This window comes from Vipera ursinii, assembly GCF_947247035.1.
Source record: "Vipera ursinii genome assembly, chromosome: 10".
NCBI lineage: Eukaryota > Metazoa > Chordata > Lepidosauria > Squamata > Viperidae > Vipera > Vipera ursinii.
Window position 1 is genome coordinate 19746258 of NC_139520.1, and position 72089 is coordinate 19818346.

Consider the following 72089-nt stretch of genomic DNA (forward strand, 5'->3'; position numbering starts at 1 on the left):
TAGCACACAGGCTGCTTACAATATGCTCGGCTTGGGCCTGGCTTTGGAGATCATGGATGGCGATACCTTGGTAAGAAAACACCTGCTAGAAACTAAGAAAGCTGAGTCAGTATTTCCTCCATCCACTACGCCAAGACTCCATTGTCTGATTCCATTTGGCCTTTAAGAATGGGGAATAAACGAATGAATGGGTAAAGTGGTGGGACTTTCAGAAAAGTGCTGAGGAAGACAAGAGGCACCAATAAAGGAGAAAAATTGTAGCTCAGGGCCGAAATGAGGAGTTCCTGGTACTCACTGAGCTTGGTGTTCTCTTGCGTTTCATGACCCAACTAGGGAACATCGTCAGTGCTAGAAGGGAGTGGGGTTTGCAGAGAAGAAGGAGGACTCTGAGGTCCTTGGTGCTCTCTGAGTTCAGTTGTTTTCTTGCAGACATCTCATTACCCAAACTAGGTAACCCCATCAGTGCTAGTAAGGAGTACGGTTTGCTGTCGGTTTATATTCTGGTGCCTTGCCCTTTCAATATTGGTGGGGCTGGTCTTAGAAATTCTGTGGTAGGGCTGTTGGATTTTGGCACTTGATTGGGGGCATCCTTTACTTGATTGTGCACTGAATAACAAACAGACCAACAATCAAGTCAACAATACCCCAATCAAGAAACTGCCACCCTCCTTATTAGCCCTGATGATGTTACCTAGTTTGGGTAATGACACAACTGCAAGAAAACAAGCAAGCTCAGAGAGCACCAAGTGTACCTTGAAGACAAGACGGTGCGAGGAAACTTCAAATAATCTCATTTTGATCTCGTTTGGTATAAGATGGGGCAAGGGGAAACTCTAACAGGTTTCAAAACTCTTATTATCCCACCGTTCTAAGATGGCGGCGCCTGGAATGGCTGCGGCCGCATTGGCTCTTGAAAGCGAATAGTTTTGGGAGGGATAGTAAGGGCTATAGGCCACATGATCAGGAAGATTTTAACGTGTTTGAGCAACATGGTGGAACTAAGGTAACATACGACATACGACCGACAATCTTTGCTGGCCTGGCGAGTTTCTAGTGGTTTTGGAACTGTTGGTGAGACCGTTAAAAGTCGTTGGCGCTGTTTGAATTTGTTCTGCCAGCAGCAAGATCTGACTGCTGGCCCAGTGATGGATTCTACTGCAAATCAGGGCTGTTTCCAGAGGAGGCAGAGGCAGAGAGGACCTGGAGCTTATGGAGCGAAGGAACTGGATGAGGCTGTCGGCAGGCCCAGAGGAAGAGACAGAGGCTTTTGGAGGAGTTGGTGGTGGCGGGAGCAGCGTGCTCCAGGGGCGAAAAGAAGCAAGGCCTCTTTAAGGAAAGGGTGGAAGAGTCAGGATCAGAAAAAGGAAAGAAGGCGAGGTTGTCAGAATACAAGCGAATTTGAGGGCTAATCCACACGGAGCCCCATTTCCATCTGTCCTGTTTGCTATCGTTCACTCCCTAGAGACTAAAATGGACAATGTGAAATTTGAGCGGGCCCCGAACAAGGAGTATATATCGGAGGTGGTGACCCTTTGAGAGCTGTATGCAATGAAATTTCATTTTGATGTATGCCGATTGGTGTACATTCAAAGTGACAATAAAGTTATCATCATCATTATACCACAATAAAGAATTTCCTTGGAATCCCTGCTGGGCCTGTTTCTTAACTTGGCCCAGCTTCAAAAGGTTGACAGCAACAGATGCTGGAATCCTTCCAATGTCCATCTGGAATCTAACTTGTTCTCCTACCCTTAGGAGTGTTGCTTTGCACAACGTTTTAATGAGATTAAAGAAGAACACAACACATTTCCTTCTGAGCACTTAGACTTATGTTAGCACTTCACGGTGCTTTACAGCCCTCTGTAAGCATTTTACAGAGTCAGCACATCACACACACACACCCCGACAATCTGGGTCCTCATTTTACCAACCTCGGAAGGATGGAAGGCTGAGTCAGCCTTGAGCCGGCGAAGACTTGAACGGCTGAACTGCTGGCAGCTGGTAGCCAGCAGAAGTAGCCTGCAATGCTGCATTAGCTGCTCTCCACAATCTTCCCAGTAACATCTCTATGGAGGTTCTCAGTCATCCAGGTCAAGGTTGTGCCAAAGGTGCTTTTTTTCAGGAGGCAACTGGACTTTCTTGTGTTTCTTAGACGTTTCGCTTCTCATCCAAGAAGCTTCTTCAGCTCTGACTGGATGGTGGGGAGTGGAAGGACCCAGGTAAACCTCCAAATGGTTTCCACGACTCTTCAAAGGAATGCAAATGACCATCTGTCTGCAAGCAATATAAATCCTTTCACTCCCCGCCATCTAGTCAGAGCTGAAAAAGCTTCTTGGATGAGAAGCGAAACGTCTTCAAGAAGAAACACAAGAAAGGCTAGTTGCCTTCTGGAAAAAGTACCTTTGGGGCTTCCCAGGAACATCTACGAGGGAGGAAAGGAAAGCTTTGTCATTCATTTGTTCATCAAGCAGGGCAAGACATGGCTGGGGGCTCCCCAAAACACTTTTTCCCCCCAGCCACATTTTTTACACCCTGAGCCATCATCTCTGCCTGCCCAGAACTGCAGAGAAGTAGGGCTGGAAGCAATGTGCTCTATGCCGGATTTATGAATAAACACTTGCATTGTTTGACTTGCAAAATGGATGTGGTCCCAAACAAGCTGAACAGGAATCCCATGTCCTGCAATTCAAGAATTTCACTTGCCAGTAATCGCAGCCAAGAATGTATTGTCCAAATCTAGGACTATTCGGTTCTTAGAATAGTCATCAACCGCAAGAAGAAATGAACGTTCTCTGAATCCAAAAATACTTGAAGCTGCTTTCTTCCTGCCTTGATGTGCCAGTAGGGGAAACTGACATGTCTAAACTAAAGACTCAAAAACGGTTGCAGGAACTGGGTATGTCTAGTCTAGAGAAACGAAGGACCAAGGGTGACATGATAGTAGTCTTCCAGTATTTGAGGGGCTGCCAGAAAGAAGAGAACACTATGAAGTGCTATATAACTCTAAGTGCTATTGCTATTGCTATCCTCTTTCAGAGCTAAAGGAGACATGGTACAATCATACATTCCTTCTTAGTGCAACACACACTAACAATTGTATACTTAATCATATAAACATCCAAATCAGTTTCTCACTTTACAACCATCTGTAACCACTCTTTCGGGTTTAATACATATCCCACCAAGGGCGGTGAGGTTCACCAAAGGATCCCCAATAGAGATTTTGCTAATTGCCGAGAACAAACATTAGCCTCAAGATTTGCATTTAACTTCAATAGTACTGCCATTCCAGCCACAAAACCATTTTTTGGCAGAAAATTTGTAACACCGTGTGCCAAACGTTGGGTAAGCCAAAACATTGGTGGATTCCTGCAGCCTTCAAGGCTACCTGTAGAGTTAAGTTTGTGAAATAAATACAAAATAGAAACCAATTGGCAAAATATTAGATGCTAAAGTTCATCCAAATCAATTGAAAGGGCATTCAGTCTGATAGAACAACTTGATTTAATTTTCTGATTTGATCTGAAAACAACAACAATAATTCAGTTTGGAGATGACTCAAATTATCTTCTACTCACATATATGAACTGGCCTGCTGGATAGACTTAACAATGAAATTATTGCTTTTTAATCTGGTGGCCTTGAAATATGTAGAAGTCTTACCAACATGACCAAGACGTTAATGCTCAAATACGGGCAAGTGATTAAAGAATAGAGAACAAAGAAGAGGAAGTTGAAAGAAATAAGGGATTAAAATTAATGTAGGGAGGGAGCTAAAGGAAGAAAGTATCTTTGGATAGGTCCAGTACTAATGTCTTACCCCAATTTGACATGCACTAAATGTTTTAATACAAATGAAATGCTCATGATATTCTTTCTGCTTTTTCTTTTGATCCAGCCCTAATTTACAGCACGTACGCACACAAACACAAATGTCACAGTTCCTAAATCTAATGAAACACTAAGATGTACTGTGAAATTTCTGAACAAAGGACTGTCTCCTCCTAATTGCCTGGATTGTTGAAACAAGTAGTGCTTGTTCATGATGAAGACAATAAAATATGGCGTTAATGGCCACCCATGAAAAATAGCAAGTGATTACTCTTTAACTCAGTGTGTGAACCAAAGTAAAAGTTCAACCAGGTTGCAATTTATTAAAATTGCATCAGAGTATGTTTTGTTTCAACACATTTAATTGCCTGTTTGAAGCCCCATTCACTGGTTCTTCTCACTACTTGTTCTCCTATGGAGCACAATGGTACGTGGTTACTCAACTGCTTTCAAACTCATTGAATTTGGCACTCAATGCATTTTGATGTGAAAATTTTGTCCCAGTACTCAATGCACAAGCTAGAATTTGTTGGTGTCGGCTTCCTTGTGGCTAACTATATTATTCTTATGGGAAAAATTTGTTTGGTACTTCTTGTTTTTGGTACGTATTACACCTCCTGGAACCAATTAAGGATGAGTACCAAGGTACCACAGTGTTGCAAAAAGTATGGCACTATAGTGGCTGAGGAATTCTGGGAGCTGAAGTCCACAAGTTTTAAAGGTTGCAAGATTGAAAACTTCTGATATAGAGATTATTGAAAATCCAGATTATTATTTTTCAAAATGGCCTCATTATTAAGATGAAGAGGGCAGGCTATTTGGAACAGATTGGTCTTAACTGCAGAGATGACAATTTATTGTGGACACTGTGTGTCTTACAATTTTCTCCGTATTGGTTTCATAGTTTTTTAATATGGTCAGATGATTAATCAACACATTTCTTTTGTTGATGTTGGTAGTGGAGCTACCTGCGAAATTGCCTCATTTGGGATCCAGCTTCATTGGTTTTTTAAAGAGTTATAACCTGAGGTTAAGAACAGATAGATTCTCCTGAAATCAACTGAGGGAAGTTTGTTACAATTTTGTAGAGGATGTCTATCTCTGTCTGTCTGTGTAAATAAAAAAATATAAGAGTAAGATTGTTCTGAGACCCTTGCGAAGAGACTGCTCTTTTGTATTATTTTAGGGGGAAAGTTATGCAGTTGATTTCATACATGGCAAGTCTGTTTGCCAAGCTTTCTCCATTGTTCCTCTTGCATGAAAACACTATTTTTAATCATCTGAAAGAAGGATGAACACACCTTATTTATTTTTAATCCCTTGGCATGATGGCTATGTGAACTGGCATTCTTCCCAAAGCAAATGAAGCAACCACTCCTGATTTCAGTGATACCAATCATAATACACACCTTTTTTTAAAAAAAATTCTTTATGGATCTTAAGTAATTACATGAAAAAAAAGTTCCATCAAGCAATCACCAAAAAATAATTGCCGCTTGCCACTACTCCATAGAAATAAAATGTTGATTTATGACGACTTAAATATGTTGTCTAGTGTTGTAAGGAACACCTATATTAGAAGACCTGACCTTTATGGGTGAGTAAAAAGGAGGGATGCAGTGGCTCAGTGGGTTAGGACGCTGAGCTTGTCGATGAGAAGGTCGGCAGTTTGACGGGTCGAATCCCGAGTGCCGCGTAGCAGAGTGAGCGCCTGTTACTCGTCCCAGCTTCTGCCAACCTAGCAGCTCGAAAGCACGTAAAAAATGCAAGTAGAAAAATAGGGACCACTACAGTGGGAAGGTAACAGTGTTCCGTGCGCCTTTGGCATCTAGTCATGCCGGTCACATGACCACGGAGACGTCCTCGGACAAGCACCGGCTCTTTGGCTTTGAAATGCAGATGAGCACCGGCCCCTAGAGTCGGAAACAACTAGCACGCATGTGCGGGGGAACCTTTACCTTTACCTTTATAAAAGAAGGAACTATACTATAACATTTAAAAACTGGAACAGAGTTTCATATGATAGCTCAGAAATGTTTAAAATGCAAAGTTCATGGCATTTTGAAATTTCATGATTAAGAAAGTCAACAGGTCGTAAAATGAAAATTTGCATCAGACAAGCTAAAGAATGAGTAACTATTAAATAACAGAATAACAGAGGTGGAAGAGATCTCAGAGGTCTTCTAGTCCAACTCCCTGCTCAGGTAGGAACTCCTATACCATTTCAGACAAATGGTGGCCCAATCTCTTCTTAAAAACCTCCAATGTTGGAGCACCCACAATAGTTATTCTTCTGATTAATTGTTCTCACAGCCGGGAAATTTCTCTTTAGTTCCAGGCTGCTTCTCTCCTTGATCAGTTTCCATCCATTGCTCCTTGTCCTGCCTTCAGGTGCTTTGGAGAATAGGTTGACTCCCTCTTCTTTGTGGCAGCCCCTGAGATATTTAAACACTGCTATCATGTCACCCCGGTCCTTCTTTTCATTAAACTAGACATACCGACTTCCTACTTCCATTCTTCATATGTTTTAACCTCCAACCCACCCCCCAACCATCTTTGTTGCTCTTCTCTGCATTCTTTCCAGAGACTCAACATGATGACCAAAACTGGAGGCCAGTATTCCAGGTGTGGTCTTACTAAGGCTTTGCACTAAGGCTCTTCATGCTAAACAACTTCTCTGTTCATAATCTGGAAGATCCTTGATTAAATTCATGGTACTAATTAGTCAATCTGAATTCCCCTCTTTGGAAAGCCACACCCACAACATCTACCACTCTTAAAATTCCCTGATTTTTTGGAAAACCCACTTTGTGTTCAAACAGCCGGCAGGAGAAAAGGACCAATTCAGGTGCAGGTGTCCTCAAAGATTAAGGTTTGTTGAATTCAGTTTTCTAAATCTCTGCTTTCTCTTCCTTTAAGATCTAACTTAACAAAGTCAGGATTTGGTTTCCTTTGGGGGAAAAAAACCAAGATTGTTTAAATCTGCGTTCAATTCCCATTTTAAGAAGTAATTTATTGTCTCTCCTCAATTATTGCATCTCTATGCACAAAAATAAAAGAACAAAGAGAACCCCCCCTGAAAAACTTTAATATTCACATATGCTATCCACATGTGTGTATGCAACAGGTGAATATCTATATCGATCTATACGCATTTTTAAAACAAACATTTAAGTCAGTTTACTTAACAGTTTGCGGAAAAGGAAATTAAGCTTAATTTAGCAGGTGAAATTTCTACGGACTCTTCTGGTCAAGATTACCTGCCGTAAAAATGCTGGTTTAGGCAGAGAAAGGGAAGTAAAGGAGAATATCTGTGGTTCAGGGTTGAAATGAGGGATCCTTGGTTGTTTTCTTTCAGATGTTTCATGACCCAAACAAGGTAACATCATCAGTGCTCCCAGCACTGTTGATTTTACCTAGTTTGGTCATGAAACGTCTGCAGGAAAACAACCAAACTCAGAGAGTACCAAGGACCCCTCAAAGCGAGGTACGTGTTTCGGTCAATTTCCAAGCCATTGGTGTATTATTCAAGAGAAGACAAGACCAGAGCACAATTAATATGTGAAATCCTTTCTCAGCAAGGAGAGCGACAACGGTGCAGGATCACTTGATGTGAATTAATGTGCCGTTTTGAGCACTGCTGCATCCATCTGTTGAATCGTTTCGCCCGGCTTGCACCGATGGTTTCAGCTGAGCGTCAGACTGCAGGATGTGCGTGCTTATCAGAAGATTAATGGAGAGTGCCATAAAATGGGACCGCGGCCGCATTGGATCAGCCTTATTACCCAAGGTTAACAGGATTGCAATTTTTCAGGTCAGACAAACAGGAAGAGTCGGACTAAATGCAATTTGATTGGCTCTGAATTAAGCCAGTGCTCTGAGCAGGCACTTTGAATGGTTAAAAAGAATTGCATGGTTTGATGGCGATCAGCTTCTCCACCAGTTCGGAGAAGATTGGACATTTCTGCGTTTGATACTTTTTCATCCATTGGTTTGCGAATCGGAATGGAATTCTTATTTAAACCATCGTTTCCTATACCCAGATCAACTGGGTTTTTTGTCTTTTTTTTACCCAAATCAGAGGGACAGTTCACAGAAGAACTAGATTCACAGGATTGCTACCAGATTAAACTTTGAACAGTAAGGGAAGAGTTCACACCCACAGACGGATTCAAATCTGCTGGGTGAATCTGAGGATCAATATGTTGTGTGAGTCAAACCTACAGAGAACAAACTGGGTCTGAATTTCTAAAGATCCAAGCTGAACTGCATCATTATGGTTAATCCCAGGTCTCCTGACAGCCCATTTATTTCTAGAACCTACAAAAAAAATTGGGGCTGGTTCCGACTTACCTATATGCAGATGGAGTGGCTCTCAATTTATCCATCTTTCTTAATTGTTGTAACAATGCAGAACTGAAGCAAAAGGAATGGGATTGAATGAAAGAAAAAAGAAAACAGGGTTTTCTGCCCCTCCCAGTAATATTCATGCATCCGGACTTGTTTTAGGCAAGAGGCACAATTCGTGAAGTAATCCAGAGAAAAAGGGGGCTCAACTTCCCCGAAGTGACGAGCTGTCTTAATCCTGAAGGTTATTATGGTGGTCAAAATGGCTGATGAGGTAAATAATTCCCCAAATCTTCAAATAAACCTCAGAAAGGGAGTAACAAAAGAAGAAGGCACAGCTGGGTGTTCAGAGAGTGGAAGCTATTATTTGCAAAAAAAGGATTGCTGGATTTGATATTATTTTGTATTCACTGGAGGCCTGATGAAGTGATAAGGAACTTTGGTCCCTGTTTAAACATTAAGAAGGTAAGTCAACAGAGTGATCGTCATTCCAACTCAGCAATATCAGATTGAAACAATACCCTTTGTTCAAGGACAGCCACTTTGACATCAGCAACGAAATGTCCCAGGGATATGCTAAGAAAGCATGCATTATAAAGTATGCATCGAGTTTGGAGTTTTCTATAAATGTACATAAGTATAAAAGAGCAGATGTCTACTTCCTTCTCAGCTGACCTTGATACAGATAGCTTTTGATTGAGAAAATATCTGCCCAGTGGACTCCATCCAGCCCACCAGGCCATTCATTCCAGCAAATTTGGCCCAGTTTCTTGTTTGGCCATAACTCCTTGCTTTGTTTTCTTTCCATCATCATCTTAACAAAATAACAGAATAACAAAAAAACAGAGTTGGAAGAGACTTTGGTGGTCTTCCAATCCAACCCCCTGCTCAAACAGGAGACCCTATACCAGGGATGTCAAACTCAATTTCATTGAGGGCCGCATCAGCATTGCGGTTGCCCTCAGGAGGCCGGGTGGGTATGGCCAGGGTGGGCGTGGCCTACTGGGTGGGCGTGTCTAGTGTGCGTACAGCCTACTGGGTGGGCGTGGCCAGCTCTACACATCAAGGGTGCCTATGGGAGCCTGGGCAGGAGTGGGACAGATCTGAGGGTCTCTGGCAGGAGGAGGGTCTCTGGGCCAGGGCCAAGGCAGTGGGGGCCGTTCCCTCCCTGTTTCCAGGATGGCTTCGCGGGCCACATGAAACCACTTCGCGTGCCGGATCCGGCCCCCGGGCCTTGTGTTTGACATGTCTGCCCTATACTGAGCCTTGGTGGCGCAGTGGGCTAATGCCTCCTTAAGTAACACCAGCTGCCTGCAATTAGTGCAGGTTCGCATCCCACCAGGCTCAAGGTTGACTCAGCCTTCCATCCTTCTGAGGTAGGTGAAATGAGGACCCAGATTGTTGGGGGCAATAAGCTGACTTTGTAATAATGCCGCTTGGGGGGGGGGCGAAAGCCCTAATAAGCAGGCATATACATAGAATGAAGGCTATTGCTAAGCACATTGGTTTGTGCTTAAATTGTAAGCCGCCCTGAGTCTTCGGAGAAGGGCGGGATATAAATGGGATTAAAATAAAAAAATAAATAAATAAATACCATTCCACATGAATGATTGTCCAATCCCTTCTTAAAAACCTCCAGGGTTAGAGCATTCACAACTTTTGGAGGCGATTAATCCTGTGATTAAGGATTATAGGATTAATTAATTCTTACGGTGATTAGTTGTTCTCTCTGTTAGTTCTAGGTTGCTTCTCTCCTTGATTAGTTTCCATCCGTTGCTTCTTTTCCTGTCTTCAGATGCTTTGGAAAATAGCTTGACCCCCTCTTCTTTGTGGCAACCCCTGAGATATTGGAAGACTGCTATCATGTCACCCCTAGACCTTCTCTTCATTAAATGAGGCATACCCAAGTCCTGCCACTGTTCTTAAATGCTTTAGCCTCCAGTCCCTTAAACATCTTTGTTGCTGTTCTCTGCACTCTTTCTAGAGCAGACATGTCAAACTCGCGACGTCACGTGATGTCGGGCAATGTATCGGGACGGGTTTGCCATTGCTGGCAATGGGGTGGGTGCGGCTTCTGGATGATGCATCTGGCCTGCGGGCCAAAGTGGATGCAATATCCCAAGTATGGTCTTCCCAAGGCATTATAAAGTGATAGTAACACTTCATGTGATCTTGATTCTGTCCCTCTACTAATGCAACCTAGGACTGTGTTATTTAGAGAAGAGGGAAAGAGACACCCAGAGAGGGGGGGGGGGAAGGTAAATTATGCAGAATTACTGGTTCCTTCTTCACTCTTATGCAAAGTGTTGTTCCAGGCAGTTATTTAAGCAGATCAGAGCAAGGAATTTGGACAGCCATGGTCCCTTAAGAGAAAAGAAAAGTGCACACCAAATGTAAGAGCTAATTGCAACATGTGCACACCTGCAACCTAAAGCCAACATGCAAAATGAGTTTGGCACATATTTAAAGTTTCCCCACCCTCGATCAAAAAAGTAACAAGAATGGAAATAATATACACACCCAAAATGCGTAAAAGAACCGCAAAATTTTGCTAACCTTTGTTGTGGAAAAGAGAGAACTTTGGGAAGCCTTTAAGCAGGGGTTGAAGAGAAAAAAAAACATTTTAATTGATGGATTGAGCACTTCCATGGAACATTTAGTACTCTGAGCATAGCTTTCTTCAAATATGGAATTTGTGACCTCAATTGATTTGCGGAAATCAATCTGCTATAAATAAATAACAACAACGTGACACCAGTTGTGGTTGGTGGGCTTGGCGCCATATGAAAACAAATCTAGAAAAGGACTTAGGTACGGAATCTCAACTCATCAATTACAAAAATCTGCATTACATCCCTATTACAAAAAGTGAATAACAGCATCCGTATCTATTTATACCTCTCGGCAAGGTCTTTAACCATCCTTGATTCTTGGGAAGTATCCTGTAATCAAAAGTAATAAATTAACTTGGGATGAACTGGTAGGCGATGATGATGATGATGGAGGAGAAGGAAGAAGAGATGAAAGTGAGGAAGAGGATGAGGAAGAGGATGAAGATGAAAAACTGCCAAGTTAAGATGGCAAAGAAGTCTCCCAGGATTCATCTATAAGTTATTTTTATACTGCTTTTATGACCACTTCAAAAACTCAGAACATGCAACTACAACTCAAATGAAAGAAGTATTAACATTTTAATCAAACAAATTAACAGGCCGACACAAATAAGGAAAGACAAAGGAGCACAATAATTTTACAAGGTAAGCGAAAAATTCTGTGGCTCAGTGACCTCCTTGGCTGAATACAAAATCAAACTGTCTCCCTCAGGCAAGCTATGAATTTACAGTATTGTAAATATTACAAGCAATATTTAAAATATTGATGTCCAATCTTCTTTCCAAGTCATCTTCAAAACAAGACTTAGTTCACAGCTCACTCCGATAGCCCTTTCTAACTGCCTACTTCCTGAGAAGTCTTGGAGCTTCTCAGAGCCTTCCTCTGACTCTAATGTCACTCCAGGCCCTTCCTCCTCATCTGATTCCTCAGACTCAGCAGCCGGATCCACTGGCCGGCGAGAAATCACAACACTCTTCTCTGAATTTTTTCCAAAGTCTCAACATCTTTTTTGTGATATGGTGACAACTGGCTGCCGTATTCCAGGTGTGGCCTTACTAGGGTTTTTGTAAAGCGTTACTAATACTTCGTGTGATCCTGATTCTATGCCTCTGTTTATACAAGCTAGGATTGTATATGCTGAATTGTATTGAGTAAGGCAGCTCATGAACCCAAGTAGTGCTCTAATCCATGGTAATCAGTCTGTTTACTTTGGAGTGAAGGGTCAGATCTCTGGGGTTTTACAGCGTGAGGGCTCGGCAGTTAGAAACGCTGAGCTTGTCAGCTGAAAAGCTGACAGACTGGGTTCAAGACCCAAAAACTGCACAATGGGTTGAGCTCCTTTTACTAGCTTCAGCTCCTGCATGCCTAGCAGTTTGAAAGCATGCAAATGCGAGTAGATAAATAGGTACCACTTTGGTGGGAAGGTAACAACATTCCATTTGCCTCAGTGTACAGTCATGATCACTAGTCACATGATCACTGAAGCATCTTTGGACAACACTGGCTCCTTTGGCTAAGAAATGGAGACGAGCAGTGCCCCTAGAGTTGGACACGACTAGACAAGGGAAACTTTTATCTTCACCTTTACAACTCTTTAGCAGCAGGAACCCTCATAAACATTGTAGGGTAGAAGAACTTTCATTACTTCCTTCTAGCAAAGGAGTACAGGGGAGGCGTGGGTGTGGATGATCGTATGCTCTTTGATCTCCACATTAGGCACCTCAAAATGCCCCCAGGTGCCATGGAAGAAAATGTCTAAATATTTATTACAATCACCTGGAAGCTATGTTTGTTAACGATAAAATTAACATTAATGTTATGGAGCATGCAAGCGTTATTATGAACAGTGCAGGAGGAGGAAGGAGACAGTTTAAACATTTTCTCCTCAGCTACATTCTTTCGGCAATCTTGTCCTCTCTAAGTAGCAATTAAAGTTAGGAGGGAAAAAAAACCTTACCTTCCATTGGTGCCAATTGGAGTTTTCTTCCTTATCATGAATTCCTGCATTTAATGGGGGCACAGCTGTTGATTCCCCCCCCCATGTCTGAGGGGAGATGGTTTAATTAAACCTTCCTTCACATTGTAATCTGATAGCAGTTCACACACTAGCCTGCACACCCGGTATTTAAATTTTAAGATCCATGCCACAATGGCTAATTATATTAATGAGTGGGTAGGCAATTGGAAACAAACAATTGTTTGAAAAAAAGTTCAAGCACTGATTCACGCAATGGCTACATCCACCGGATCAAGTTGACTTTCTTGGACACTATCCTCCATTCTAGTGGAGTGGTAGAAGATAACCAAGGATGGCTGGTCAAACAGGAAGCAATTTTCTTGGCCAACATTAGAGGAAGACAAAGATAAGGTTGGCAAAGTAAAGATATTTTCTAGTTGGGTCATGAAACGTCTGCAAGAAAACAACCAAGCTCAGAGAGCACCAAGGACCCCACAGTTCAACCCTGACCTGCAAATATTTTCTTCTTTCAATAATCTTACCTTGATGGTATAGAAGTGAGTGGAGAATAACTCTCTGAAGAACCATCTTGCAACAAGAAAATTCCACTGGTCCTTGTAAAGCTTGTTTCCTGGCCTGGCCTTTGAAGAATTGACAAGGATGACGCCATAACTATTGGAAGACCGGTGCATTTTTCTTTCCTTTGGAAAAAAAGACATTGTGGGTTAATGGGAGGGGAGGGGAATATAAGTAAGGACATCCCTCTTTCTTTATGGCTGTATGTCACTTCCTCTTTCTTTATGATTGTATGTCACTTCTGTGGGAAGTCGTGGCTGGCTATTAGAAGTGGCTGCCTTTAGAATTGTGGGTGCTCCATCACTGGAGGTTTTTAAGAAGAGACTCCTGCTTGATCAGGGGGTTGGACTAGAACAGGGATCCCCAACCCCCGGTCCGTGCACTAGTACCGGGCCACAGCATGCCAACAACGGGTCTGCACAAATGCAAAGCCCCATCCGTGGGATGCAGGCAGCACATAAAACCACGTGAAAAAAACCTTTCTCCACAGAAGTGGCCGTTGGTGCCCAAAAGGTTGGGGACCTCTGGTTCGGATGACCTCCAAGGTCCCTTCCAACTCCGTTACTCCATATTCTATTCTTTAGTAACATTTTCACTTTTCCTGCCCTAGGAAACTTGAGTTCTTTATGTATCCCCCACAACTGACTCTGTAGCAAGTTTCCACAGGCTACAATCCACTTTAAACCCCTTCAAGTTTAAAACCCAGCCAACATGCCACTGAGTTGCGTTGCTCACTGCCAAAACATGAAAATTCCCATCAGGCAAACCAAGCATTTTGCTTAAAAAGGCTCTTGCGAAGAAGGATTTCTCTGAGATTTTGGGATAACCAAGTCTGCTTTGAGCTTCGGCTGGGTTTCTTAACACTAAAGCAACTTTCATCTATCACTTTAGCTGTCTACCCAAGATTTTAATCTCATAATTTATTCCTTATCCCCTGAGTGGGCTTTCCCACGAAGCATTGTGGGAGTAAAACAGTTTATTAACTGTTTTTTACCTCTGCTATGCGTGCAGCCCTCAACCTATGACCACAACGGAGCCCAAACCTTCTGTTCCTAAGCGACACTTTTGTGACGTGAATTTTGCCCCATTTTACAACCTTTCTTGCCACAGTTCTTAAGTGAATCTCTGCAATTATTACGTTAGTCACACCGTGGTTAAATGAATCCAGCTTCCCCGTTGACCTTTGCTTGTCAGAAGGTTGCAAAAGGAGATCACGTGACCCCAGACACACTGCAACCATCACAAATATGAACCAGTTGCCCAGCATCCAAATTTTGGTTACGTGGTCCTGGGGATGCTGCAACGGTCGTGTGAAAAATGGTCAGGAGTCCCTCTTTTTCAGTGTCATCGTTAATTTGAATGGCTCCTACATGAACTCTCTCGTAAGTCAAGAACTAGGCATACACTGCCCAGAGTCACTCATTTGTAAGATGGTTGGGTTTGTAAGGTGGCTGGACATATAAACTGGTTTAATAAATAAAAATAAATACTTGAATCTGAAAAATAACCTTCGGGTACCTAAAGCAACAACAAACCCTTCAGATACTTCTGTGTGACAATATTTATGACTAAAAGTAGAATAACCTTGCAGAAAGATTAGACCTGATGCTACAGAACAATATCCCTCAGACTTATATTCTGCTTCGCAATCTGGGCCCTCATTTTACTGACCTCGCAAGGATGGAAGGACTAGTCAACCTTGAGAAGGTCAGAATCGAACTCCAGGCTATGGGCAGAGTTTGCCTGCAATATGGCCCTATAACCACTGAGCCATGACACCTTCCTTCCTTCCTTCCTTTCTTCCTTCCTAACAATCTGGGTCCTCATTTTGCCGACTTCAGAAGGACGGAAGGCTGAGTCAATCTTGAGACGGTCAGGATTGAACTGTTGGCAGTGCGCAGAATTAGCCTGCAATACTGCGTTCTACTGCCGCACCACGGCTCTTGGTATACAGTCTAAGGATCTATCATTTTGTGGGGTTTTGTTTAGTTAAGAAGAAGTTGAATGCAAGAACAATCCCAATCAGCCAGAAGACAGCGTAAACATTGATCAGAAGAGAACTATCCCTACAGATTATTGCAGTGATTACTTACAAGATTTGTTCAACCCCATTAAGGCATGTATTACCTTCCTTGCACAAAACATATTATTTGGCTATCATTTCTGTGCAAAAACTAGAGTTAATGATTCTGTCCACCTCTTCGCTACACCCGAATATCTCAGTGAGTTAAATGCAGCGAAAGGGAAATGGCAGCGTGGATTTTGACTCCTGTCGGCTGCATTTGGTACCATGAGATGGGGTGAGCTGCAGCCTACAGATATGTCACTCACACACATAATGACCCCATAAAATCTTGGGGGTGGGGTGGGTGGTCAGAAAGATTAGACTTCGCAAATTGAGGAGCCATATTTTTTACAATTACAGGTAGTGCTTGACTTACAACAGGTCACTTGAAGTTACGACGTCAGTGGGAAAAAGTGACTTACGACCACTTTTCACACGTGTGACCATCGCGGCATCCCTATGTCATACGATCAGAATTCAGACACACAAATTCAGACACTTTGAAGTTTGTGTAACCTAAAGACCTCGGTGGAATACCACCAACACCTAGAAATTGCTAAGGAGGAAAGAAACTACCAATCAATCCATTAAAGTTGGCTGTAGAAACGTAGGTATTATTTTCCCCCCAGGTCTGCAAAAGTGTACATTTTAACACCCCACTGCCATCGTGCATCTGCCTGTAGCAGTTTCCCTCTGGAGCAGAAGATACAGCCCTTCACCTCTGAATCAAAGGAAAACTGAAAAGGGGGACCCTTGCATTAGCTTCCATTAAACCATTTGTGGTACCCAGAAATTGCCCGGTCAAAGGAATTCCTTCCAGAATGAAAGCAAAACATCAATTTTGAAGCTGCCGAAAGGTAACAAGTGACATTATGATGACATCTGCTGGTCAGGAATGTTCTGTTCTCGTCTCGGGAACTGCTGATCTAGAGGAGCGAGAAGTCAAAACCGGCAAAGAAAGCAGCCCAAGTCAGATCTTAAAGTTAAGGGGGCTTCCCCCCGCCCCCCCCCCCATTGGACGCAAGCTTTCATCCTTGTCATCTGGCTCAGCTAGTGCAAGAGAAAATGCTGTAAGTCTATCTGGCAGTAACATCTACCACTTATCGATCTATTGGGATTTCCTGGCTAAGGCCAGATATACTGTGCATCTTATCCTGAAATACATTCCACCAGCATCTTCCATAAGTTCTTCGTACAACATGCAATATATTGTAAGATTGTAAGGATCAGTAAAGAAAGAATATTAGAACTGTGGAATCCTTGGTGCTCTCTGAGCTCGGCTGTTCGCTTGCAGACGTTTCATGACCCAACTAGGGCACGTCATCAGTGCTAGAAGGGAGGGGTTTTTTGCTTTTGGTTTATATACAAATGGCATGCCCTGTCGGTACTGAGGGAAGGGTCGGTTTCTTGTGGGGTCCTTGATGCTCTCTGAGCTTGGTTGTTTTCTTGCAGATGTTTCATGACCCAACTAGGGAACATCATCAGTGCTAGAAGGGAGTGGAATTTGCTCTCTGTTTATGTACAAGTGGTTTGCTGTGACAGTGTTGGTGGGACTATGGTTTTCTTCTTGGTAGTTCCTTGACTAGCCTGTTATTTACTTTTGATTGTCTGAATTGGTAATTCCTTGATTGGGGCATTGTTTACTGACTGTTAATTAGGTATTTATCCTGGTGTTAATCTCTGTTTGTTTGGAGGCGACTGCTGGTGAAGAGGTGTTTTGATCTTTTTGCTTCCTTTGGGGTTTTTTGATAGTCTCTTATGAAAGGTATGTAAAGGTTTTTTACCTCTTTGTGCCTGCGAATGGCTGATTTGTTTAAATGCCAGACTTCCAAGAATTCTCTAGTGTTTATGTGCTATTCAATGTTTTCTCTCCCATGATAGAAGAGAAAATTGAAAGGATACTCTAAATCTGTGTACCTACAATATGATTAACTGGGTCAGTTAAAAATCAAGTCATTGGAGTTGTATCACTTGCAATGCTTGGTTAGTAGTTGATGATTCAAATCCAGAAAGTAAGGCTATTTAATAGCAATTTTTAATCTAGATGCTGGCCCGTGCTACTCAGAGCCTTTACCAAAAGCAAGCTGCTCAATTTACCATGCCAGGTTTACCTGGTTGTGGGAATTGGGTGTCTAGTTTAATGAAAACAAGGACGAGGGGCGACATAGGCAATGTTCCAATATCTCAGGGGCTGCCCCAAAGAAGAGGGAGTCAAGCTATTCTCCAAAGCACCTGAGGGCAGGACAAGAAGCAACAGATGGAAACTAGTCAAGGAGAGAAGCAACCTAGAACTAAGGAGACATTTGCTGAAAAGTCAGAACAATTAATCAGTTAATTGTTAAATGACTTGCCTCCAGAAGTTGTGAATGCTACAACACTGAACATTTTAAAGAAGAGATTAGATGGCCATATGTCTGAAATGGCATAGGATCTCCTGCTTTTACAGGGGGTTGGACTAGAAGACCTCCAAGGTCCCTTTCAACTCTGTTATTCTTATTCTGGCCAGATCTTGCTTCTTTCATCTTTGAAATATGCTTCCTGTGCTGAGAAAAACCCAGGCTGCTTATTGCTTTTCTGGCCAAAAGATGGGGTTGTTGATCACATTTCTGTATCTTTGTCCCAATATATATTGCTAGGAAACAATTTTTTCCAACACTGCTGGAGTGTTCATCGACCTCCACAGGGTATTCTGCCTGGATGTTTTTACTAGCTTTCTTGTTCATTAATATGAGGAAGGAAGGAACAAATTTTGGCTTCCAGGCTCCACTTTATTTTCCTAAAAAAACAAAATTTGAAGAGCTGAAATTCTGCCAGTACTTCGGTGGGTGCAACTGTTCAGGGCAAAGGAAAACCTGAAGGAATTGAGGGAGGCAGAAAGTCGGCAAATGAATCAAAGCCAAAGTTGAACGGCAAAATATTGTATTGCTATCAGGTTTCACTAAGAGGTAAATAACAAAAGCGAGCTGTGTTCCTACAAAAAGAAAAGAAAATATGCCAGCGTGCGCAAACTGTATATGGTAACTGAAATGTGTGGAGTAGCAAATATTATATTCCAAACGCTCTTTATTTAAATGCCTTTAAAATATGTATGATAGGAGAAATGCACACAAAAAGGTGATTTGCATAGCCACTTTGTTCGTTTGAACTGTTCAAGAGCCTGGGATGAAAACAAAATAACGGGCGGGGGGGAGGAGGATAATACTGTTTCATCCACACCTAAGTCTTACACAGGTGCAGAGAAAGGAACAAGAGTTGTTGATTGTACAGAATCCCAAAATTGTTTTTGGAACAACTTCCTCTAACTGTTAAAGGTAAAGTACGACTTTTCTCACAAATTCCTTGTGTCTAATGACACTTGGCCAAATAAATTATTCTATTCTATTCTATTCTATTCTATTCTATTCTATTCTATTCTATTCTATTCTATTCTATTCTATTCTATTCTATTCTATTCTATTCCACATAGCCTATCCTATCCTATCCTATCCTATCCTATCCTATCCTATCCTATCCTATTCCATTCCATATTTTCTATTCTATTCTATTCTATTCTATTCTATTCTATTCTATTCTATTCTATTCTATTCTATTCTATTCTATTCTATTCTACTCTACCCTACCCTACCCTACCCTACCCTACCCTACCCTACCCTACTCTATTCTATTCTATTCTAGTCCAGTCCAGTCTTTCAAGTTCTTTCCATTCTTAAAATCAAGGTAAACTAGACAAACTGAGAAATATGGTTTTAGCAATAGCACTTAGACTTATATACCTCTTCAGTGTTTTACAGCCCTCTTTCAGCAGTTTACAAAGTCAGCTTAATTGCCCCCAACAATCTGGGTCCTTATTTTACCAACCCCGGAAGGATGGAAGGCTGAGTCAACCTTGAGCCAGTCGGGATCAAACTCCAGACAGTGAGCAGTGAATTATCTTGCAATACTGCATTCTAACCACTGCATTATGAATTAGGCTTTCAATTTTAATTTTAAAAAAGCTTAAGAAATTATCTGCAAAGTTTGGAAATCCAAAGCTCACTCCAGAGAGTGGGAATGATGCAAATCAATGTTTTTCAAATTTGGCAACTTTGGCATGAGTGGGTGTCAATTCCTAGAATTCCACAGCCAATTGGGAAATTGACATCCATGGAGTTGACATTCACTCATTTTCAAGTTGCCAAAAAACCCTGGTTTGCATCATTAAATTTAATGGCAAAACTTTAAAAGACTGAATCATGACTCTTACTCTGTATGACGTCCCAAATTACAAATGCAGAGGATAATGATATGACTTTACTTTGCAGGGGTTTCATGTGATGTGAAATAAAATCAACGGTGGAGATACTTTTATACAATTAGTTTAACTATTTGTTTCACTCGGCAGGGAGGAAAAAAAAAGAACCCATCATGAATATTAAGGATTATTTTGAAAGGATTTGTTACAAAGGTTCCCCGGAAAAAAAAGACTTAGGTGCCTTAACCGAGGTTTTTCAACATCACATCCGCACGGTGCCCTTTGAAAACCTCAGTCTCCACTGTGGAGAAACCATTCAGTTGGATTTAGAATCGGTTTATGACAAAATTGTGAAGCACAACCGTGGTGGATGGTGCATGGAGAACAACCAACTTCTGTTTTGGGCCTTCCAGACTATGGGCTACAAAGTGAGTCTTTTAGGTGCCCGTGTTTACGACCCGGAGCAAAAAGCCTACAAAAAAGATTTCACTCATCTTCTGATCAAAGTCGTTCTTGAAGGTAAAACCTACATTGTGGATGGTGGTTTTGGAGTTGCTTATCAGATGTGGCAACCAATGGAGCTGATTTCTGAGAAGAACCAACCTCAGACGCCAGGAATCTTCTGCTTCACGGAGAAGAAGGGAGTGTGGTACCTTCACAAACTGAAGCGCAAGAAATTCAGGATGGATTCTGAGAACAAAATTCTCTGTTCTGATCCTGTCAAAAACGTGAGCTGTAAGAACATTTACTTGTTTACCTTGCAACCATGGACAATAGATGACTTCCGGCCGGTCTGTTTACAACTCCAAACCGACCCAAGTTCTGTGTTTTTAAGGAAGTCCATCTGTAGTCTCCAGACTACCAACGGATTTCTAGTTTTGATTGGGTGGGTGCTGACTGAAACGAAGTATAATTATAAGGATGACATGGATCTAGTAGTAAGCACCGTCCTGACGGATGAAGAAGTGCAGTAGATATTGAAGGAGCGATTCAAGATTCAGCTGGACAAAAAGTTTGTCCCTCTTAACACCTGCTCGGTAGCTGAGTTTTAATTCAGGTGGGCAACAACTGAATTCGCTCAACAACTCAGTTCAGCCTATAGCAACTGAAATGAAATGGCAAAGCAACTTTGGGAGAATTCCCACCACGAAAAGATCAGAAGGAAGTTACACCCACACTTTAGAGAAGAGGATGCTGTATTTTCTTGGACAGATTTAAGGTCAATTTAGAGAGCAAAGGAAGCGCTTTACGCAAGTTGAAATTGCTGGGTCTAGACTTCGCCACAGGGTTAGGGTTAGCGATGTAAGTCTACTTACGAAAAGGGATAAGAAACCTTTGGCAAGATTATCAGTTTGAGTTTCGACTGGGTCTTAGCTATCTCTAACTTCAGCATCATGGTGAGATTTTAAATCAATATCTTTCCCGTTCTTAACTGGTCTCTAAGAGATGTAGGGAGTTAGAAAGACCTTAGATCAGGTTATATGAAGATGTGGGATCTCCTGTATGTAACTACTCTGAGTTTAAGATCATCTAATGAGGTTCTCCAAGAGAGGTGAAGGTGGACAAGGGCTTTTTCTGTAGTGGCATCGCAGTGGTGGAATTCCTTCCTTAGAGATGTTTGCCGAGTACCCATATTAGCACCATTTTTCCTGGGCTTTTTAAGTGGCTCGTTGTTGTATTTTGATTCTTATCTTCAGAACGATCACAGTGCTGCTGCCAATGTTAGATGGCGCTTTTATTGTGTGTGCTATTTGAGTCGATAAGTTTTTACGTCGTTTCTTCTGCGTGGGCACATGGATTGGATTGTAAATCCCTTGCGCAGCTTTGCCTACCTGCTAAAATAATACAAAATAGTCTTGATGGTTCTCCCAATTAAATATTTTACAAGTGTGTTTTCTCTCTGTGTGTATGTGTGTGTGAATTCAGCCTGGGTTTTTAAAAAAATCTGACTTCTTTTAAAAGGCACCTGGGTTTGCTTGCCAGCCATGAAGCTGTTAAGTCCCAAAGGGTCTGGTATAAAGTTCCTGTGAGAATACAGCACACTGCTGGGCTACGTTGAGAACAGCACTCCTCAAAGACAGCGACCGACTGAAACTGCTAAATCATGCCTGTAAGAGGTACGATTCTCACTGTAGTCTTTGCCTCAAATGGGAAATTGAAAATCGCTTCTCATTTTCCAATTACCCAGCAAATTCTAATCTTAACTGAGTTAGAGCGTATTGGCTTATTGCTTTATATCTTGCCAGGAGCCACCTTGAGACCTCCAAGGGGTCAGAGAACATGCTCTAGGAAACCAAGCAGTGGAACTACAGACCCTCACTCTGTTATTCTCTGTAATCAAGATTTACTTGAACTGATCAAGTCACAAGTCACAGTCTAATAAAGGGGGATAAAGTGCTGTGAGTGCCAAGTTTTGTCGTCCTGTATCTCAAATGCCTCTTGGTGCAGGTGAAAGCCCATTTCTTTTGCACCCTGGGAATGGTCTGTGTTTCTTGTCTTAGAACGTAGACCATTTAACAACAGGAGTGGAAGGGACCGTGAGGTCTTCTAATCCAACCCCCTGCTCAAGCAGGAGTAACTATTGAATAGCAGAGATGGAGGTCTTCTAGTCCAACCCCCTGCTCAGGCTGGAAACCCTACCCCATTTCAGAGAAATGGTTGTCCAATCTCTTCTTAAAAACCTCCAGTGTTGGAGCACCCACAACTTCTGGATCCAAGCTGCTCCACTGATTAATTGTTCCCACTGTCAGGAATTTTCTCCTTAATTCTAGGTTGCTTCTCTCCTTGGTTAGTTTCCATCCACTATTTCTTGTCCTGCCCTCAGGTGCTTTGGAGAATAGCTGACATTCTCTCGTCTGTGACAGCCCCTCAAGTATTGGAAGACAGCTTCATGTCACCCCAGTCCTTCTCTTGGTTAGACTAGACATGCCTAGTTCCCTCAAATGTTGGTTTAGACTCCAGACCCCTTATTCTCTTTGTTCTTCTTTGCACTCTTCCTTCAGAGATTGATGCTGCCCACCTCCCTAGGTTTCCTAAAAAACCCCAAAACCCAGGGTAGCTTGCCCTGCCAGTGTTGGTTGCTAATGTATTCTTCCCAGGAGTTCTTGGATGAGGAAATTGTTTCTGCTTGGTGATTTGTCCAGTGTTAATCTCTGCTTGGAAGGGACGCGGTGGCTCAGTGGGTTAGGATGCTGAGCTTGTCGATCAGAAGGTCGGCAGTTTGGCGGGTCGAATCCCGAGTGCCGCGTAACAGAATAAGCGCCTGTTACTCGTCCCAGCTTCTGCCAACCTAGCAGTTCAAAAGCACGCAAAAATGCAAGTAGAAAAATAGGGACCACTCCGGTGGGAAGGTAACAGCGTTCCGTGCGCCTTTGGCGTCTAGTCATGCCAGCCACGTGACCACGGAGACGTCCTCGGACAAGCGCTGGCTCTTCGGCTTTGAAACGGAGATGAGCACCGGCCCCTAGACTCGGAAATGACTAGCACGCATGTGCGGGGGAACCTTTACCTTTACCTTTAATCTCTGCTTATCTGGCTGCTGGAGAGGATGTGTTTTGGTCACTCGAGCGAGGAATTTACCAAGGAGAAAACCTCTCCCACATCAACACTGTCAGGGTAAGTGCTGTGTAGAGTGGGAACAAACCCCACACCAATAATGATGACAATCCCGAGCACCAAGGAGCCCACAAAGTTAAGACTTTTGTAGCCCAGTTTGTCACCACATAGGGTGAATGATTGGTTGTTCTTCTTGCCTTTCCTCCACAATTTTATTACAAGGCTGTTCTAAGTCTAAGGCAGGGGTAGGCAACTTTGGCTCTTTTATGACTCGTGGACTTCAACTCAGGAATTCTGGGAGTTGGAAGTCCATGAGTCATAAAAGAGCCAAGTTTGAAGACCCCTGGTCTAAGGTAATGGTTTCCCTCTAAGGACGATGGGATTTTCCAATGGGAAAGCTTGTATGGGATGCTGAAAAAAAAATTGCATTTCTACCTTGAGTTATTTGAGCCCATTCTTGCGGGGGGAAAAAATATCTTGAATGGGCTTCCTGGAAGACAAATGTTAAAAGAAACTAATTAAAAATGGTGGGACTGTGAAAAGCTTCTTGGGCTTATAGAATTCAGAGTGACGTTTCAAAGACGTTCCAGAGATGAAGCCGAGAACCACGGCATTAAGGGACCACTTGGCTGTAATTCATGATTTATGAGACCCAGAACTAGCCTTTGGTTCAGACAGCTTTCTGAGGGATTCGGACAAATTCAGTGAGAATTCTCTTGGTTCAGAGAGAAAATGTAGTTGAATGGAGTCTGTGGGGGAAACGGCTGCAGGAAGGAAACGATTTTTTCCCCTTAACATTAAGCTTAGGACTTTCCTGGAAACTTCTGTCTCCAAGAACTATTTATATGTTTTGAGGCCTGAGTGAAAGAAGCATGAAAAAGCAAAAGCAAAAATATAAATGTTCTATTGACCACATTCTTGAATGACGGAGAGCTACTGTCCTGGTTCATCTGTCTTCCTGATCAGAAATTATATATTTGTAACCTTAAATTATAGAGGGACGCGGTGGCTCAGTGGGTTAGGATGCTGAGCTTGTTAATCAGAAGGTCGGCAGTTTGGTGGGTCGAATCCCGAGTGCCGCGTAGCAGAGTGAGCGCCTGTTACTCGTCCCAGCTTCTGCCAACCTAGCAGTTTAAAAGCACGTAAAAATGCAAGTAGAAAAATAGGGACCACTACGGTGGGAAGGTAACAGCGTTCTGTGCGCCTTTGGTGTCTAGTCATGCCGGCCACATGACCACGGAGACGTCCTCGGACAAGCGCCGGCTCTCCGGCTTTGAAACGGAGATGAGCACCGGCCCCTAGAATTGGAAACGACTAGCACACATGTGCGGGGGAACCGTTACCTTTTAACCTTAAATTTATACAATATGAGAGGGAATGTTCTCCAACCCACATACCATTGGAATGTATAACACAAGATAATAATTTGGAGGAAATTTCCTTTTCCCCCTGAGAAAATTCTTAGGGAACAGAGAAATTCAGCATAATTTTGGAGGGCAAGCTTGTTCCCATTAGTGTAAAAGGATTGCATAGTACCTGGTGACATTACGCAGCATTATAAAATTGCAACAGGTTTCACCTTCTGCTTTAATCTTTCATTTAATAGGTGTAATAAAATTTAAAAAAAATCGGCTGAAACTGGTAATATTTGTGCAGGACAGTTGCACAAGACTATTTAATGTTTGCTGGCATTGACCACTGGGTAAAGCATAAAAATAACAAACTAAGATATATCGGATGGTAAAATTTAGAAGTATTTAGACACTTCATCATAGAAGAAATGGCTTTTTGAATTTCATGAAATAATAGAATATCAGTGCTGGGGAAAGGTTGGCCCTCCAGAAAATCTGATTTAGGGTTCTGAAGTTCCTCAGACAGTTTGGTCAAATGTAACAACTCAAAGATGTAGTGCGAGATCAAAAGATGTGGAGGGACCAGGCTTAGAATCACCAAGAGTCGGACATGACTGAATGGCTAACATCATCAACATCAGGAGACATTAGGAATTGTATTTCATCCACATTTGACAAGCCACAAGCCCTCAGTTTTCTGTTATAGTCATGGGGAAGCCTCCCTTAGCTGCCCAAAGCTTGATTCGTACTTAAAATTATAAACGCCTAAATATTTAGCAGGGCCTGGGTACTGAAAGGTCACGGCTTCTTGTTTCCTTCCCATTTTTGGAACATTGTGTAGTTATTGCAAAAGGAAACGTCTTCGTTATTTCAGTTCTTCAATTCGTATTTTCAGGGAGCACAAAGTTTGCAAAGAGCATGTTTAATAAACTGAGCAGGGAATGAAAATCCCGTTAAATCCTTAACGGGGACGGCGGGGGGGAAAGAATGATATCAGTTTAATTAAAAGTGCCAATATTTGCGAAGACTTAATTTCCAATCTCTGTTAATTTCTGATTATACATATTTTGGTAAGACATGGGAGAATTAATTGTAACAAAGTCATATCAAGCAACAACAGTGTGTGTGTGTGTAATATTAAGTTGTTAAAATAATGTTTGAAATTTCCTAAGCTTTCTTTCACATCATATGTCCATCCTTCTTCACCTGCTGCTTACAGTGCACCAAGGTCAAAACGCAGGAAAAAAATTCCAAGGGCTATTAAAACTGGGCATGGTTGAGCTAGAATCCACCTCCATGGAGACTGGATCTTAAAATCCGGTTTCTGCCACGAAAATAAAGATCAAGGACAACAAGCAGACACATTAGACTTCTTTTATATATAAATGAAATAGAAGAGCATCATTGGAAGAGTCCATCCTCCTTCCGTTATGTATTCAAGATGGGCAGTGATATTTATATGTTACTTACATGTAAGGGTGTTGTAGATAGTATGTCTAAATGTGTGTCATGTATGTGTACACTTTGAGAGCAAGCAACTAAATTTCATTTTTAATGTGTGCCATTGTGCCCACAATAAAAAAATGACAATAAAGTTTATTTATCTATCATTAAGGTTGAGCAGCTTGTAAATTCAAACAAAGGAATCCTCATTTCGAAACTTTCATAGGACTGAAACATAAATATCTGGAGGTGTTGGTGGAAGAGGAGGAGGAAGAGGAGAGGAGGAGACGGAGGAAGAGGAAGAGGAGGACAGGGACTCTGGGAAGTGTGGATAGGGCTGGGAGCTATCATCCCAGCAGATCTGGAAGACACCATTGGTGAAGATTGCATAGCTCTTTCCAGAGCTTCTCTTTGCTCTCCCAGTATGCAATACATATGACCGAGCGCTTATAACCATTCGTTTAGTGGTGGTTCGAAGTTGCAATGACACTGAAAAATGTGATTTGTGACCGGTTTTCACGCTTACAGCCACTGCGGCATCGCCATGGTCACGTGATCAAAATCCAGGCGTTGGCAACCAGCACGCCTTTATATGTCCCTTGCCTCTCCCGGGCTCCTGCGACAACCGTTTCTAGCCCTCCTTAGCCGGCTTCTGGCAAGCAAAGTCAACGGGGGAAGCCAGGTTTGCTTAACAACTGCAGCGATTCGCTTAACAATTGTGGCAAGGAAAGGTCGTAAAATGTGATGCAACTCATTCAACCGCCGTCTTGCTTATCAACATAAAGGTTGAGCTCAATTGTGGTCATAAGCTGAACTCTACCTATACTGCGGGCATAAATATATATATCTTTTGATTTCGTGTAGTGAACCTCTTCCCCTGGGGATAGAAACCCAAAGAGCCCCATTTGCGACGGAATATAATTATTATTTATTTCTAAGTGATAAGGGGCCCATTTGGCCGATACATTAGGATAACTGATAAAAGGATTATTATTTTTTTCCCACCCCGAAAAGAGGCTACAGCGAAAAGGTGCATTTCTTCCCTTGCATTAACCTTCCTCAAGAAAAATAATGTTAAGGCACCTGGAGACGTCTTCAGAAATTAAAAATGAATGCCCCATAGGAACGCATTTCTCAAGAAGAAGCAGATAAAACCAATTCTGGAATTCTGTTGCTTAAAAAGGAACTATTTCCCTACTATTTACCGGCATCCGCTTACCTCTGCTTCTGTGCTCCTCAAAAGTTCATGAGCAGGGAGGAGAGGATGTATAACGTCCATTAGGTATCAGGAAAAGAAAAAAGAAAAAAAAAGGACCAGTCCCTTCCAGGAGAGTCAGCGATTTACAAAAATAAAAAATAAAAAATAAATGGCATTCTAAGTTTCCGTTCCTTGCAGGAACACAAACACATTTTCCGAGATTAATCCTGGGGTTTTAAAAACTCTTTCCTCACTTTGTTGGGCCTCCTGTCATTGCTTTCCACCTCCGTAGGATCTTGCAAAACGTGGCGGTCTCTTTTCTTCAAGAATTTCTTCCCAATGGTTCCCACTAACGTCTCGTACCTGTGAACAATCGTTGCAAATGGGACAGAAAGGTTCAAACACGGTGGCAGCCCTGGAGACGATCACAAAAGAATCGTTAAGATGCTCTTTGAAAGCAAACCTTCCCCAGCCTGGCACCTCCCAAAACGTAGCCGCTTTCAGATTTCTTTTGGGTTTCTCATTTTCTTTTTTTTTCTACTTCAGTGAGAGGGAAGACAAGCTTGAGCTCCCCCTGTCAACCCCATCAGTTCAGACAGACAGAACTTCAGCTGGTTTACAAGTCTGCTCTTTGGCCCTTAACATATCTTTTGAAAATTTACTCCGAGAAAATGGGAGGTTTGTGAAACGAAAGCAGGACGTGGAGCAGCAAAGAGAAGAGAGCGAAAGTTTCAGCAGCTTCAATAGATTTTAAAAAAGAGTTTTATCCCATAATAAAGAACAGGCAAGAGGAGATGAGATCAACGTGGCAGGTGCTTATCAAAAATTACTTGTCACCATAGCTCCACCACCCTTTCCTAACTTGGTGTGTTTGAACTAGGGCGTGGCATAAATAGCCATACAATTTTCCACCAAATTTGGAGGGATAATTTCTGCAAACATTTTTTCAAACGAGGGCTCACAACAACCCTGTGAGGTAGGTTGGGCTGAAAGAGGAGAGAAGTTGGACCAATATCACCCAGCTGGCTTTCATGACTAAGGCGGGACAAGAACTCACTGCCTCCTGGGCGATTGGTCCCAAAGTCACCCAGCTGGTTTTCATGCCTAAGGTAAGACTAGAACTCACAGCTTCCCGGGAAGACCAAGACCCTAACCATTACATCAAGCTGGCTCTCTATTTTCCACTGAAGATATCCAGCTTTTCATTTAAAATCCTTCTTCCCACCTCCGGCTGCAGCATCCTGTTTTTGCACTCCCTCAGAGCCAAATGCCTTAAAAAGAATTTTGAAATGATTTCTCTAGGAACGCCTATAAATATTTCCTCTAATGTTTACGTTGGCTGCAAACCCAATAAAAAGGAAGACAGTCAGTAAGTACTGGGGCTGATGTCTGACCGAGGTAGCCTGGAGAAAGCAAGCAAAGCATTTTTATTTGCTTTTTTTTTTTTTTTTGAAAGAACTCATCAGGTCAAAAGCTTATTTCTGTTATAAAACACTCTCTTGCAAAACAAGTGTTTTGAACATCAAACGCCTGGTCGCTGGGGAGAACTTTCATTTTAGGCTGGAGGGGGGGGGGAGGGAGAAGGCTGAAAAACACATCTCGACAACGTTATTTGTGTTATAATGGAGAAGAAGTACCTTCTAGCCATTTCCTCATCCGATACATCAGCTTCCTTTGCATCCTTTCCTTCTCCGGTATCTTCTGTCTTGTACCTCGAGTTCATCTGGACCATTAACTTCTGAAAATGAAAACTGGAATTATCACTTTAGGTGTTTACACTCCTCGAAAGAAAGAAAAAAAAAAGTCAAGGAGACCGATTTGGCAAGAATGAGGGGAGATGAATAGAGAAGCAATGCAGACATTAAGCACCTCAATGTTTTCTTTCCAGCTGAAGGACCCTCAGAGAATATTATTATGGCTAACTGCTCAACTGCAGCATCTTTCTTTGTGACTTATAGCCCACGAAGGCCCTCCAGTCCCCAGACGCTTATATCCCAATAAGAATGCCACAGAAATAATATTTATGGTGTCATTAAAAATATGTTAATCTTGATAGACCAAGATGGAAACAACTCTCACGATTTTCCCCCCACAGATGAAGCAGAGATTAAAGCTTCTTATGTTTTATTTGTTAACCAGTCAATCAATGGCAAGACTGTAAGACACTAACAGTCACTATCCAGAGGTATTGCTGTAATTCAGCTCTCTGGTTAGATTCTGAACAGATCAAAGAACAGTCCTACAGGTATTTCATACGGAGCCCAAACCCAGAAAATGGTTAATTTAGGAACCAAGTTAAGTGTGTTGTATGAATGCAGCTGGTCTGGAGAAGGTGCTTCTGAACTACTCATGAATCCTTTCTGATTTTATAGCTAGTGAATTCATCAAAACCAAAAGTTACATCCATCCATCCACCCACCCACCCACCCATTCAATCTATCCATCCATCATATGTATCTATCCTTCCCTCCAATGTATGTATCTATCATCCATTCACCCATCCACTGTATGTCTGAATGTATCTATCAACCATCCATCCCTCCATCCAGTTATTTCAATATGGTACAAACTGAATCAGGGACTTCACTGATCTTGAACTGCCTTTGCAAGCCAGATCCTAAGAGGATGAATGAATGCTATATGCCCCCCCCCCCCAAAAAAAATACCTCGACTTCAGGATTGAACCCTTTGAAGGACATTCTGCCATACAGAAGATCTTCACACATCACAAAGCTTCTTTCCTCCATGATGAGGCTCCTGTGAAGAAATCATTGTTTTAAAAAGGGGATCGAACACGGAAGTTGAGCTTAGCCAACCTCTTGGCAGGAAACCAAGCTCCAGATTGATCTCCAATTGCAGAAGGCAATTCTTGGTTTTGTTTTTGTTTTGAAGTTGTGAGTGTTCCATCGCCGGAGATTTTTACGAAGAAACTGGACAGCCATTTGTTTGGAATAGTGGAGGGTCACCCGCTTGAGCAAGGGGTTGGACTGGAAGACCTTCAAGATCCCACCCAATGTTATTATTCTGTTGCTTCTGCTTTTTATCTTCCCATCTCCTCCCGCAGATGCACAGAATGACACACAGCAAACTTACTCTTTTTCTTTCAGTTCTGGTCGATCCAGAAACCAATGTTCTTCGCTGATTATTTTCTTCTCCTCTTCCTCAAGTTGCTTTTTGGTTTCTGAATCCAAGCCCCTTTGCATGAACTGAAAGGCAAGACGCAAAGGTTTTTCCAAATTTATTTATGAAATTCCTACGCTGCCCATCTTGCTACCAAGCGACTTTGTGGGTGATTACAGGTGTATACACACACACACACACACAGGGATTTACAACCATTCGTTTTGCGACCGTTACCCCGGCACTGATCACTCCTCCAACTTACATCTGTTGCAGCATCCCCAAAGTCACATGATCCAAATTCAGCCATTGGGCAAGGGGGATGTATTTACAATGGTTGCAGTGTCCTGGGGTTGCCTGGTCGCCATTGGCGAACTACCCAGCTGGCTTCCGACAAGCACAGCCAACGAGGGAAGCCAGCTTCGCTTAACAAGCGGGTGTGATTCACTTAACAATGTTTCCCTAACAACTAAAATGGTAAAAATCAGGCAAAATTCACTTTAAAAACCGCCTTGCTTGGCAAGAGAAATCCTGGTTCCCGATGGGTGGCTGTCGAGGACTTACTCCCTGCATTGTTATGCCTCACGGACATGATGACTCCCTAGAACAGAAAGGTGAGGCACACAACGAAGGACAAGAAGGACACACTAAAACTGCCACGTAACCTCCTTCTTTTTTTTTTTCCTTAAAGAAACCTGGCCCTTATTTGGGGAAGTGAAAGTAAAAAGGGAAAGGTGGGGGGGAAGGCCATTGTGAAGGATGCCAAACGGAGGCAAGGACTTTCTTCCACGTTCAATTAAAATTCTCGGCAAATATTGTTTTTCCCGCAAAAGAAATTTATATATATCCTGTTAACAGTTGCTATAATCACCTGAAGAAGATTAAGCACGCAAAAAAAAACACCACCTTGCAATAAAAATATGTAGCTCCTGATTCGAACAGCTGCGAGGCAAAGGATTAAGAGAAGAAGAAAGCAAAAACACAAAAAAAAAAAGAATAACGATGATTTGTTTGCGCTTCCAGGAGGGAGCTTAATCTGGGGCAGGGAAGAGACTGCCTATCAAGCTGTGGGAAAAAGGGAAGACTGCCTTGGGTAAAGGCTCCTGTCCAGGTGTGCTGCAACCCCAGCCCAGGCGCCGCTGCCTCTGCTTTTGACACAAGGTGCCCTAATAAGCAGGCATATACATAGAACGAAGGCTACTGCTAAGCTTGTAAGCCGCCCTGAGTCTTCGGAGAAGGGCGGGATATAAATGGAAATAAAATAAATAAAATAAATAAATAAATTTGCAGGGAAGGCAGCCTTGGGCGAGCGAGGAGGAAGGCAGCCCGGGGCAGGAGGCTACTGCTCATTTGCATATCATTTGCGGAAGTGGAAAAACAGACAGGCATTCCCGGCTGTCCGAGCAAATTTCTGAAGATTTCATCCATGGTTGTTTGTAACTGACGATTCAGGATTGCAACTACGATTGATGACCTATCGATGACCTATTTTACTTGCTGTTTATACATACACTCCGAGCTTATGCAGCGGAGACAAATTCCTTGTGTGTCTGATGACACTTGGCCAATAAAGAATTCCATTCCATTCCCATTCCAGTTCCATTCCATTCTAGCTCTCCTCTCCTCTTCTTGCTTTCTTTCCTTTTTTTTCTTTCGCCTCATTCCCATCTCCTCCCTTCCTTCTCATTTCCATCTGTTCTTCCTTCCTTCCTCCCTCCCTTCTTCCTCCTTTCCTCTCCTTTCCTTCCTTCCCATTCCCACCTATTTCCCTCCTTCCTTCCTTCCCTCTTCTCCCCTCCCTTCTGAAATTCATGAAGGATTGGTCTTGAACCACTTCCGGGAACAGGTAAGGACTACCTGTAAAATTTTGTGAATGTGCTTTCCCCAGGCCTGAAAAATAATAATCAGTATTTAATGTCTCCTAGCAGGCAATTTTATCCAAAATGGGCTATGGCATACTTTTCAAGCAACAGCAATGCCAGTCAAATAAGGTGAAGTTAAAAAAGCAAATGTATCTTAACAGATGTTGGATTGTAATGGAATCCAGAGAAAATTTTAAAAAATGAACGAAGGACTGGGATGGTTGAAGACAGAAAGGCAGGGCTTCTAGATGATGGTCATGACTTAGAAACTCTATCACTCTTCGGTCCTCAAAGATGTTGCAACCAAGTCTCAGCTCTCCTTGCAAAACCCGCTTGCAGCTTTACACACAGGCACGCACACAGGCACACCCAACTGTAAAGTAGCCCTTTCTTCCAAGGGTTGGAATTTGTATTCATTGGGGATGTCTAGTCTCTCTCTCTCTCTCTCTCTCTCTCTCTCTCTCTCTCTCTCTCTCTCTCTCTCTCTCTCTCACACACACACACACACACACACACACACACACACACAGCTTTGCAGAGAAGATTTGGGAAGAGAGCAGACTGTAGTTCTGAATGCAAGCTAGTCTGTCAATCTTGCTTAATCCTCCACCGAGGGAATGGTTTCCCACTTAGATGCAGTTGTGCGAATGTGTGTGTTTGGGGCAGGGGGGGGGGCAGGCCTTGTAGCTAGCAAATCAGGGTTGTTGGTTTTTGTTCCTTGCAATACGCCTTGTTCGTGCCGAAGTCCCACCAGCCGGGATTGAAATAGCTAATCTTTGCTACGTCCAAATAAAATCTTAAAATGTGTCGCACAGGAAGAACGTTAGGAGGAACTGCTAGTCTCCAAGGGATGCTCCGTGATGCATTTAAACACAGCCATCCCTCAGCCTGAGAGAAGAACATATGAACCAAGGCCCCGTACATCTGGCAGGGCTATAGAAATCGGCTGTTAAGTGAATTTTGCCCCGTCTTACAACCTTTCAGGCCTCACTTGTTGTGCACCTCTGGAGTGGGTAGGTTAGTAACACAACTGTTAGGTGAATTTCGCTTCCCCGTTGACCTTGCTTGCCAGGAGGGATCACACGACCCCAGGACTTTGCAACCGTCATGCATGTGAAGCAGTTGCCAGGGATGCTGCAATGGTCATAAGTGTGAACAATGGCCGTAAGTCCCTTTTTTCCCCCTAAACGGTCACTAAATGAGCTGTTGTCAAGTAGAGGACTGCCTGCCCCAGGTCTTTCTTCTGCCATCAGTTTTCTGTTTGTATGGCTGAGCCTGGAGTGACTCACTAATCTCAGCTATCCAGAAGACCCATCGATCCGACAGAAGGAAATTCGCTTCCATGGAAAAGGGGTTAGGGTTGCAATCCTGAATAAAATCCCTTTGCGCGCGCTCAAGCCGCAGGAGAAAAGCCTCCCAAACTTTTGTCAACCCGGGGATCAGTCCTTTGGGAATAGGGCGGTATAGAAATTTAATTAAATAAAATAAATAAATAAATTTTACAGACAACCCATCGTAAATCACCGGTCAGATCTACCGGCAAACGTCCCCGCCAGGTAAGTAACCGCTGGAGAGGCTTGGGAAGGGAGCGCGAAATAAATAAATGGTGGGGTTTATTTTTCTGTGTTTTTCTTGGATCCTGCTCGGCCTTCGTTTCCTTCCGAAAATAAAATGAAAAACGAAACGAAACAAAGCCTACAACTTTAATGGCAGTCTCAAAGATGGAGATGAAAAGTAATGGCATCCACATCAACTTGAAGCAAACAAACCATGAAGGGCTGGCGATATTGAGCTATAAATATTTGATGAATATTTATGTTTTTTTAAAAATTAATGGCAATCTGGCTCAGATGTTCTTCTAAGGAAGGAAGGAAGGACCCAACGGAGCCATCATCAATCACCACCGTGTCTTCGACTGAATGATGTGTTACGTTAGATAATTGGAGTTTATCAGGCACTGAACTGAGATTAATTCAGTTCTGAATTCAACACCGGATTCACATATTCAAGGACAACTGCCAGGTTGGGGTTTTTATTAACACACCCCACTCACTGCCCACCCCGCAAAAGCAACAAGGCTCTATTGGTAAGTTGGAGAAAAAGGGAAGGTATGCAGATCGTCCTTGACTTACAACAGTTCACTTAGCGATCATTCAAAGTTACAACGACACTGAAAAAAGTGACTTATGACCATTGTTCACACTTATGACCATTGCAGCATCCCCGTGGTCAGGTGATTTACATTCGGATGCTGGACAACTGACTCATATTTATGATGGTCCCAGCATCCCGGGGCTCACGTGATCCCCTCCCGAGACCTTCTGACAAGCCAAGTCAGTGAGGGAAGCCGGATTCACTTAACAACCGTGTGACTAATTTAACGCCTGCAGAGATTCGCTTAAGAACTGTGGCAAGGAAATCATAAAATCGTAAAACTCACTTAGCAACTAAATTTCTCAGTTAGCAACATAAACTTGGGGCTCAATTGTGGTCGTTAAGTTGAGGATGTCAAGGTAATGATTTGGAAGCTAACCAGCTGATGTAATGAGATGTATGGTGTAATGATGGGAATGACTCAGCAGGGTCTGTGTCCCTTTAAGAGCTTTGTATAAAAGGGAAGGCTCTGCTGTTCTGTTCTCACTTCTGTTTCCTGCTGTGTGTTGGAGACTGCTGTATTAATACGTGCACGTATATTGTTCCCAGTGTATGATATTGTAGATCTTCCCTGGAGATTGGGACCAGATCATAGGATGAACCCATGTATAGTTTAAAATATCTGAATATTTATGTTAGTTAGTCCTGGTTACGTCAGGTATTGCTATTTCACCTATTGCATTGTCTTATTTATTTGTATCCCACCTTTGTTATTTTTACAAATAAGGTGGCAAACATATCCCAACACACCTTCCTCCTCCTATTTTCGCAACAATCCTGTGAGGTGGGTTGGGCTGAGAGACAGTGTTTGGCGCAGTTACCCAGCCGGCTTTCATGCCTAAGGCAGGACTAGAACTCACTGTCTCCTGGTTTTCAGCCTGCTGCCTTAACCACTAGAAAGTTTTACTGTATTATTTAAATTGTCTTGCATTTTAAATTCGTTTTCATGCTTCTTTCTTTTTTATTAGGTATACAAACCAAAATCAAAAACAAAGAGAAAGTGATACTTATTATGGTAGAATGAAGGCTGAAGTGCAAATATAAAATAAATTAGAGGTAAGACAAACAAGAAAGTGAAAAAAATGGAAATAGTATGGAAATGGAAAAAATAGTACACACACCCCTCCAACTGCTAATTTCTACTTAAATATTTTTAAACTGCGTCTTGGACCTCTGTGATTATTGCTCATCTCTGTGTGCATCATTTTAATTCTTTTTCAAACAGTTTTAGTCTCTTTGCTGGCCTGGCTATGTAATTTCATGCTTTTTTGAACTGGAAGTCACCAAGAGTCACTCTTGCAAATTGCAGAGCCCCCCAGGCATGTACTACGTAAACAAATAAATAAGTAGCAAATGGAAAAAGCAGAAAGCGTGAAAGAGACTTCCAAAGGCACAGAGAAATAGAGGGGGTTTTTCCCAGCAAAAATTTAGCCTAGACCCAATTTAGCAAAGTCTCCAACTACTTTGGGGAACATACGACTTGCAAAGTAAAACCCTTCGGAAGGACTGTGAACTTTTTAAAAAAGCAATCTGTAATGCTTAAACCCGTTTTGGAGACTTTTTAAGATGTGGACTTTGACTCCCAGAATTCCCCAGGCTGACTGGGGAATTCTGGGAGTTGATGTCCACGCATTGTAGAGAGCCCAAGGTTGAGAAATGCTGTTTTAAAGTGATGCATCCACCCCGTTGCATGCACCCCGTTGCATAAAAAAATAAAACGTTAAGCAAGCGAGCTTAAGCACATGCATTTATTCCCCTTCTTGCAAAATTATGAGAGTAGTGCAGCCTTCAAAGCATGCACAGAGTGCTTTCCTTGCACCCTTAAGAAATCCAGGCGAGCAGAAGCCCAGCAGAAGCTGGGCTGGTATTCATGTGGAAACTTTCTTTTCTTGCAAGCAATTTTACCGAGAATCCCATTCAATTCCTTCGAAGATTCAAAAGCAGCATTTCTAGGCTTGAGCATGCGCAGAGGGCGAAGGACTTCGCCACGCGCTCAGCCGGAAGCGCCTCGGCTCCGTTCGAATTGTTTACGAGGCTCCTCGGCTTTCCTCCCGCCCACTTCCTAACCTCTTCGGTCGCCTTCGGCGCCACGCCTCCCGGCTTCAATTGGCGGCTCTTCCCTCCTTCGTCGCGAGCCGAAGCCAATCGGGTTGTCTTCGCCCGCCGCCGGAAACGGTTCGGAAAGAGTCGCGGGTAGCCCCTCCCCTTTCCGAACGCTTTCGCCTCAGCTCGCCCAGCTCGGCCGTTCAGACGTCTCTTACCTTCATGCGAAGAAGATTCTTGGATAGTTTGCTCTTCACGTCCCGAGCCATGACGACGCCAAGCCGGAATCCCCCCCAAAGCGCAGCGCCGTTTACGGTTTTTGTCACTCACCGGGCTGCGATCCCTCGTCGTGAAATCGCCACTTTTGTGGCGTTGGTAGTGACTGAGCATGCGCGATGGCCCCCGCATGCTCAGTAGACCCCGGTGATGCCTTCCTCCTGGCATATGCCCTTACTTTCTTTTCCTTGACTTCCAAGTGTGAATGAGACCGTTTTCAAAAGCTTGATCGATGCAAAGTGATGAATTGAAAAATGTTCCTGGGAGGGTTCAAAAAAAAAAGAAAGAAAAAAACTGGCAGATATGAAGCACACTCACTATGTCCAAGCGATGTTCAATTCATGTCCTTTTATCGTCTACACAGAACATCATAAATGTCGAGAGGAAAAAAAATGGACCCCCCCCCAATATTCTCTCAAAAAAAAAAAACACCACACAAAAACCTGATGTCCCAGCCGTTTGGCAACTGCAGATAGACTGCTGTCACACATGGAGGATCTCTATGGAGCTGCCATGGATAACACAGATAGTGCTCGACTTACGAAGATTGCTTAGTGACCAAAGTTACAACAGCACTGAAAAACGTGACTTATGACTGTTTTTCACACGACTGTTGCAGCGTCCCCATGATCACGTGATTTACATTCAGATGGTTGATAACTGACTCACATTTATGACGGTTGCAGTGTCCCGGGGCCATGTGATCCCCTTTTGCGACCTGACAAAGTCAAAGGGGAAACCAGATTTCACTCAACAACCGTGTTACTAATTTAGCAGCTGCAGTGATTCGCTTAACAACTGGGCAAGAAAAGTCGTAAAATGGGGCAAAACTCACCGAACAAACTTCTCACTTAGCAACATAAATTTTGGTCTCAGTTGTGGTTATAATTTGAGGACTACCTGTACTAATTCACAAACTAATTCCATGGAAATGCTTTTTCCCCCTCATTGGAGTCATGCCTACAGTGTGGGAATATTCCAATAGGATGAATGTTATTAAACAGTAAAAAAAGAAGAATTTCTTTTAACAGCTTGTATAATTGCCAAATGCTTGATTATGGATTTCATAACAGACATCCTAAAGCTCCCTCTTTATCTCTGGAGAATTTTCATCGTTATTCCACTGTTGATTTAAGAACGACATAATAGAAATCATGAAATGACCAGTAAAGAAACTAAGGCAGGGTATGTTGTTGATTGAATAAATAAATGTTCCGTAATGTTTCAAAGTTCATAGAATCTTCATCTACGCCTGGACTAGAAGGATGGATTACTAAATTATCCTTAAAATAGCCTCCCTCCAATGCCTAACCCCACCTCACCAAAATTCTCTTTCCACTTGAGATTAGGCATATGTCTCTGGTCTAGGCATATGACTTTGATTGCAGACTATTTAGTGATAATAATTAGCAACACATTACTAACAAATAATTACAAAACTCTGAAGAATATCTGATTGGGAAAGGATGCTGTGAATAATAAATAAGCATTTAATTAGTTCAGGCTGAGCGCTCTAAGAGGAAGTTAGGCAGCTAACTAAGTAACTGTCATACAGATCCAGAAAAATAATATTGCCTATGCACAAGCTGAATGTAGCAATTAAGTCTCAAGTTACAGGCCAATTATCTTGGCCAAAGATTTTGGAAGACTGTCATCTAATACATCTGCTAGCTAGGTCCAAAAACTAGACTTCACGATTCAGCAGAATCTGCATTTCTAAAGAGATTAGTTGGATGGGACTACTAATCTACTAAACATGAACCAGGAGATGGATACTTTAGAATAAATGAATGCTTCACGCATTAGACCGTAAAGGTGAACATCCGTAATGCTTCATCTCCAGATGGGGAAGGCAGGTAATTATGGGGGTAAAAGCCCCACTGTAAAATTCCAGATGCAGCAGATGTTCTCCTGAAGCCTTTCCCAGTCAGTATGAATTGTGGTTTCCAAATTGCCCGTGCTTAATTTTTCCTCTGTCTCAAGGCATGGGGATGAAAAGCAATGGTGTCTTGTAGAACACCTTTCACCCCAAGATTTAAATGGCCCCAACTCTGTTTCAAAAAGGTTTTAAATCGTAGATATTTCTTCCGGTATTTGGCTGGGATGAGGGGAGGTAATGGTGTGTGGTATGGCCTTGGGAGGCAGGGAGAAGTGATGGTACCTAAGGATCAATCAGATAAGAGCCAGCATAGCCCTCGGCTGCATCACAGGCAGAGAAGGAAATTCAGAATGACTTCTCAGACTGTAAAAGAGACAGCAGGAGCTGTGTACTTTCAGACTTAAAATATTTAGTAAATGCAGCTTTACAATAAAGTGGAATTAGCTCATCTGGCCCTGTTTCCTCTCTGGTCTATCTCTGAAGGCTGACTGGCTGGCGATACATTTATATGATGTTAGTGTTTTTGAGGATCTCAACCACATTGTGATAACATTAGTTTTGGGCTTACGTTTACTTGAATTTAGGGATTTGATCATTACTGTTTCTTTTAAGGTTAGTTGCCCAGAGTTGGGCATGCTAAAAAGCACAGTCCTCATCCTGTAGATCAGACAGGTCAAACACAAGGCCTGGTGGCCGGATCCGGCCCGCGAAGTGGTTTCATGCGGCCCGCAAAGCCATCCTGGAAACAGTGAGGGAACGGCCCCCACTGCCTTGGCCCTGGCCCAGAGACCCTCCTCCTGCCAGAGACCCTCAGATCTGTCCCACTCCTGCCCAGGCCCCCATAGGCACCCTTGATGTGAACGATGTAGAGCTGGCCATGCCCACCCAGTAGGCCATACACACTCTAGCCACGCCCACCCAGTAGGCCACGCCCACCCAGGCCATACCCACCCGGCCCCCTGAGGGCAACCGCAATGCTGATGCGGCCCTCAATGAAATTGAGTTTGACACCCCTGCTGTAGATGAAGGAATGACCCCTGCATGGATAGATTGCCTTCGTTAGATTTCTTTTGTTCTTTGCTTCCTCCTCCTTGTTGTCCCTCCTTTTGTCAAGGACTCCTTTTCCAATTTAAGAGTCTAAATTCCCCTTCTTTCTTTCAGTTTTGTTTCAGCCAATCTAGAAGCGTTCAGGCCATTCAAGGATATTGTGCAAGTAATAATCCCAAGCAATATGCAAAGGGGAAAAAAATCACAATCTGTTTCAGTCTGAGACTATTTTAATTCCTAGCCATATTTCTGGGAGATTCTAAGCTGGGAAACAATTAGATTTATTTATTTATTTATTTATTGACCTTAAGACTGAGGACAATCCAAAATTCAACCCACCGGCTTTGCAATTTCTGAAGTGAATACACTGCGCTTGTCACTTTAATAAACATTGGTGCTGCAGGCTTATTTCAGAGTGATGGAACCTTCTAAAGTTTATAGGTTATTTTAAGTATTTCCCCCCCTGCAGGAATAGAGGTTGATTGATTAAATTGTCATATTTTTTTTCTCTCTCACTTTTTTTTTTTTAGTTGTGCTTGATTTTTTTTTCTACCATAGTCGCTGAAATATATATCATATCCTGGTATTTTTAACCAGGCAGTTTATTTTAAAAAAAAGACAGCTTTGGTGAAAATAAGCCAATGGAGAATTTTTAACTGGAGGAACACAAGACAAAAAAAGCAACCCAATCCAAGCTCTGGATAAGGAGTTTTCTTTATGCTCGTCTATTTTTTTTTAAATATATTTTAAGAATTATTTTGAATATTGTGAGCAGCCTAGATGTACCATCTGTGGCATACAAATCTACTAAACAAATTAGCATTTATTCATTCATTCCTTTATATTAAATTTGTATGCCAAAAATTTATAAGGTGACTCTGGGTAGCTTATAACTGATATAAAAAAATGATTATAGAAACAATTAAAACCTGATAATACTCTTGCAAACTATAATCCCTTTATCATCCTGATGGTGTGCAATTCCTCTGGATGGGACCCTCATCAGTGGATATACAAAAAAGCGAGAGGCAGCCCAAAAGGTGTTAAAAGTTTAACTAAGTTGCCTGAGCTATTTTTTACCAAGCACCGATTCTTCCTGTTTTCTAAGCTTCTACTCTGGAAGAAAAAATTGATTGGATGTTGCACTACACGGCTTTACTAAATGTGAAAACCCACCGCAGCGAGACACTATGATGGATCACGGCTTAGATCTGTCATGGCAAATCCTGCAGCTTGCTAACGCTTGGTTAGTTAGCGGCTCTGGAAATTGCAGCCGGAGTCTGGGGTTTTTATTTGGGGAGGGGTGACGGGGAAGTGGGTTCATTCTTTAAAAGAAGCAACTTCTAATAAATTAAATTAAATAAATTAAATAAATAAATAAAAATCTAGTGGATTTGGCCCCCCCTCCCCTGTAAACCTATTAGCGATCGTATTGCCATAAAGATCAAAACAAATTCAAGGTACAGTACACTCCTCTGTTCCTTCCTGAATGATAATGACTGTATTGCTGGAAAAACGGATGAAAAGTTACGAGTTCGTGGACATTGGAACATTAGACATATATATTTATTGCTGTTGTGTTTTGGCGGTTGGTTGTCTTGAGCGCGGAGCCTCGCTAGCCACCCAGCGTTCGTATGTTGCGAGGTGGAAAGCGTTGTAAATTGGTGAAAATAAGTTAAAAATAAAATAAAATATGGCCTGTTTTCTTTCTCCATAATAGAAGAAGGCCCAGGGGAGTCTTCTCTACCTGTGCTACTGACAGCAGACTGAAAAGGCAACAAGACAAAAATGAAAAGAGAAGCCCAACGAGGGTTTCTATTAAACAGTGAAAAGAGAGGGAAGGTATCGGCTTCAAACCACAATTTTTGTCCCAAATTTCCGTTGCCAACCGAGACAGTCGTTAAGCGAATTTCCCCCCATTCTATGACCTTTCTCGCCACAGTTGTTAAGTGAATCGCTGCAGTTTTTAAACTAGTAACCCGGTTGTAAAGCAGGTCTGGCTTTCCCCCATCGACTCTGCTGGTCAGAAAGTCGCACGAGGGGACGCTGCCACCGTCATAAATATGAGTCAATTGCCAAGAGTCTGAATTTTGGTCACGTGACCACGGGGACGCTGCAACCGTCGTAAGTGTGAAAAACGGCCATAAGTCACTTTTTCAGTGTTGCTGTCACGTTGAATGGTCACTAAACAAAGGACCACCTGTAATGGCCGGCTGGGGGGATTCTGGGAGTTGAAGTCCACGCATCTTAAAATTGCCAAGGTTGGGAAACCTCGTCTTATGGTATTTGTGTCTTCTCTGGATTAGCTTGAAGGACTCACAGATTCATGCTATCACCCAATGTCCCTTTTATCTTTTATAAAGACGTTCTTTCTATTGACTCCGATGGGATTTAAATATTTAAATGCATTTAAATATTCAGAGACAGGTAGAAATGCGGTCTCCCACCTACCTTGTTCTTCTGAACATTAAAATCTTTAGATCTTTCACTCCCCTCCCATCCTCCTTGATCCAAAGTCTTGATTCTCAGCCAAGGTGGGGACGACTTCCAGAAGCATCACGATGCAAAACCTGGCACCTTATTCTGCACCATGGCTACAATTCATCACAGAGATGGTAACGAAGCTATTGTTTGTTCTTCACGTGCTTAAAAAAAGCTGAGCTAGAGAACTTAAGACATCACTTATGATTAATAGCAACAAAGGGCCGTGATAATTAAAAAAAGACTCTTCAGCAATCCATTGTTTAGGCTGTCATATCGCCTTCCAAATCCCAACTTGAGGTGTGAGAAATGTCTCTTCAGATGCCAAATGGAAGTTTGCAGGGGAAAAAATAATATTTTTTTTTACCTAACACAGAATTTTGACAGTCTGATTAACATTTAATTGGATTATTTTAATGCAACTTACCCTTAAAAATAAAATGAAAATGACTGCCTTACAAATATCAGAGACTCTTCTACTAACGCCCATGATTTCACCCCATTATTATGGTCCATCGCACAATCAGCCAGATGTTTAGATTGCGTCTGGCACTTTTTAGCCGCCTTTCGAATCCTTCCCAAGGACCTTGGCGTGAACCTTTTTGGAGACAATTGTGGCAAAACAAGTTGTAAAATGGGGCACTTCTCATTTGACAACAATCTTCCTTTACAAGGGGAAATTGGGGCTGAGCTGCGATCATAAATCAAGGATTACCTGTACAACAAGTCCAGAATTTCAATTTAGAAAATGTTTTTTTGCTAGCAAACATGGAAAGTATCCACCAAAGCCAATGTACACAGCAGATCAAACTGTTGGACATGGCAGAGTTTCTCGGGAGTGACCTACCATGCTGAAATCCATATTGCACCTCATTTAGAAATAATTGACGCAAACAAATGCCCATTCTTCATTGTTGTAAAATATATACAGACCCCTTGATTTGGCAGGGAGCTTGGCCATCGGTAATAGCAAAACTTTAATTTCCCACTCATCGTTATCTGCCGCTCTCAGTCTGCTCCTCAATTCTTGTGCAGAAAACAGTGTAGTGAAAAGAAAGGAAAGCGGGGGGGGAGGGCGAGAAGGGATTTTTAACAGTCTTTTCAAGACATCCGCCAGTATGTTGGCTCCTTCTTCCAGAAACATTTAATCTAGGTCTAAATGTACCCAAACTTGTTCATTTTGTCATTCACAGATAATGAAGGTAATTGGGACAAAACCCATTAAGCCGGTGGCACCAATCCCAGTTTTTTTGTTTTTTTTTGCAACAGAGGCCAAATTCGTCCTGTTGTTATACAGTCACATTTGTGTTTTGCCCCTTCCACAGCTTCCAAGAGGGATTTGCACATTGCGACATTGCGAACCTGTCAATTTTTCATCTCGAGAGACTATAGCAGTTCCAAAAAGGGTTTTAAAAGAAGAGAATGATGTCATGTTAGTCCAATAAGCTGGTTCTATTTTTTTCCCCTCACCCATGCACCCCCTAATCTGTGAATTGGCAGAAAAATCAGCAGCAACGTTGATAGATGAATATAGTGAGACAGCATCTCACGTGGTGGGTTTCCAGTTGGGAGGCAGGCAGCGGAATGGGACAACTGCAAAGGTTACATTTAACAAGGGTGGCAAGAAAGGAAGTAAAATGGGGACAAAGCTCACTTAACAACTGTCTCACTTAGCAACAGAAATACTGGGCCTCAGTTGTGCTTGTGAATCAAGGACTATCCGCATTACTTGGAAATAACTTGTCAGCTAGTCCTGATCTGTCCTTGGTCCTGAATACTCAGCTTCCAAACACAGTTAGAAGTTCCTCTGCTTCTAGGACAATTTGAAGCCCGGATTTAACAGTGATAAAGCAATCCAAATAATGATCCAAATACAACAACAAAGTGAATCGAGCATCCTGTCATAAGCATCACAGTCTGGTTTGGAAGCATCCCTGTTTCAGACAGGAAGGCGGTGCAGAGAGTGGTGAGGACGGCAGAAAAGATCATTGGCAGTTCCCTCCCTTCCATCCAGGACGTGGCACATATTGCGTTGCTTGAGCAGGGTCCGCAAGATTGTCTGGGACGCTACACACCCTCTTCATGACCTGTTTTCCCTGTTACCTTCTGGGAGGAGGGGGCCTCGTGGTATCCGAAGCAGACCATCCAGATTCAGCCATAGTTTCATTCCTTACGGCATTAACCTTGTGAACTCTCAAGCTTCCGCCTTCTGTTATATTTTCAAGATAGACAGCGATTAATATTTATTCGTTATGTATATATAGGGGTGTGGTCTATACATATGTTATATACAGTATGTTAGGTGTGTGTCATGTATGGGTTCACTTTGAGAGCAGGCAACTAAATTTCATTTTTGATGTGTGCCGTTGTGCCCATACTAAAAATAAAAGACAATAAAGATTATATTATGAATGAATAGTCTAAATATGTTATTGTACTGTGGATGTTGATGAAGGGGACACATCTATGTAACTTCAGAAATCATAGCATTTCTCTATAACATTCACAGTGCCTGATAGCATATTTGCTTAAAGAGTAAAACATGCCTCTTTGAATTATTCATTCTTTTTACATAAGAAATGCATCTCTTAACAACACAATAAATTTCTATATAAATGCTCCATTCTAGAAGAACTTTTTTTTCCTGGTATGAACTACCTTCCTGTTATTTGTCAGGTTTTCATGTCAGCTTAAATAAATAACACATGACAGAAGGCTGGAAGAAAGATAAAAGGTGAATTTCATATTCTTAATGGAATTAATAGCTGCTTTAGTCAAAACTAAATTTCCAATTAGTTTCAGTGAAACAATATTGTGCCTCTTTTTTTACAAGCATGATAGCTCATTTTGAAACCTCGTTTTGATAATATATAAACATTTCCAGAACTGTATTATGCAATGGAAGTATCATAGTTACTGATTTTGCTATTATGCCTGAAGGTTGATCTGGAGTGAAATAATCTTTTCTTAAATCATTTGGTTGTATTTTAAAGAATAAAGGGAAAGAAAGAGAAATCAATTCATAATTATTCTCGGTTGAGTTGACTGTCTGGAAACTTCATATTCAACAATTGGTTAAGGATATGGTCTACTAATGAAAATATTTTCTAAATTATTACATTCAATTTCAGAAAAATAACATTGTTTTCTTCTTCAAGCTACTCATATTTTTTTTATTCTGTATAAATATGTTAAAAGAAGAAGGAGAAGCAAGATGGTAAAGTGCTTAAATAGGTTTCCGGATTATTATTTTTTTACATTTTTGAGCAGGCGGGAGAGAGGGAGGAAGGAAATTAAATGAAATCAGGAAGGAAGGAAGGAAGGAAGGAAGGAAGGAAGGAAGGAAGGAAGGAAGGAAAGAAGGAAGGACAACTAGAGGCAACAGAGTCTCATGCTAAAACAAGAACTTTAATGAAACTATATAGCAAAGTCATGGGGAACTCAGGTGAATTTAAAGAAGACGAAACAGTGTGTTCAGTCAAAGAAAAGAAGAAAATGACATTAATAAATAGATTTTAAAAAACCGATGTTACAGCTTTTGCTTCCTGTGCATCTGTGTTTTGTACTTGCTGAAAATCAATTCAGATTCACAGCTGGGCAAACAGTGAGAAAAGTAAATCTGAGTATGTCAACAAATATTTTTTTTTAAAAAAGTCACATTTCAGCTTATCTCTATTTGCATCTCACTTGTTCTGTCTTTCAGTGTTCTTCAGAGTGAAACTTCATGGAAAAGTTCCAGATTGGTAGTCAAGGTTTCTACTGCATTTGTTTGGGATGGGACCATTAGCAAAAGTACAGTGCAAAATAAGGAGAAATGGGGGTGGCTTATTCAATAAACAGAGGACTAATTCTATAAGGGTAGAAAGATTGATCTAGCAACAAGTCCTGCTGAATCAGATAGTATGAAAAGCTGTCCAAACAGTTCTCTGCTTTCCTCCCTCCCTCTGTTTCCCTCCCTCCCTCCCTTCCCTCCCTCCCTCCCTCCCTCCCTTCCTTCCTTCCTTCCTTCCTTCCTTCCTTCCTTCCTTCCTTCCTTCCTTCCATCAGCAGAATAACTAAAGCTGGCTTTCATGGCTAAGAACAGAATCTGGATTTCCCTGCACCTAGTCACCTTATCGAGTATGCCCTTCTGGGACTCACAGTTTCCATTTATGTGATATCAAACTAAATACATCTGCATGTCATGGTTACCTCTTGGAGCCTGAAGCGCAGCTCTTAAGGTCTACAAGCAGTTTGCACAAAGGTGTTTTGTTTTTTTTAAAGGAATCAAGTTTTATTAACAGAAATGGTAATTTGCATCTTGTACCCTGGTAGCTATGGAGATGGAAGGGGGAAAAAGCAAGATGCTTGCTTGAGAAGACAGAAAAATACAAAGAAATGTGGTGCAGGGTCGCTCAGAAGAAGAACCCTAATTTAGAACCACTTATTTGAGATGCGTCATTCGCTTTGGGCTGGACAATCAGCCTCCTCTCTGAATATTTAGGATGGTCATCTTGTCTAGAATCTCTTTCTTGAACCCCAGTAGCAGCAAATAAAGGCTGCTGGTATCTCCAGAATGACTCACTAGGGAAAAGTAATCACTATATTGAGAACTACTTTCTTATTATGGGTAATGGGGTGATGAGCTAAAAACATGACGTCAGACATTTGTGTCTAAAAGCTCTCAGTCCAAACAAGCTTTGATAATTCAGAGATAATGCCAGCAAAAGAGATAATAAATTTAGCAAAAACGACAGTTACTTCCTGAAGCACAGTCTCAGCGATGTTTCCATATGGACAGTGGTGCAAAAAATAGAGGGAAATCAGATGATTGTTACTGCTACTCTTTTTAGTTGCACAAAGATGCACTTCTGACTTTTTTCAGTGCAGCTGGATATAAAAATATTATAATCTTCATTTTTGGCATTGTGTTTCTAAATGTTTCAAGCCATTTCTGTAAGAACAAGGTCATCCTTGTTGTCAAAACTTAAAATTAAAGTTTCTCTTTCTTTCTTTCTTTCTTTCTTTCTTTCTTTCTTTCTTTCTTTCTTTCTTTCTTTCTTTCTTTCCTTTTTTTTGAATTTCGGGTACAAAATCCAGAAGTGGTTTCCAAATGGAAACAAAACCAGATACATTCTTCTCTTTCATTAGAATAGTCAATTTTACTGTATCTGCCAACTTTATTGCCTAATTTCTCTGCATTATCTAAGGCAACAAAGATTTTTGTAAAGTGTCTTTTTATAAATAAGAGAATTGGAGGGCATGCTGCCATTTTCTACCGTTTGAACAGTTTGTGGATGTGTTATTCTTAAGAATAGTTGTAGGTCTCTGCATGGTGAGCCAGAGGCAGTTATTCCTTTCAAATATTAGTTTTCTTTGGAGTATTAAATGTCTATTTTGATTCTCATCAACCTTCTCCAATTTTATCCTAGCAAACAAATATAGAGAATAATATACATTATTGATTGCAAGAATTAAAGTGCCTCTTAACAAGCACTCATAATTCTCTGACTTCTGAGTGAAACATTTTCCCTCTAAAAACCTTGAGCTTAATCAGAGTAAATAAAGCTACTAGCATAAACTAAAGAATAATGAATATACAGCCAACCTAGAATGACCAAAGAAAAATCGTATGTGTATATTTTCTTGTTTTTTAATGTGTAATCCTAGTATTAATATTTTTTAGTTTTTTTAAAAAAATATTAATTGTTTGTGCCCCACTTTCTTTATGCTGGTCTGTGACTGCAATAAAATGATTTAATGGGTGGGCTGTGGAGGGTCATAGAAGGTTAAATAACTCCCAAAACGGTTGGTGGAAAAGACCAAATTGTTGCAAATATGCAGACTTTGCCCACAGTCTCCTAGATGCAATATTGATTTTAAAGATTAACAATATTTCCAGAGCTTGTGGTTGTCAAAATATTAAGCCAGGTGTCCAACTATCTAACTATACAAGTCAAATAAAGCCTCAAACTAACATCCTAGTTGAAACAAATGCCTCTTTTGTTGCTTTTTAATCCTGTTAGAAGCTCTGGGGGAGGTTTGGAATACTCAACACCAATCTGCAGTCAACAAACAAATAAAACCCAGGTTGGATTAATGGATTTTGTTCCTCCATTAGGAACAAAGAAATGTGTGCTTGTGTAATGGGGGGAGAGTGTTCTCTCTTGTTTCAATAATCCAACGGATCTGGTTACCAAAGTAGGAAAGAAGAAGAGGTGAACCCATCCATTTAATATTCAAGAAGGAATACATGGGGCCAATCAAAATCAGAAATTGTTTTCCTGTTAATGGAAGTGCTTCACTAAACATCCGGAGGTGATGAGGATTGGAAAACATGAAATGGATGGATGGCTAGAGAAAGAAAAAAGAATTTCTAGCTACAAAATCTTAGCCAAAGGATGCAGACTTATGACATGAGGAGGAGGAGGAGGAGGAATAATGAGGTCCTTGATGCTCTCTAACATTATCAGTGCTAATGCCAGTGCTAGGACTATCATTGATGATGTTACCTAGTTTGGGTCATGAAACATCTGCAAGAAAACAACTCACTGAGAGAGCACCAAGACCCCATAGTCCTTCTCCTCCTCCTCTTTGCAAATCCCACTCCCTTTTAACACTGACGTTACTTAGTTTGGGTAATGAAATGTCTGCAAGAAAACAACCAAGCTCAGAGAGCACCAAGGACCCCTCGTGTCAACCCTGAGCTACAAATGTTCTCCTTTATTAGTACTTATGACATTGTCCCAGATATATTTTAAAGAATTTCTATTGTATCAAAATGCTTGTTTCCCCTCGCATGTTCTGTAAAATTGTAAAAAATATATATGAAAACAAGCAACTATTACATAGGGCCTTACATTTTAAATAGTTTGTCCACCCATTTTCCTATCAAATTTATTAATTACATATTATATAATTATATATGCCACCTATATAAGTGACTGGGCACCATATTATAGAGCCTTGGTGGAGCAGTGGGCTAATGCCTCCTTAAGTAACACCAGCTGCCTGCAATTAGTGCAGGTTCGAGTCCCACCAGGCTCAAGGTTGACTCGGCCTTCCATCCTTCCGAGGTAGGTAAAAGGAGGACCCAGATTGTTGGGGGCAATTAAGCTGACTTTGTAATAATGCCGCTTGGGGTGTGTGTGAAAGCCCTAATAAGCAGGCATATACATAGAATGAAGGCTACTGCTAAGTTTGTAAAGCCGCCCTGAGTCTTCGGAGAAGGGTGGGATATAAATGGAATTAAAATAAAAAAAATAAAAAATTATAATGCATTATAATTTGTACAGTTCTTGTGTACCTTCCAAAATTCACTTTCTGCCTGTACTTCCAATATTTTCGGTTTTTGTCAAGCACTGAGGAAATCAGGAGATCCAGACAGTTCAAATGAGTATAAAGATTTATTGCAAGCTTCATCTCTCTACAAATTCTGATCTACTAGGTCAAGGGAAAAGAGCAGGAAATAAGAATCAAGGTGGGCTGGACTTAGATCTTTTGCGGGCTTGCAGGGACTCATGACTTATGACACTTTTGACCCCTCCCTCAGGTTTAACCTGGTCATCTCCTACAGTTTTCAATAGACTAATATCATTAAACTATACATTTTGTCAGCCTACCTTTTCTTAAAAGATATATTTGGGCATACGTATTTCTACAACCTTCGCAAATTCAGAGACGTGCACATTTTAGAAGAAGCTAACTCCGTTTTAGTTTGTCCTATGGTTTGAAAGAAGAAAGCAAAGTTTGCATTTGGAAGGGAAGTAATTATTTTTCTCCCCACGCCTGCATTCAAGGTCTCAGGTAGATCTAAAACATACCAGAGCACTTTTTCAAAGGACAGCAGGGAAACTGAAAAACTGCCATCTCACATTTGTTCTAAGTTGTAGAACCACATAAGCCGAATTCAGAATTAACTTGGGGTGGAAGGAACTGCTGACTGCTCTCCCCAATACTGGTTTAGCTCCTGCATTAATTAAAGCAGCCAGGCCTGTTCTGCTTTATCTCTGGTTACTCTTATTTCATATAAATTGTTAGAAGCTGCACAACCGTAACAAACATCCCTGCTGTTCCTTTTAGTGCAGCAAGAGCAATGTATTTCAGTGACTGTTCAGCACTCAGAACTTGGGGAGAAATAGAAATTGCCAGGTGTCTTCATATTTGAAGAAGAGAATACTATATAAACTGGCCTGGGATGATGCTCAAACAAAGGAACTTGCAACTTGGGTCACACTATTACAAATGTCTTTTTGACTGCTTGGAAGTGGTTGCAAAGCTAGACATAATTAAGGCCAGGGAAGCTTTCAACAAGGTTTAAAAAGAAAAAAAATGCAACTGGGGAAAAAAAGCGCATCAAACAAAACTGCTATCCTGGAAATGTCAGCAAAGATTCCTAACTGATTGGAATATCCCTTGACTCAAAATATTCTAATTGCATAGGTCTGCAATCCTTTGTCTCTGTGTGAATCTAACAGAGCCAGGGTGGCTATTAATCTTCTTAATGGAAGTAGTTCACCTGCTGCAAATTAGTTATTTGGACACAAAATTGTTACCATGTTGGGGGGGGGGGAAATTACTTTTCTGGTCTAGCTAACTTTGAGAAATCTAGCAAGAAATGATGTATTCACAGAGCAGAAGAGGTGAGGCGATTTAGCTGCTAGCTAAAAATGAGGCTCTGTCAGGACCTTGGAGAGCTCCTTGAGGTTGATTCCAGGTGAAGTCAACTTAAGTCTACTATGGCCTCAACATCGATGTTCAACCAAAGACTAACAATCTCCTAGCTGGAAAAGCTAGGAGATTGCTTAGTTTTGACCCCAATTCCTTGCCTGTTGGAGTGCATCATTTCTAATCTTGTCATCATCTAGATGTGTAGACTCTGACTCCCAGTGATTATACTGGAGTGGAAAGCCAAGGGATAGCCAGTAATGTTTTATGTCTCATGATGTCATTCCACAAGTGAAGCAAATGATGTCATTGGTATCAATCATCTCCTGTTGTCTGTTTGCAAATATTAGCCAAAAAGACAACAAAATATACAAAATATGTCTTTAATCAGAAGAAATTATTGGGGAAGGTACCAGAAAACAGAAGAGAATGAGATCTAGTCCCACTTTAGACATGGAAGCCAACTGGTTGTCTCTGGGCCAATCCCAGGAGATAGTGATTTCTCGTCTTACTTTAGGCATAAAAGCCAGATGGGTGACTTTGGGCCAATCACCAGGAGATGGTGAGTTGTAGCCCCTTCTTAGGCATGAGAGATGGCTGGGAGACTTTGGGCCAATCATTCTCTCTTTCAGCCAGGTCACCTCACAACTTTGTGGTTGTGAGGGAAGTAGGAGGAGAAAGGTGCATTATATATGTTCACCACCTCAAGTTGTTTTTAAACTAATAAAGGCAGTATGTATAATTTAATTTTTAAAATTAAGTTGGCTGCACCTTATATGCCTGGGTATAATATCCCTGAGGTATATGAGTAAGTCAAGGGAAATGTGGTTAGGTGTTCAAATCTGATGTGTGCCCATTGAGGTAAGCCAGACCTGGGTATAGACTACACAGATTTGGCTGGAACACTGTTAAACTTGGACAGGGGTAGGCAACCTTGGCTCTTTTATGACTCATGGACTTCAACTCCCAGAATTCCTAAGTTGAAGTCCACGAGTCATAAAAGAGCCAAGGTTGCCTACCCCTGGTATAGGGTTTCCTGCCTGAGCAGGGGGTTGGACTAGATGACCTCCAAGGTCCCTTCCAACATTATTGTTGTTGTTGTTGTTGTTGTTGCTGCTGTTGTTGGGCATGCTACCTCTTTGTCTGAACTGCCAAACACATAAATTTAACAGGTTTTCTCTCCTTTCTTTCTTTCTTTCTTTTTTGCTCCTCTCCCAGTGAGAAAAATATATAATCTTACATTGCATTCCGTTACATACAATCTAGAGAATAATTGTGGTTTCGCCAGAGGTTTTAATTTGTATTGGGGAGGAGGCATTAAAATGAGCTGAAATCAAAACCAGGAAATGCCAGATCTTTGCAATTTTATTTCTTTCAACCTAGTCACGACTGCATTTGGATTGTAGCCCAAATGGTTTATTTACTCCTTTATTGTGGAGGCAGTTTAACGCCACATCAGTGAGTTGAGATTTGATCGTTTTTTAAAATTAGAAATCATGTCAACATTGCAGGAATAGAGGTATTGCTATGCTTCTTACCTTGATTAACACTAAAGAGGAGAAACTGTCAACGAACCTTGGATGAAAACAATTAACAGACTCAGGAAAAACCTTTATAAAATCTTAATTTTCCTGCAAGTCTTGGCTTTGATGGTGGGATCACTTCAGACAGTCATGGAAATAAATTAACAGTGGATGGGATTAATTCCAAAGGCGGGTGGGAAGGCAATGCAGAATGAATATGAAAAGCAAGGCAGAGGGAAACAGATTTCAAGTACTTTCATACCGACCCTTGAATATTTGCAGCCAGTAAATGAGATCATAAGATTTGCATGCCATAGTGGAACCAACTTGGGCCATTCATTCTTTCTTCCTTCGAATCTGCATATATATATATATATATATATATATATATATATATATATATATATATATATATATATATATATATATATATATATATATATTTCCCCAGCAAACCACTAAGAAGAGGAGATGCTGTTGTTTTTAAGTCCCTTAAACCCCTGATATTCCTTGGGTTTACACACACACACACAAACATACTTGCTAACAAGAGGGACTGTGTTGTGTTGAGAGCAAAGCCTGCATTTCTAAAGCTCACCACTGGTAAGATTCAAAATAAATTCTCACTGGGGAAAACCCAGCATTTCCAGCTGACAAGAACCCTTGCATTCCAGGAGAGACTTTAAATGGATGAAACAGTCAATATTGTCAGTTTTAATTTCCCCGCCATTCTGACCGAGGCTCAAGTGATTAGCATCTATCGAGCAATCTCCCCTCCCCTCCTAGAAGCGAGAAATATTTTTTTTTGTATTTTTAAATAAAACATTACAGGAAGTTGCTGGTTATCTGATGTTATGCCCTAGGCTTGTAATTTGAAAGCTTTTTGCTCTGCTCTGGCGTTGCTAGCCCCGTGGGTTATAAAGAAGGATAAATTAGTGGAAGATGAATGCAAGGATTTAAAAATGATTACAGTTAAAGTAGGAGTCACTTGTGCTGCTATAGATGGATATATATTTTTCAAAAGCAGCTGAGGGAAAGCCCTGGAGTTGGTTTGTTTGTCTGCTTTGCTTGTTTCTCTCCATTGTGGTTTAATTAGCCATACATAAAACTCTTTTGATCAGCTTTAACTAATTGGATGCCTCTCCCAGACAACCATGGGACCTTCTAAACCAGAGAGATTCCTTGCTCCAAACTTAACACTAAATTAAAGATGGGTTGGGAGTGTTACCCTCTCCAGAGCTTGTTTATCTACCAGGGTGGCCATGGGTGGGGGATAATGGGAGCTAGAATTCTTTCAAGGAATAATTCTTCCTATCAGAGGGCGATGGATCGTGCTTCAGATGATGCATAATGCATGTGGGTGAAGGAAAATAAAGCCCGACGCATATTCTATTAAAAAACCTTTAATCACAAAAGAAAAATATATATCAACAAAGAAAGCTAACCGACTACATCCTTTCTCATCAGACAGTAAAAGGAAAACAAAAACAAAAAACTAGAAAAACTTTTTACGCTTGCACACGCAGCAAAGCTAACTCATAACATAGCTAGACCACATGATATTCACTATGGTTACCAGATAGGTTATCAACACAGGTGCAGAACAGAAGGAAATGTACAATTAGAATTGAGCTTTTCGGACGAACTAAAAAAAACGTGCAGTGACAAATTCATCCCTCTCTGGTTCTTTCAAGATATTCTCATTCTTGTATTAAGAGACGTTGGCTAGCTGAAACTTCAAACGCAAGCTGGGTTTTGTTATCTGTTGTGTGGTACAGGAAAGGACTTGGAGCTGATGCTAATAGGGTCAAACCTATTCTGAAAGCAGAGGGGCTGCCGCAAGGAAGAATGGGCTCAGCCCATTTTCCAAAACACTGGAAGGCAGAAGAAGAAGCAACGGATGGAAACTAATTAAGGAGAGAAGCAACCTAGAACTAAGGAGAAATTCCCTGGCAGTGAGAACAATTAATCAGTGGAATGGCTTGCCTTCAGAAGTTATGGGTGCTCCAACACTGGCAGTTTTTTAAGAAAACATTGGACAATCACTTATCTAAAATGGTATAAGCTTTCCTGCTTGAGCAGTGGGGTGGGTTAGCAGACCCTCCGAGCCTGCTAATCTGTTATTCTAACAGTTCAAGATTCGTTCACCTATCCATGAGGTAGCAGATGAATTAGGAGAAGGTTTCCAGAAGTTTGAGGAGAACCATGCAAGGTCTTCCTGAAATGTCTTGAATGGCCGACAGCCATTGTTTTAGGCCTGTACTATCTACGCAACCAGTTGTTGATTACAAAGGCAAGAATCCCGCTTTCAAACAAATGCAAACCAAGTTCTGTTTTCCCTAAACTCAAACTTCTTAGCCACCCAACTGTCCACTGGATGTCACTATTAAGTCAAGCAAAGATGGCCTCTTTTTTCGTCCCTTGCCACAGCTTAAGAAGAAAACCAGCTCCTTTTCCTGCTTAGATGGGCTTCCGATATATTATACTTCAGGGCAGGTAGAAGAGAGGAGTTCCCCAATACATTTTCAATATGAATAATTCAAGACCGTTTGTAATTAAATAGGACTGGAATTGCCCCAAACTGAACTGCTGGGTCAAAGGGACCAGCTGATCTAGATCAGCCAAAGCTGAGACTGAGCAGATGGCAAGGCAACTGATGCCAATTGATGGGATTAAAAATGCAATGTTTCCCACAAATTGTTTTCATTGGTTGCACTGGCTGAGCTTGACCAGAGCTAAAATCTAATCCATCTAGAGGACATAAGACATATATATCCTCCTTAATCTCGCTCCTTATTTCTCTTCTTCTTCCAATACTGTCCTCTTGCATAACTCTCAGAAATTTTTATCAAGGTGCCCCCATTTTATGGAGACCTCAACAGCGCCGACAGTGCCGGAAGACCCGAGCCTTTGTACACCGATGTCGAAATGTCAATTTCCACTGATTCGAAAAAAGTTTATCGCAATCAAGCTTTAGGCAACTTTGGGATTTATTGGTTGGTCTCCAAAAGCATTTTCCTTATTATTTGTAACAGATAAATGTTTTGAGGAAAACAGTCTTCATTAAAAGTAATGTCAGCTTAAGGTAAACAAACCCATAAAAACAGAAGAATTGTGCCTGGGGAAATGTGGATGAAACGCATAGCGCTCCAGGCTGAAATGAAAACCTGGGAAGAGGTTCAGTGGCTAAAACAAGACCAATAAGGGGCATTTAAGCTGGGCAAACAGAGTCCTCATTTGGCTTGAGGTCTACTGTAAAGGGAGAAAGACCAGCATACAATTTGGAGGGATATATAGAATTTTAAGGGTGAAGGGGTGACTTAAGACCATCTTAAGAAGATCCGTTTTATAATTTATAATTTCTATTCCAAAAACTGGAGTGTGCGTGTGGGGACTTTGTTGTTGTTGTTAGTTGCGAAGTCGTGTAATGTTCCTCCAGGACTTCCTGTCCTCTACCATCTTCTGGAATCCGTTTAAGCTCAGGGGACTTTTTGATCCCACTCAATTTGGAAGTCTCTGATGACCGCATAGTTTTGTATTTGTTTCCCCCCTCTGATTGAAGCCAGGCTCTTTTGTCCTGAAAGCCCTTCCTTATTCTGTGAAGATAATCCAGCTTTGTGAGAAAGGAAGTTCTATAAAGTTAGTTCAAGGCTTTGGGGTTGGGAACTGAACTCAGAGAAAAGCTTGTGTCTTCGTACTTCATTCAACCCTTTGGGAGAAGAATCTTAATTGGGGGGAAAAAACCTGAAAGTGAGAGGATTACACCTTTTAGTTCACTGAATAAGAATTTCCTCCAAGGTCGAAATCTTTGGCCAAGTAGTTCCTTTGTTATTTCCAATAAGTAATTTAGTTAAATATCAAGCAGGCTTACCAGTTAAAACTTCCGGTGGGCTTCAAGATTTGTGGATTATTTGCACCTCTACTTAAGCACTGGATAAATAGAAAGAGGTCAAATAATAATGATAATATGGAAGCCTTAACAGACTAACACAGTTAGAAGGGACCTTGGAGCTTTTTTAATCCAACCCTCTGCTCAAGCAGGAAATCTTATACCAATTTGGACAAATGGTCTGAAAGCCTCCAGTGTTGGAGCACCCACAACTTCTGGAGGCAAGTTGTTCTGCTGATTTAATTGTTCTAACTGTTAGGAAAAGTCTCCTTAATTCTAGGTTGCTTCTCTCCTTGATTAGTTTCCATCCGTTGCTTCTTGTCCTGCCTTCAGGTGCTTTGGAGAATAGCTTGACCCCCTCTTCTGGGTGGCAACCCCTGAGATATCGGAAGACTGCTATCATGTCACCCCTAGACCGTCTCTTCATTAAACTAGACATACCCAAGTCCTGCAACTGTTCTTAAATGCTTTAGCCTCCAGTCCCCTAATAATACTTGTTGCTCTTCTCTGCACTCTTTCTAGAGTCTCAACATCTTTTTTTTTATTACTTTGTGGCAACCCAAACTGGATGCAATATTCCAAGTGTGGTTTTACCAAGGCATTATAAAGTGGTATTAACACTTCACGTGATCTTGATTCTATCCCTTGTGCCGTATGCAGCTATTGTGTAGTTTTGCATTAGGAGCCCCAATAACTGCTTCCCACTTGCAATTATTGTGACTCAGCCTGTGAAGAGACATCGAACAAATTGCAATGAAATCTCAGATCTAAAGCAGCCTTCAGTTGTGTGAGTCTTCGGCTAGATGAGAAGAGACATTAGCTCATTATTTTTTAAAATAGCAAAACTTGATTAAAAACATTCAGCCGACTTTCAGGAAAGGAGATTGCTTTCATGCCCCACTAATTTTATGGTTCTGTTAAAATGTTACGACCACCAAGATTATCGAGGAAGGAAAGGATTGAAAGTCCTCAGGAAAGCTCTCCAAACCAAACTCAATTTTCAGGTTTATCATCTACATGGTTAAATCTCCCCAACTTCATATTCTGAGAATCTCTTGGAAAAGCATAATATTGTGTTTGTCTGCAAAGTCATCCCTATGGAGAGTGTAATTACCAAAATCTTAACAAACCCTTATAAAATAGATTCAGAAGGAACAGAGTGAATGAGATAGCAAGAGAGAGAATACTGGAAAAAGAAGAAGAAGAAAAAAACGCCAGTGAGTTCATAGAAATTGCATTGTTATATTCCTCCCAGACAAAAGTCCTTCATTTCTTTTTTAGATTAGGTCCAGAGTTTTAAAGGAAAGCTGTGCTTGAATCTCCAGTTTTATTCTTCTTTTTTTAAACTGTCCTACATTCCTTAGAAGCTCAGCAAGCTGGCTGCTCCTAGGTGATCATGGTTGATCTCCAAAAGCTACAGTTTGTTTTGTGTTATATAATAACAACAGCACCCCTAAAATCCCAGTGGCAAAATACTTCTCACATGGATGTGCATGAAATTTAATGTGCATGGATATGCATGAGATTTAATCCTAAAGTGCTTCCAGATTTCATATACATAAATACATACATACATACATACATACATACACACACACACACACACACACACACACACACATATATATATATATAAAGGTAAAGGTAAAGGTTCCCCCACACATGCGTGCTAGTCGTTTCCGAATCTAGGGGCCGGTGCTCATCTCCGTTTCAAAGCCGAAGAGCCAGCGCTTGTCCGAGGACGTCTCCGTGGTCATGTGGCCGGCATGACTAGACGCCAAAGGCGTATATATATATATATATATATATATATATATATATATATATATATATACATACGCACACACACATATATATATACACACATACATATATATACTGCTCAAAAAAATAAAGAGAACACAAGATAAGACATCCTACTATTAAATATAGTACATTGTGTTGTTCCGGCGCGATTTAAAAACTTACCTGTTCCAGCAGTCCGGCCTGGCCTGATAGCTCTTGGGGTCTCAGTTGTTTTTACTATTGTTTTTCACTATTGTTCAATCTGTATACCTACCTTACTCTGTACACCGCCCCGAGTCCCTCGGGAGAAGGGCGGTATATAAGAACAAATAAATAAATAAATAAATAAATAAATTAAGTGTTCCCTTATAGATATAGATATAGATAGATAGATAGATAGATAGATAGATAGATAGATAGATAGATAGAAAGATAGAAAGATAGATATTGATATATATATATATATATATATATATATATATATATATATATATATATATATATATATATATATATATATATATATATATTATTTTAATCCCATTTATATCCCGCCCTTCTCCGAAGACTCAGGGCGGCTTACAATTTAAGCATATATACACACACACGTATATACGTGTATATACGTGTACATGTATATGTGTGTGTGTGTGTGTGTGTGTATATATAAAACACGAAAGAATTCTGTATCAGCCATATAGAATTCAACTATATTATTACTCTATTTTGTCCTGTAGGATAAATAACAGTTTGGAAGAAAGGTAGGACATAACTCAGTTGGGAGAAAGGTGAAAAATAAGGGGTTAAGAATGAAATTCCATGTGTTTTTCTTTAAAAGACCCAAGGATCATTGGTATGGGTTACGACATGACAATTATCTTTCCATCTTGCCTAAGCTGATCCTAAAATATCTTAGATGTCTTAAAATTACAGAAAGAAGGGAAAAAAAAGAAGAAACACAAGATGCCATGGCTACAGGGGCTCTCTGAAAGTCAAACATGCAAACATGGACATTAGGGCAAGTCTTTGGAAGTTAAAAACAGTGGCATTTGCATTTTAATCAGTCAACAAACCCGGATGCTTGCCAGAGGCATCTGGGTGGTGGGGAGAAGGAGAAGCAGGGGTGGGATTCAGCCAGTTCGCAGCAGTTTGGCAGAACCAGCAGCTAATCTTTTGTTGCCCAGGCCCAGAATGGACTTCCGGAAGCAGCATCAACACAGAGAACCGGTTGGTCACATATTTGAATCCCACCACTGAGGAGAACTACAGGTCAGAGTGAGGTTTGCCTCCCATACCTTGTGATATCATTAAACCATGACATTTAATTTGTCATTTTGATGTAAATGGCGATCCTTGAAGATACCACTGATATCAGTCACTGTTTGGCAAGATTTGGTGAATGTTTGCTAATTTAGAAGATATTCCTATTCAAGTTTTGTCTCAGAGATTTTTTTTCCCCCAAAAGGCAACTGGACTTAGTTTTTCCTGGAAGATGTTTCTCTTCGCATCCAAGAAGCTTCTTCCGTTCTCACTGATGAGAAGTGAAACGTCTTCAAGGAAAAACGAAGTAAGTCCAGTTGCCGTTTGGAAAACAAAGCAAAACAAAACTTCTTTGAGACAACCATGACCTGGATGACTGAGAATCTCCGTAGACTTTCAGGTTTTGGCAAAATCACAGCCAAAGAAAGCAGACCAACATGGCCCTTCATTCTGAAGTTCAAAGGTCCCAATTCAATTTCAGATGTTTCAGAATGTCAACCTACAATTTGAAAAATCTCTCCCCTTTGGCCAAAGAGCTAGTTCATCTCAGCCCTTGCAGTTTCTCGTGGAAAGTCTTCAAAATTTCACCTTGTTCTTGCTTTCGATTTGCCCCAATATGGATTTTGCTCAAAATCCTTATTTTTCTTTTCAGATGAAAAAAAAATCTGAAAAAAAAACGAAACAAGGCAAACTGCTTACAAAGTCATCACATGGAACAACGCAGCAGGCAGAATTTTTCTCCTTCTCCCAATTAGCTTGCCTCAACATCTACACTTTGAAAGCAAACTATGGTGTCCCCCCCTTCTTTTTATGAGTCTCCTGTTCTCCCTTTGCTAGAAGGAGAGTAATTGGCCCCTTCCTTCCAGGAGAGATAAAGAAAGAGTAAGGAGACCAAGAGTCACAGAGATATGCAAAGAGGCACAGGTATAATATCTAAACCCAGTCAGGAGCTTTTAAAGAGATCTTAAATAAGTGTGTGTGTGTGTGTGTGTGTGTGTGTGTGTGTGTGTGTGTGTATTTACTAGCATGGCAGCTGATGTGTGTTTGTATGTGCAGGACGCCACGGGGATAAAATGAGAAGCAGCAGAGGGCTATTGAACACTATAAATTTTCACAGCAAGCCAAAAGAAAATTATTTAGCACTGGATGCAAGCTCTAATTTCAGCGAGATCACAAAATGCAGCATTTTTCTTATCCAGGATATGGAGTCTCCTCTTGGAATCAAGTTCATCCCTGAGTAAGTGCAGGATGGATGTTCTTCACCGCAGAGAGGAATACTTGGATCGCTGCTCAAAGTGTGGTTCAAAGTCTCTGATCAAGGATGCAGTTCAACCAAAACTAGGCCACCCCAATCTTCAGACATCACAAGGGGGCTGACAAGTACATTTGCTAGCATTTGGGCCTGGTAACCAAGACAGTTAACCCTTTCCACCATCAATCTTGTTACATCCCCTGGCACCTGAGGATTACTGCCAACTCTGGGCTTCTGATGAAGGAGCTTTGCATTAATCCTCAACTAAATCCTCATTCCAAACTATAAACCCGACTTCCTCTTTGATGTATTGTTTCACCCTATGAATGTTAATGGAGGTCAGGCATCCCATTCAGAAAAAAAAGAGGACGTTCGGTCTTTAAGAACCCTGGGGAGGCTGGGGCGAGATGGAAAAAGTGAAATGAAATGATTAGCATGGACACTTTTCTTCTCGAATCCCAATGAAGAATTGTGTACTTTAGGAAGAGGAAATGAGGAACATTTTCCATTATACGGGGAAATTTTTTTTGAATGTTGGTGTGATAAAATTAGTAGGGCTCGTACCCCGTTACTCTTCCTTGTAGGAGATGACCAGACAGCATCAAACATGTCATTAGTTTGTAGTCATTACATTCCCACAAGAGACCTAAATCCACCCCCTATGAATTGTGTTGATCCTTATATGGCACCAATTTGGCCTGACCATTAGTAGATCAGATTCTTGTGTATAGTTAGCATAAAATATATTTTTAGTGCTTTGAACTCTACTCCTCTTGCTGTTTTCCTGTGCCTGACATTCCTATTGTAAAAAATGAGTCCCTTATCTGTCAGGTGAGGAACCCCTGGTTCTTCAGATGTTTCTGAGATATGGAGGTTGGATACTGTTGTTTAGCAACTGTTGAAGAATCATGGGTTCTCCTACCTCTGCCTTAAATGAAATGTTGCATGTCATCACCACCATTGTTCCTATGGTCCTTCAAATCAACTCTGATCCTTGGGTTGTTCCTGGGTGAAGTCATCACAGTTTTCTTGGCAGAATATTCAGAAACAGCTTGCCAATGCCTTTCTTCTAAGGCTGGGAGATGGGATCACTGGTCCAGTCATCCATCTGGCTTCTGTGCCTAAGACAGGGCTACAAGTCAAAGCTTCCTGAGTTCTAATCCAATGCCTTCAAAGCTTACCAAGCTGTCCCTCACCTCCACCAAACCCATCAGTTATTAAGCACATCCCTAATCCTGTTAGATATTTAATCTTTGCATTAGAAAGTTTACTATCTTATATACCCTGTTCGATAAAGACCAACTAGGTAGCAACATCTAATTGAACTTTTGATCTCAAATCTCAAAAAGTTGATTAAGGCAAGACCAGGTTAGTATCTAAATGAGAAATCTCAGCGGTGTAGAAGAGAGTAGAAGATCAAGAGGAAAAAAAGGGAAAAAAGAAAAAAAAGAAAACCTTTTAAATATTTCCAGTGAAAAAGGACAATGTTGTCTTCATGCACATTTGTAAGTAATCCCAATAAACTCAAATCTCAATAACTACATTTTAGAGCTAAGCTATTGTTCAACCGTCGTTTGTTGACTAAACCCAACTGCCCAAGTTTAAACAATCATATTATGAGCTCTGGTTTGCAGATTATAAAACCTAGGTTCTAACAAGAGGGTTTGCAGCGATGGACGCCAGCTTCAAAATGGTGGCCAGGGGCTAGCTCTTGAAGGCTCGCCTCTGTTTTAAGTTGCACCTTCCATTTTGAAGCCAATGACTGTCATTATGAATCCCTGCTTCTAAAAACCCATGACAACTTCAAATTATATGAAGGCAGAGCTTGCTATGTGAGATGAGGAAAACTCTACTTTGAAAGGCAGCATAGCAATATTCAAAATATATAAATAAATAAACTTGTCAATAGTAATTGGATTGTAAATATGCTCTCCTTGAAGAATGCTTTTTAATGAATTTTAACTCTGCATTAGCTCTGCTTTTGTGGTGTGGTGGGGGGGGGGAGAAAGGATTTTTAACCGGAAGGAAGATTGCCTTCTACCTCTTCCACTTTTGTTTTATAAGGAATAAGAATAAGAATAAGAATGAGAATATAGAATGAGAATGAGGAGGGGAGAAGGAGAAGGAGAAGGAGGAGAAGGAGAAGGAGAAGAAGGAGGAGAAGGAGGAGGAGGAGGAGGAGGAGGAGGAGGAGGAGGAGGAGGAGAAGAAGAAGAAGAAGAAGAAGAAGAAGAAGAAGAAGAAGAAGAAGAAGAAGAAGAAGAAGAAGAAGAAGAAGAAGAAGAAGAAGAAGAAGAAGATTCTAGCTAATATATCCTCAAACTAAAATGTCTCTGGAGTTTACAATTATTATTTTGCGTGATGCAAGGCCAAAGAACCTGCAGGATTCCTGGAATACTATTAAATGCAGTATTTGTCCTAAAGGTGGTAGGAAAGGATTTAATAACGACTAGCAGAGTAAATTGGCTTAAAATAATACCCTCAAATTATAGGCTGAAAGTCTTTTTCTGGGGGAAAAAAGTAAAATTAAAAAACAGGGATGATTGGTGTATTTGCCGCATTTAAATTAATTTACACGCTACACTAAAGAATCTGGTTATTCATTGCTCTGAGCAGATTAAGTGCATGGCATGATTTTACTTTCCTGCTTGGAGTGAGAGTAATTTTTAGCACAGTTTAAATAGAACAAAACTTTATGAAGAAAATATTCAATTTGAAGCATTTTTCTTGGTAAATCAAGGTGAACTTTCTTAGTTTCTGATGAATGGCCAAATTTGAAAAGGGCGTCTTTTTTATGCTTGAGGTCTCATCTATTCAACATCTGCAGGAAACATCTGCAGAAACAACACCCAGAGGAAGAGGGCTATAAGGCCACCACTGGACTTGATATCTCATCACTTTTGTGGGTAAATGAGAAAGCAGAGTTTCAGAAGCTGAGTTAAATCCTCAAGGGAGGTCGAGGATAGAGGGATCCCTAGTGGTCTATGAACTTGGTTGTTTTTTTGCAGATGTTTCATAACTCAAGGTAGTTTCCCTTGGGGTTTGCTTGATTAGGGCATTGTTTTCTGCTTGATGGTTTGTCTGGTGTTAATCCATGCTTAGCTGGGCTTCTCTCTCTATGCAGTCTTTGAGGCTCTCTGAGCTTGGTTGTTTTCTTGAAGACACTTCATTACACAACTAGGTAACATCATCAGTGCTGGAAGGGAGTGGGGTTTTCTCCCTTGATTATACACTAGTGGTTTGACTTGCCAGTGTTGGTGGGAGTATTCTTCATAAATAGAGATTAATACCAATATTAATACTAGACCAACAACCAAGAAGTAAAAAATACCCCAGTCAAGAAACCACCAACTCAGTAAACAACATCCTAATCAAGGAACTATCAAGAAGATTCCAACTAACATCACTTGCAAACCATTTGCTACTGTAAATCACCACATTCTCAGCTCAACCCTGAGCTACAAATATTCTCTTCTGTTGGTAGGATTAGGATTACCTGCCTCCATTGTGTAATATGATTAATCACTGGGGAAACCAGGCTGCTTTTATCATCCAGAGATAACGGTGTGAAACACATTATAATAATCTGAAACTGATGAACAGGAATTTTCTCTCCATTGAGAAGTCCTGAACTTGGATGGTGAGAGGACACTGGATCTTTTCCAAGACTAAACCAGGAAGACGATAGGAATACAGAAATGCATCCTAGAAACCAACAAGCAAATCAACAGATAATAGAGAGGTCTAATTTTATACCACTGTCTCACCATTCATAGGATTCTTATTCCTTTTGCACAGATCGATCAATTATATCCGCTATTTTGGCTGCCTTGCCTTCTCTTTTCCCCTGCCCAATGGGTTACGCCAGGGGTTATCGATTGATGCCTGACAATTACCTCTGTGAATTTATGTATCCATGTCAAAATTACAACAAGGATATGGCAGTGATCGATGACATCTGCAAAGTTTTCAACACGAGCGGTAGCAAAAAAAAGAGAGAACCAGAAATACAGAGATGATACACTCATAGGAGAAAAAGAATGCTCATTTGGTTGTCTCCTTGTTGAGCGTTGTCTTGAAATAACTCTTTGGACCTCAAGAATGAGGCCTACACATAACCAAAGAACACAATTTGGCATAAGAACCCCCCCCCCCCAAAAAAAAACAAAAAAACAAAAAAAAACCTTAACTCTGGAGATTTCTCAAATTTAGCCTTCTCATAGAAACTCAGGGTCATTGTCTTGGGGAAGAGTCTGAAGAGAGACATAAATATTTCAAATCAAACTGCCATTTGCAATTGACTGATGATGATTTTGTTAATGCCCTTTAACAGAATAATTGAGCTGGAAGGGACCTTGGAGGTCTTCTAGTCCAATCTCCTGCTTTAGCAGGAGACCCTATACATTTTCAGACAAATGGCTGTCCAATCTCCTCTTAAAAACTTCAAGCGTTGGAGCACCCACAACTTCTGGAGACCTCACCCTTAGCTTTAACATGGTTTCTTTGGTTCCTGATGTATAAGATATGGTTTATGACCGCAATGGTATGTGAGAAGGACCTTGGTAGATAGGCCAATGAGAAGCAACCAAGGGAACAGTCAGATAAAAGCCAACTGATCTCATGGCACAATTGTGGGCAGGGAGAGAGTAAGATTTTGTTAATATGATCTTGCAGTACAGTAGTCCTTGACTTACAACCGATCTGAAAAAGGGGATTTATGACCCCCATCCAAAGTTCTGATGGTGGCCCCCTCCCTGCAGTGATATGATCGCATTACAAGTACTCAGCCCCACAACTCATTTACAGCCGTTTGCAACCTCCAACAGCCACGCGACCACATTCTATGACACTTTGCTGAAAACCAGCACTAAACCGTCTCTGCAAAAATGTTACGAAATCATTTAACTACCATTACAAGTTATGGTCATAATGGCCAGGTTCCTTTTCCTCAAGGACTTCCTGTAAAGTAGAATTTGTTCGCCTGGTCTTGTTTCCTGTTTGGGCTGCCTCTTAAGGCTGACAATGGCTTAGTACGGAGTGCAGATTCACACAATTAGGGTTGATCCCATAAATAATGGTTAAGAAAAACAATGCCTTAGCATGATGAACCCACATTCGTATCTCAAACCAACAAACAGGAGATGCGGTTACAAGGTTATGGAATAAACGGAAGCTTGAGTCATCCTGCACAGATTCTGAATAATCTCACAAATAAAGCAGAGATGTTATCTCGGGTTCTGTATGCTAATCCCTAATTCTTGGTGATAAAACTTGTTAAACTCCTCACGAATCTTGCTTTCTGGATCCTGCTCTGCAGTTCAAAGACTGAAAAAGAAAACATTGCAATGATATTGATATGCGGTAAAATAAAGCTATGGGCTGCAGTACGAAATGAAATGAAATATGAGTTATTGCAGTAAAAAGCAGGTCTTATCTAGTAAATTATCATCTTTCCCCAACCATTTTGTGTTAGCCACAGGTTTCATCCTATCACCGTGAGATACTTGCTGCTGTCTTGCATGGAACAGATTGAATGAGAGAAAATTATACTTTTGGAAAAAAGGGAAACCAGCCACCTTGTGCATTGCTCAATAAAATCTTTTGAAAACCCATTGTGAGAAGAAAAGCAGATTCTAGCAAATAAAGTAGCAGTGGCGTGAGATACTTAATAGGCATTTTTTGCATTTGAGAAATTAAATATAGTTCAGAACCCTGCAGTATGATTCACTCGTTGAAAATTAAATGAATTGTAAATTTGGATGTAGCCCGCATTTACCGTTCATGTGTATTAATGTGAAGGTTCCACAGAGCATTATGATTCAGAAGCTGATTGAGATATTGTGCTGTATAAATTAAAGCAGATGCTTCAAATTGGGTGCCAGTTTTAGATTGGCTTAGGCAACGTTGCATTACCACTAGTGGACAAATTTCTTAATTTTATGATGGCTGGTGGCCATCATTATAGACTACGGCAGTCTGTTTTGTAAGGCAGTGACATACTGAGTGAAACATATTTTATCTGCCCTCAGAACATGTTTGCTTTGCATTTTTTCCAGCTGATCTTTTATTTTACTCTTCTCTGTTTCTCTTTTTGTCCAACAGAAGTTCTTCTTTTGACTTCTGTGCTCGGTGTCCACCAAACCTAGCTTCCTGCTTCTTGCTTGACCTTGATAAGAGCTTCAGTGGAGATGCATCAACTTGAAAAGAAGAACTAGGGGTGATATGATAGCAGTTTTCCAACAGTTGATGGGCCACAAAGAAGGTGTGTGTGTGTCAACCTATTCTTCAGAGAGAACCAAAATTGAAATAAGGAGAAATTTCTTAGAAACACAACAATTAATCAGCAGAACGACTTGCCTTCAAAAGTTGTGGGTGCTTCATCAGTGGAGGTTTTTAAGAAGAGATTGGACAGCTGTTTGTCTGGAATGGTATTAAGGTATACTGCTTGAGTAAGGGGTTGGACTAGAAGACCCCCCCAAGATCCCTTCCAACTCTGCTGTCCTGTTCTGTTATGAATGTTGTAATGGTGCCTTTCTACCAAGGAACCACATTTCAAGGTGTGTGTGACAAATTTATGGGCAGGTTTAGCCCATCCTGCCTTACTAGACCCAATGAAGCTCATGACAAAGGTTAACTAGCATCTCATTGCCTGGGACAGAAGTGTCTGTTGAGAACGGCCCATGGTTCATAGGATTCATAACAAAATGGTTATCCGCAATGGTTCTTATTATTAATAAACGCATTGCACAGTAATTATAGACTTTTTACACATCACTCAGACTCATCTCTGAAGCTATTTAAAAGATGGCACTGCTCCGAGAGAGGCATTGAGCAACATCTGCAGTGTTTTATTGGAAGATGAGGGCACCAATAAAGCGATTTGTTAGACATACAAATAATGATGTGACCGATTTGGAGGGTCCAATGCTGCTCATTTTAAGTGGCGCATCCTGATGCCAGCCATGCTCAAGCCATTTGGCTGGTTTGGATTTGCAAGAAGTAAATTTGCAAGTCAGTAAATTAAGGCAACATGTTCCTGCAACTTCTAGGTTGTTTTTCAGATTTTTTTCCCATTCATCTTGCCAACAGTTTCATAGTTTGTCTTTCGACCCAGTAGAATGCAGGAGAAAACTCATTTTAATCATCTCTTTGAGGAAGATTATAGTGAATGTCTGTGGAGCTTCCCAATCATCCGGGTCATGGTTTGTTTTTTTCCCTTGAGGATGTTTCAATTCTCGATACTCCCAGGTTACACCACTCCTGCGCGAGCTGCATTGGCTTCCGGTTGCCCTCTGGGTGCGATTGAAGGTGCTGATAATCACCTTTAAAGCCCTACATGGCTTAGGCCGGGGGTACTTGCGAGACCACCTGCTGCCAATATCAACCTCCCATCACCCGGTTCGCTCCCACAGAGTCGGCCTCCTCAGGGTGCCGTCGGCCAGGCAATGCCGGCTGGCGACCCCCAGCGGAAGAGCCTTCTCTGTGGGCGCACCGACCCTCTGGAACGAACTGCCCCCGGAGCTGCGGATGGCCCCTGACCTTCGGTCCTTCTGCTGTGACCTACTCTTTTTTTTCCCCCCTGGCAAGTTCCCCACCCAGTGAGGAGCCGACAAACAACACAAAGCAAGCACCCTTGCATTTCAGAAATAATGAGCACAGGAAAAAGAAAAGCAGATTCATTTATCTCTTTTTCCTGCAACTCTCCTCTGTTCATTCGCATGGCTTATAAAATCCACCAGGGTTTTCAGTGAAAAAGAATAATAATAATAGTTAAAAACTCAGATCATATACAGGGAGCAGAAAGTGTCATCTGACACATCCCACCTTAAAATGCCTCCAGGATTTGTAATCGTGGAAGATGATAATCCAGTGGGGTTGCCTAGACAGTTATGAAAGAGTTCCTGAAATTATCTTTCCAACCCTGCATATGTAACGTGCAGCTCTTGGCTATGTCAAGGCAATTCTGTTCATGTAATTACTGATGTAAAATCCACATCTTGCTTTTAAGTGGAAGCTTATTATGAAATGAGTTTAACACCACTGGATTTTCAAAGGAAAAAAAGCAAAATGAAATTCCAGGGCAAATTCCAGTTTGTATCCTTTTCATTCTTGAAAGAAAGAAAAAAAAAGTCTCATTGTGTTAAAAGTCCAAACCATCTGTTATCTATTTAAGTATTAAAAATTGGCATCTGAAAAGAACAATAGATTTGGAAGGGACCTCGGAGGTCTTCTAGTCCAATCCCTTGCTCAAAAGAAAGAAAGACACATATCAAACTTCTGAGCATCCAAGAGCAGAAGAAATAGCAGTAATAATAATAATAATAATAATAATAATAATAATAATAATAATAATAATAATAATAATAATAATAATAATAATTTCCACTGAATTGGAACACTGAAGTGAATAAGTTGTCTTTGAATTGATTCAAACGATTTAGTTTTTGGCACATCGGACCAAGCATTTCCCCCCTTATTGGAATCAAATCAGCCCCGTTTGAGAATCTATTTAAATGCTCCAGTCAGAGTGGATCACCTCTCCAAATCAAATGAATGAATGACATTCAATCAGAGAAGAATTCGTACATTCCTAATGCATCTGCACAACTATGTTGTTCAAATAATGTCCCGTGTTGTTAGAAATCATGATCAGATAAAGATTCTACAGCTATTTCATCTACCAGGGGGGAAAAGGGGGGGGGGAAGCAAAGGAGAAAAAGTAAAACCATCAACTTGAGCCTAGAAAGAAAAAGCAGAATTGGGGGTGGAAAAAAAAAGGACCCACCGTAGTGGTCCCTATTTTTCTACTTGCGTTTTTACGTGCTTTTGAACTGCTAGATTGGCAGAAGCTGGGACGAGTAACAGGCGCTCACTCTGCTACGCGGCACTCAGGATTTGACCCGCCAAACTGCCAACCTTCTGATATATATATATATATATATATATATATATATATATATATATATATATATATATCCCTATAGGAAGTTAGAAATGAGAGAAACACCAGCAGAAGGGCAAAACGTAAAGAAGAGAAGGACTCAATTGATGGATTGACTCTTGATGCCAAAATAAAATCAAATAAAATAAAGAGAGAGATAAAGCCACCAGACGGGGGGGGGGGGGAAGGCAAAAAACAGACATGGTTCTACAAGGATTTTAATCGTAGTGATGTGTGGAGACTGTCCCCAATACTGTCGCTTTACCCATCCGTCACTTCAGAGTTTCTCTGCAATGTTAATGACCTCCTTGCAAATACAGCCTGCGGGAATATTCATCACCAAATGCCCGCCTTCGTCCGATCCTGGCTAATGATAGCCTTCCATCCAATTATTGATACAAGACACCTCCCCCCCCTTAACACTTCAGTGATTCTGAAGAAATGTCGCTGGCTTTCATCCATCAGGACCGCTCGATCACGTTGCGAAGGAGGGAGGAAAGCCCTGCTCAGGATAGTTTTCAAGATCAATGACTTTCTGCCTGAGACAACTTCTAAGTGTCCCTTTGTGGCTGATGGGCTTGATGCGCTCAGGACCGAAGTCATTCGGTGCTGCAGAGTGTAAGGTGGTACTCCTGGGTCAAATGGGTGGGTACAATGCAGGCTTTTGATTGCAGGAAATGAGCAGTAAAGGAACTCCTGCACCATTGATGGTCATTGATAGGGCTGCAGGATATTCTAAGAGTCATTACACCTTACCAGAGGCAGACGTTATATTTTTGTTAATAACAGCCAAAAGAATGTAAGTAGGATTCTAGAGAATCTCTTGAAAAGGCATTCACGTTTGTGACCAACCAAATGCCTCTAAGGAAGCCCACAAACAAACATTGGCAAATTCAAAACAATCATGCATCAGCTTGTCTCCGCTAGGAATGAACTGAAGGTCAAATTATGGTCTATCCTCACTACCAATGTTCCAAAGACGCTATTTCAAAAGGCAACTGGAAATACTAATAAAGTTGGAAGACATCTTGGAGGTCATCTAGTCCACCCCCCTGCTGAGGCCGGAAACCCTATACCATTTCAGACAAATGGTTGTCCAGTCTCTTCTTAAAAACTTCCATTGTTGGAGCATTCACAGCTTCTGGAGGCAGGTTGTTCCACTGATTAATTGTTCTCACTGTCAGGAAATTTCTCCTTAGTTCTAGGTTGCTTCTCTCCTTGACGAGTTTCCATCCATTGCTTCTTGTCCTGCCTTCGGGCACTTTGGAGAATAGCTTGACTCCCTCTTCTTTGGGGCAGCCCCTGAGATATTGGAAGGCTGCTATCATGTCACCCCTAGTTCTTCTCTTCATTAAATTAGACATACCCAATTCCAGCAACTGTTCCTTGTAAGTTTTAGCCTCCAGTCCCCTGATCATCTTTGTTGCTCTTCTCTGTACTCTTTCTAAAGTCTCAACATATATTTTACATTGTGGTGACCAAAACTGGATGTAATATCCCAAGTGTGGCATTTGTTTCCTTTGTTTTTCCTTGAAGATGTTTCACTTCTCATCCAAGAAGCTGCTTCAGTTCTGACTGATTAGTGGAAGATGGAAGGATTTGTATTCCTTGCAATCATCTGGTCGTTAGCACTCTTTCTGAGAGTCATTAAAGTCCAGTTGCCTTTTGGGACAACCATGACCTGGATGACTGAGTATCTCCATAGACACGCACTACCAATCGTTGGCCAGATCAGCTAAAACGATGCTTGGCATTTCTGATCCATCTGCTGAGTATGTTCACATCAGGGTATTCCTGGTGGGAATATTTCTGTTCCTGATGTCTTATCCGTAGAAAATTCACCCTTGTATTCTTCAACAGAAGTCTTAACCTTCTCTGGAGGATTTCAGATGAGGAACGGTTTGCTGTTTGCAAAGCTTCAATGTATTTCTAACTATGTTTGTTATGGTGACATGGATGTCTAAAGCTCTTGTTTCTATTTGCATTTTATTTTCATACTTCGGTTCCCTTATTCCACTTATTCTTAAAATGTTGATTGGAAGTCTTGAGTGATTTGAAACGTTGCCCAGGTTCTGAGTCCTTCCTGAAAAGCTGGTAACCGCAATATAATTGCCAGACATGAAATGACTCACAATTAAAACAATCTGCCTTAGTAAGCTTTCTGCTTGCTGGTCTTTTCCCCCCCTCTCCTATGAATGTGTGATGGGGCAAGGGGTTCCTATGGAGCTTGAGGGAACAAAAGAAGGGTCCATAGCCTTGTTCTGTTGTTGTTCTTCAACCACAGGCCCTCGAAGACATAATCAACCTTCTGATGATTAAAGGAAATGGATGTAACTCATAGGCTTTGATGGACCTTTCTTTCCCCCCATGGATCTTGCTTAATGCAATTTTAAAGCGAGTCAAGGGATTAGGGTCAAGTTTTGCAACAAAATAACATTTCGGTTTGTGCATCTGAAACCATTTGGCAGATGAATTTAATACTTGGGACATTAGCATTACAAAAGAGAATGCAAACCTGCTTCCCTTTTCTCCCTGTTAACACCACCGTCTCTTTGATCATGGAAACCATGGGGGATCCTTTCACAACCCAGGGCTCCTGGACTGTAATTCTCCGAAAGCAGGACTATTTCCCCACGGGGCCATTGCCATAATAATAATAATAATAATAATAATAATAATAATAATAATAATAATAATAATAATAATAATAATAATAATAATAATAATGTATTTTTCCTATGCAGCCAGAGAATGGAATCATAA

General features: G+C 41.2%; 2 protein-coding genes across 2 annotated transcripts; one reads left to right on the forward strand and one right to left on the reverse strand.

Moving 5' to 3' along the window:
• Positions 1 to 19793: 19793 nt before the first annotated feature.
• On the forward strand, positions 19794 to 20672 carry LOC310644904 (arylamine N-acetyltransferase, pineal gland isozyme NAT-3-like; the record flags this gene model as incomplete). Its single annotated transcript, XM_083370238.1, is given in 2 exon segments — positions 19794 to 20591; positions 20595 to 20672. Coding segments are annotated over 2 exon segments (876 nt in total).
• A 6209-nt stretch (positions 20673 to 26881) lies between these two features.
• On the reverse strand, positions 26882 to 37297 carry MPHOSPH6 (M-phase phosphoprotein 6). The gene is made up of 5 exons (XM_083370212.1): positions 36566 to 37297; positions 30262 to 30374; positions 29835 to 29925; positions 28806 to 28906; positions 26882 to 27531 (listed from the first exon to the last, which is right to left on the reverse strand). The coding sequence occupies exons 1-5, from the start codon at positions 36614 to 36616 to the stop codon at positions 27390 to 27392; spliced, it is 498 nt and encodes a 165-aa protein (XP_083226338.1). The 5' UTR covers positions 36617 to 37297; the 3' UTR covers positions 26882 to 27389.
• Between the last annotated feature and the right edge of the window lie 34792 nt (positions 37298 to 72089).

What these genes read in the sequence shown, in the direction of transcription:
- MPHOSPH6 (XM_083370212.1), bottom strand. Translation starts at nt 36,616, where the DNA reads ATGGCTCGGGACGTGAAGAGCAAACTATCCAAGAATCTTCTTCGCATG. An exon ending in CCAGAACTGAAAGAAAAAGA is followed by an intron (nt 29,926 to 30,261) that starts GTAAGTTTGCTG and finishes ATTTCTTCACAG; the next exon opens with GAGCCTCATCATGGAGGAAA. An exon ending in GATGAGGAAATGGCTAGAAG is followed by an intron (nt 27,532 to 28,805) that starts GTACTTCTTCTC and finishes GATTGTTCACAG; the next exon opens with GTACGAGACGTTAGTGGGAA.